Raw genomic sequence first — 72,089 nt, 5'->3', positions numbered from 1 at the left:
GTTGAAATTTGAGAAGTTACTTTCATAGAAGCATTTACTGAATCTATTTGAATTTGATTTACTCAAATAGATATTTATTATGGCGATAAATAGTTAGGCAAATATAGAAAATGCACACTAGTTAAAGTACAAACATTACTGACACCCTAAAAAAAAGTCTTACTAACGGTATATCATATTGGTATTACTGGAAATGCATACGTAAAATTCCTATGGAGAGACGAGAAATACTCTATCCGTTCACCATTAGAATCGCGATTTATCATTTTAGTATATCCGCCATCATAAGTTCAAATTCATTTTTACTTTATAAATCCTTATTTTACTGACTCATTCTTACTCCAATGTTTATTTGTTAGAGGAAGGACTAGAGTAAGTTTATATAAAATATACTGCTTCCGTCTTATAAATATGAGGGCATTTTCTATTTTGAAATGTCTCACAAAAATATCCCCTCTTATTTTGGTAACTTCCTTCTCTCTAATAAGGCGTGGGCTTCATTCTCCACTAACAATATCATTCCCCCTCCGTCTGCGATTAGGAGTCTCGGTCACTTTTGCACACCTATTTTATAAAAATGATAAAAAATAGTTAAAGTGGAGAAATGGTAAAATAAAAAAGAGAATAATGTTGATAAGACTCTTGTCAACATTATTATCTCTCTTACTTTACCATTTCTCCACTTTAACTATTTTTTATTATTTTTATAAAACGGGTGCACAAAAGTGACCGGGACTCCTAATCGCGGAAGGATGGAATACTTATTTTTCTTTCTATCTCTCTCTCTTACTTTACTAATTGTGTATTAATTCTTGTATTGTCCCAAATGTCCATATTTTTATGGGATTGAGAGAGTATCGTAAATCTATAAGCGTTTATAAAATTGTAAGGGATAATAGTCATTTAAATCACAAAGTTTGGTCAAATTCTCGTCTGTCCCATGAAATCAAGAAGTTTCTTCTTTTTTTTTTTCTTAATTGTTCCATTCATGTACAAATCAACGTCTTTTTGTGACGTTAAAAATGACAATATTTCATCAAATAATAAGAGGAATGAGAAAAATAAAGGAATATAAAAGGAAAAAAGTTTTCCCTCCGTCCCACAAGAATATACACTTTTGATTGAGTACGAGTTTTAATGCACAACTGAAAAAGTAAAAGATGAGTAGAAAGAAAAAATAATTAAAGTATTGTTAGTGGAGAATAGATCCCACCTTAGAGAGAAAATAGTTTCTAAATTTAGAAATTGCATATTCTCGTGGGACAGACTAAAAACAAAATAGCTTATATTCTTATGGGACGGAGTGAGTACTTATATTAATGAAACATATCGTTTTGAATATCATTAAAAGATGTCATTTTGTGCATGGATAAGACAATTCAGAAAAATTATAACTTCGTAGTTTAATATTCCAATTTCTCGAAGTTTGTGAACAAACTAAAATTTAATCAAATTTTGTAATTCAAATAACTATTAACCTTAATTTTAATTTGAAACATTGTGATATTTGAATCCAGTTCTTGCATTAGTCTCCACCAAGTTGTACCTTTAACGAGGAGATGAAGCTCTTTGATCCATGATATTATGATGGCGATGCAAGAGTATTTTGTTAAAAAGATATCATACTAGTATAGTACTTGTTACTCCAATTTAAATTTTTTTATTGTCTTTTAGTTAATTTCATAAATTTTAAAATTGGTATATGAAATTAAAATCTTTTGCTTTTCCGCAATTGACCCATTATTGTCAAAATCATAAGTAATACGGTATAATCAAATATGAAATGACATCAAAATTATGACGTTTTTTATTTGTTGATGTATTTGAATCATCACTCAAAATATAATAACTAGTAGTAGTATATTTTATTGTCATGTCATACTTGATTTTGTCATATTATCTTTCTATACCATATTGTTAGACTTTGAATTAGTGGAACATACACTTAATTACTATTGAGATTCACAAGTTGACTAATTTGATAATACTACAAAGAAGACGCAACTTCCTCGTTCTATATATAAAATATATATGCAAGATGAAAATAGTTATGGTGAAATATAAATTAGTCTTATTAAATAGATACAACTCCTATATATAAAAGTTACTATGTTACTATGAATAATACTATAATTTTACAAAAAATATTATTCCTCCTGTGTTGTAATCAAAATGATAACTCTCATGACCAGTGACACGATAATAATTGGTGGAATTTGTTGAGTATAATAAAATAACAAGAAAATTATAATTAAATATTTTAATAACAAAGTGAATATTGAAATTTTATTTTAAATATTGAAAGATAAATTGATTAAGATAAGTAGCACTTTAATTACAAATCTAAAGCAAAAGGCTTCCGTTCGCTCGATTAATCTCAATTATATTCACGAGTGTACTCTATTCATAAAGTTCGAGACTGGGTCCACAATTGAAAGATATATTGACTAGATTAAGATATTAAATATGAACTAATTAGAATAGGAGTTTAATTAATTAGAAAAAAAAACTATATTTAGTCTCAGAAATAATATTAAACACGAACCATATTTTTTAAAAATATTATCATACGTAGATTGTCCCATCTAGAATTAAATCGAAATTATTTTAATCGGAGAGGAATAAGTATAATTAATTATCATAAAACTCTTCACTTAGTATTAAGTAATGAGATTAGTACTATGAACCAGTCATGAACATATTCAATTTAAGATATAATTTTGTCAATCACACATCCCCCGATAACTCTTTCATCGAACTTCTTATCATCCCTCGATAACTCTTTCATCGAACTTCTTATCTTCAGTCGGTTATTGAATGATATTTACTCTATCCTCTCTCCCACTCCTCTCCTCCCACCTCCCTCTTACTACTTCGATTTACTATTAAGATAGACGTGGTTTTTTCTTGTGAGTGTAATATAGGAGTAATTTATGTTATTTTGTTGTTCTTCTCACTTTCATTTTATAATTAGTATTAATACCGTGCTATACATGAAGTATAAGAATTTCAAATAATGAGTATGAAATATAATAAATATATACAAAATAAGATTCAAAGCAATGAATAGATTTAAAAAATAGAAGTGTACTTATCTTGTCACTCTAAATGAAGAATTTACTACTCCTTAATGAATGAAAAACATTTATACAATTTTAATTTATGATCTAAGTGGAGTAAAAATAATAAATTTAATAACAAAAAGAAGATGTGTAACTAATGGTATAAGAGTATGAGTTAATTAGAATAAGATATACAAATAAAGAAAATACGTATTAGTAAATATCAAAGAATAGAAATCAGATAATTGAATAAGAAATGTACAATAACTAAATATTAGATAAATTAAAAAAATATTTTAATTAATTGAATGTAAATTTTAAAAAATATTAATTAAAACACTTTAAAATATTTAATACAGACAAAGCAATCACGCTTCAATGACATACTACAACACTGTGATAGATGAATAAAGTTACAATGACATACTACAACACTATGATGGATGAATAAATTTGGAAATATAAAAAGAGTAAATAATTGACAGAATAAAAGTATTATGTAAAATTAGTGAGACTATGAATATGTAAAGAGTAAACTTATTACTATGAGAATGGGCAGATAAAATGAGACATCCAAATTGCATCTTTTTAAATCCAGTAAACGACTTTCATAATATTCTATGTTTTGTCGTAGATTATCTAGATGGAGTTGTTTATAGAGAATTTTTAAATATCTATAGTTTCATCTAATTCTGGAATTTATTTTAATAAACTTAGTAGTATTATTTAATTAATTAGAAAGTAATTAAAATACATTAAATTAGAGACTAATTAAAATGTATTAATATTTTAATTGAATAAATATGGAATAAAAATTATAAAGATTTCATCTTTGTGTTGTTGAGTAGGTTGTGAATTAATTCTTAGAAAAGTATTTAATAAAGGATTAAATTTCAATTTTAATCTAAGTAGAAGACAAACTAAATTATCTTGCACAATTCCAAATTTAATCCAAATAAAAGGTAAATTAATATATATATTTAATAGATTAATTACAAAAATTTAATTTGAAAAATATAAATGGAATATTAAACATATACAAATTAAACATATGAATAATTAAAATCATAAAAATTTAAAACTTCTTTGAGAATAATAAGTTAGAAAATTTGTATTATACAATAATTACATTTTAGTTGACTATTTATTTATTCCGTTTAATTTAGCATAACTTGATATACATGGCCAAATATTAAATGAATTTTTAATACTGGAAAGAAGTACTCCCTCCGTTTCTTCATAGTTGAGTCATTTTTTCATTTTGGAAAGTTTCTTCATAGTTGAGTCATTTCTATATATGGTAACATTTTTTCTCTTTCTTACTTTTCTCTCTTACTTTATTATATCTACTTTATTCACTTTATACTTTATTCTCTCTACCTTTTTATCTATTTATTTAACACACCCAATATTTCTTTCTAAAACTCCGTGCCGAAAAGTTTCGCCTCAACTATGGCGAAACGAAGGGAGTACTATATTGGAAGACTAAAAATAAAGTAAAAAATAAAAGACATTTCATCTTTCCATTTTTCTCCAAAAAGGACATCAAGGTCTTGTCAACAAACTTGCACTTTAGATTAGAATAGATTATACATGGGCAAAGCCGTGGGAAATAATTATATATGAAACCCAATTACTATATTGCGAGTAAAATTTTCATGGTCATTTCCTATCAAGTTGGCATAGTGAGTTAGTGCCACCTCAAATGAACACCAATTCAATAAATCTGATTGCACAAAATAGATATGTACCAATCATGGAAAGTAGCATTATATTACTAATATTAAATATGAAAAATACCATCACAGAATATAAGAATAGGTGTGCAATACATATGCATATTGATGATGCATTATTTTTTAGCACTAAATAAACCTGCAAGTATACATAGTATAGCCAAAGGTCAGAATCGAGATATCGAATACTGGGAAGGCAAACACAAAGTGTCTATCCTCTACTAAGACTTAATTACTATTTGGAAGAACGGAAGGTTTTTGAAAACTTTGTAAACAGAAAACAATAGAAGGCAATTAACAACTAAATGCGAGTGAACACAGAGACAATCGTTAGAGATAAGGGAATCCCAGAGATGTGCGTTCACAGTTATGGTTATACAAATTCCCAACTACAATACCCTAACACAGTTATTACTTTGATATGACGAGTTACCTAGCTTATGCTCATGCGATGCAAACGTTGATTACAAGATTAGGGTTGTCAATCTTAACACGTAACTCCGAATAGCTAATAAGACTCTTGAAAAGTCCTCACTCTCAATTAACAGTGCCGTTTTAAGGGAAGCTAATTGTAGCGTCTACTAAGTGAATCTAACTCGCTAGAACTCTCTCACAGTTATGAAGCAAGCTATATTAAATCATACACAATTGTGTCACTCAATCATGCATCCTCAGAACTACTTAGGGAAGAAACAAAGTAAAAACAAAACGGATATTAAATAGAAAAAGGAATTGTATAACCAAAGTCGTTACTAACACATTCCTAGAATCCTATGAGTTTAGTTACACATGATGAAATAAGCTAAACACATAAACTGAAGGGAATACAATTTGAATATAAAACTAAAGCAAATAAAACCCGTAGGTTGAATCCTTGTCGTTCTTGATGTTCTTGAAATCCTTCTCCAATTCCTTGCACAAGTGAAGTACTCTAGCTCTTGATCTCTATGAATTATTTTGCAAGTAGAAGCTCTCTCTTTTTGATGAAGCTAGAGGTCTTATTTCTAGGGGAAAGCCAATACTCGTTGTAGAAGGAAAAGATCTTCAAAATATGGTAAATCTTTGAGCAAATCTAGGGCTTCTCGGATTCGCCGCCTTTCTCCGGCGGGCCGCCGCGTTGGATTCCAGAGAGTCTGTTTCTCCGGCGGCGGACCGCCGCATGGCTTCCGGCGGTCGTCGGGCGAGACTTCTCTTCCAAGCGTATTTTCCGAGGTGGACCGCTGTTTTGATCTGCCCGCTGGGGCGCCGGCGGTCGGCGGTCGCCGTCTGACTCCTGATTTCCAGACTTTGCATTTTGGCTCCATTTTTCGGCTCAATTATGCATATTTTCACAAAACACGTCAAAATACCAAAATAGACAAACTATGCAAATAATGGACGTGTAGAGTGACTTTGACATCGAAAACGGACCAAATAATGGCCTTAAAATAGTGCGAAATCCGAGCATATCAACTCCCCCAAACTTACATTTTTGTTTGTCCTCGAACATAACCATAAAGATACAAGAATAGGCCCACGGAATGCACAAGGACTAGACGTCATACTTGCCTCAAAAGATGGAAGAATAGATTAAGCATGTATTAACGCAATCAAATCAAGCAAGGCTTATTACTGTACTTTCATTACTAACTCGTGGAACACCTTGAATTCAAGCCCTCACATGTGACAAACTTCCAAAGATGGGAAGTGTTCTCTCACTCTCAAAGTGTATGAAGGTAATGTGTATATAAGCACTCAAATCATGCATCATGCAAAGTTTACCATAGGCTTGCTCAAAGTCTAATCCCTCCTCTACTAGATGTGATTAAGTATCAAAAGTCCGAAAGGTCTTTATCTTTGGTTGTAATGTAGGCTCTTTGGTAGGTGAGGAATATTTGGCTAAAAAGTGACTAAAATAACAATATCCCAAGTAGAGTAAAAATAACTCCACTTTTCTAAACCTAAGACACTTTTAACCCTTTATTTTTTTTCTTCAACTCACTTTCCAATCCTTTATATTTTCTTTTCTTTTCTCAACCTTTTACATTTTTTTTTCTTTCTTTCTTTCTCAACCTTTCTTACTTTTTCATACACATCCTTTCTAGAATCAAGCACATAATTTGGATTTTCACTTTTTCACAACTTGTACTTTCTTTACATTTAAGCACACTACTTTTTTTTATACTTTCCTCCTTATCTCTCCAATTCCTTTACAAAATAAGATAGCAAAAACTAACTAACCGAAGGAATTGTCCCCATTATTTTGGGTTCCAAAGAATAGGCTTAAAGGCTCAAAATTGGCTCCAAAGGGAAAAATTTTAAATTTTGAGAGGGTCAAAAATTTTAGATAAAAGTAGGCTAAGAAAAGATGACCAATCATCCTCCTAAATCAACTTAAACACTATGTAAACTTAGGCAAGACTAAGAGCAAGTTCTAGAAACAAATACATGAATGCAGATAAATCACACAAGAAAGAAATTAGGCTCAAATCCTCACAAAGTATAAGCATGAATCAAGGCGAACAAGCAATTCACTAATTATGCACCTTTTCACCAAACCATCAAATCAAAACGTTAAGCCACACTTAAACATAGATGAAATGTAATATCATTGACAACTCGGTCTAAAGTGTGTCCCTAAGCATGCATGTTCCTAAGTTCTTCATGTTAAGTTCATGACATGGATTCAAGAAAACATTTATAGAACACAAAATTCTCCTACGGGGTTTTGAAAAACAAAAACAAAAACTTTAAAACAAAAAGAAAATCCTAAAACAAAAACCTAAGCTCACGGTCCACCACTTCATCCCTCCAAACTTATTTACAACAAAGTGTAAATAAGTTTGTAGAGTCGGTAGAGACGTGAGTGAACTACTAAAAAGAAAACATACCTTGAAAAATTTCTCGTAGAGGCTTGACGGGGCGAAAAGTCGAAAAATTTCAAAAAATCGCGCTGGAAATTGCACCCAGGTGGCAGCCCGCCGCGGCATGTCCGGTGGTCGCCGCGCAGCAACAGATTGTTCCAGCGAGCAGGTGGCGGACCGCCGCAGCACATGCGGCCGTCACCACGAAGAGGTCAGAACCTGCAAAAAAATTTCAACGCACAAAAATTAATCTAAACCCAAAAATACTTAAAATAAAAGCAAAAATTGTCAAAAACATAAAAAGAAATTGTCTTAAAACATCCAAAAACATGGTACAAATGCTCATTTAAAGTCAGTGAGCTTGACTTCTTCAATCTTGAGGAGGAGGAGGGAAACGGGCGTTGAGGTCGTCGAATGCGCCAATAAGATAGGTGATGTCGCCACTCATGGTTTGACGCTCTTGTCGAGACTCGGCGGCCATTCTTTGGAGCTCTTCAATCTCACGACGGCGATGCACGTCTTCTAGCCTTTGTTGCTCCCAAAATTGTTGCTCCGCCGTGCGCCAATCGCCTTGAGCCGTCCACCCTTGGCGGTTGTAGGCGTTCTCCCTTTGTTGCTCCGCCCAACGGGTGTCCCAAGTGTTGGACATGTTTTGCATGTAGGAGTAGATATCTCCTAGTTGGACGGAGGTGTTTGCTTGAAACTCCTCATCGGGGTTCGGCCTTCCGCGGCGGCGGTTTGCTCTAGTCAGGCGGCGATGGCCCTCTACTTCCTCTTCTTCTTCTTCTTCTTGGAGATGTTGGGGCGGCGGTGGCGGTGGCACTTGACTCCTTTGGCGTGCGAATGCTCCCCTTCATCATTGTAGTGATCAATAGCATCGAAGTCGGAGTCATCATCGGCCTCAAAGATGGGGATGCGAGCCGGTATATTTCTTTTCCTAAACTCCCCATTGATGGGGTTCGTCTCAATGGCTCTTCGGTGCGCCGTGGTGTTGAGCTTCCAATTGACTTGGTTTGCCCAAACATCGACCTTAGTCAACTGCGGGGTGGGAACGGGGAAGTGATCCCCCGCCACTTGTAGGAAAAATCCTTGACCCCAATAGTCGATCTTCAATAGCCCCACCGAAAAGAGCACCTCATAGGTGATAAAGCGCTCCCCGCCATCCTCCGTCAATCCGGCGAAGGATATGTCCAAGTGCTCGGCAATCGCCGTGATTAAGCTCCCACAACAAATAACGCCGCCATCCGTCCACATAGATAGTAAAAAGGGTTCTATAATCGAATCCCTTCTTGTTGAGGAGGCACCATATTACATTCAACTCCGTTTGGGAGACACTCCCCCCATCGACCCTAGCAAACATAAGTTGGGTAATAGCTCGGTGGAGGTACCTCAAAACCGGGTTGCGGATCGAAGAAGACTTGGCATAGCCCACGGCGTGCTCGTGCTCATTCGTGCCTAAAATTATATTCCTTAGAATTTTATTTTAATACATGTGTGAAATACAATAATCCGTAGTTGATTTGTAATCGTCCTTGTTTTATCTTATGTACAAGGTCTAAGAGGGAAAGAGTAGTTGATGGTGCTGATGATTAAATGTGCTCAACAAACGATACTTGTACATAAAAACAAAACAAACAACGAAATTGGACAGTATTGAATTACATGTGCTAAACAGTGTAAATCGAAAAATTGACTAATGTAAATCTAGAGTAATGATAATGTAAATCGTTACTAAGTGGGTTGAATAATATGTTACTTAGCTATTACACAATGTCAAATACCGATATTGACAAATGTTGGATTCATAAATACCCTCAGTAAGACAACAAGATATATACCAAAAACACGAAATACATTATAGATATATACCAAGTTACATTATGTACATATTCCTATATTTCAGTACAACTCCAACAAACATGACACGATTACATTGCCTTCATGATACTAAAATATTGCCGTGCAAATACAAAAAGACATTAATCACAAAACAATTTGAACAACGTATATTCACTAGAAAAATTGCAACAAATTAAAATTAAAAATGGAGTGGCTCAGACGAGACGTGAGAAAAAAGTATTGTCCCTGACCTTCAAGGTGTCATAGAGCTGGGATTAGTAATCTGATCATCACTGCTAAACACCATTTTTTTCGTTTATAAACAAAATGTATATACTAATTCACATAATTGAAATATTTGCTCTGATAGGATGAGAATCCCTGTTCAAAAATTGCGGCTTTATCTCCATGAACAGGTACGGACTAGGGCGAAGGCCGAAGGGCAAGAGTGGCAGCCTCCTTAGTGGTTAGAAAAATTGCAACAGATTGTAATTTACAAAGTTGCAATAATTTATAGAACGGAATACACTACAAAAATCATACGCATAAACATTTTTTACATTCCTCCATCGTTGATAACCGCGAAATACTCTTGAGATGGTGAACGACGGAGCAGAACTTCTTGCTATGTGTGGTTGTGTTTATGTTTACGGAAAAAATCTCCAGAGAAAGAGCCTTCCGTGATTTTGATTTTGTTTCAGTTAAGGCAAATCAATCTCGCTAAAAATAAGAAACGTGAATCATGGATACTTAAAAACTGCCAAAATATATCAATACCATCCTTACCCTTTTGTGCTTATTATAATTATTAAATAAAATACAAATGGCAGTCAAATCCACCGTCAGATTAAGAAATTGAATGGGTGAGATTTAATTGGACATTTGACATAAATTGGGTTATGGATTTGAGCACTCCCATATATATATATATATATATATATATATATATATATATATAGGGATGTGATCAGGTCCATAAGTGAAATTCTGTCAAAAATCAAAGCAAATCTCAACCATTGGATCCTGTAATGTAACCGTTAGATTAATGCCACGTGTCACCTAATAATGTAGATCGTGTAGTCTAATAATGTAGCTCGGCTAATAATGTAACACGCTGTAGTCTAATAATGTAGATTGTGCAGTCTAATTATGTAGCCTAGTTAATAATGTAACGCTTTTAGTGTAATAATGTATCTCGGGTATTATGATCACAACCATCTAATCTGAGGATCCAAGGGCTGAGATTTGCTTTGATTTTTGACAGAATTTGCCTTATGGACCATAGTGCGCCCCTATATATATCTATATAGAGTCCCATTATCCACAAATCCACTCTTAAAGACCGAACCACCGAACCCTACCAAATTAGGGCTTTTAGATCTAGTATTTTATGGATAAGATACAGAAATTTATAAATTATTTTCGCCTTTATCACGAGCCTATTTTAATTCATCTGAAGGTAAATAAGTCATACTAACATGATACGAAGATTTAAATTCGTTCCAGAATATATTACTTCATTCTAGTAGGTTTTTACTTCATTCCAGTACGTAAATGTGGTTTCGCCGTCGCGTGCCGTTCTTTCTCTCTACAATATCTGTCACCAACGCCATGGCGCTAATATGGTTTAATAAACACATGGAATAATGTAATAAATTATTGGAATGAAGTATGTGTAGAAGCATTTGAAGTCCTACTGGAATGAAGTAAAAATCTTATCCAATGAAGTAATAACGTTTCCGAATGAAGTAATAAACTCACTTGAATAAATTGCATTTTTAAATGTTAATCAAGCAAAAATCCACGTCAATGAATTTGAATGAAGCATATGTTGAATCATTTCAAAACCTACTGGAAGCAAGTAAAAACATGTTGTAGTTTCAAGGTATTACGTACAGAATGAAGTAATAAGCCTATATAATGAAGTAAAATGGGCTTGTAATGAAGCCGAAAAATTTTCACAGCAGCACATCTAATCAAAAAAACTAGATCTAATGGCCCAGATTTGGTCTCTAGTTCGGTCTTTAAAATTGGTTCGACAATGATCACAACTCTATATATATATATATATATATAGTCCTACTAACCACAACTCCACTCTTAAAGACCGAACTAGAGATTGAATCTTGACCACATAATCTTGAATTTGATGGAATAGATTAGATAATCAAAGGTTAATTTTCGCACTTCATTATATACTCAATTTACTACAACTCGGGGGCATTTTTGTAATTTCATAATTAGGGTAAAAATTCAAAAATTTACCATATCTCCTCTCACGCGTTTTTCACCGCATCTTCTTCTCTCCTCTCAAAACTTCTCTGAAAAGATAGTTCATCTTCATCTTCCATCGATCATCGATCATCGCCGGCAATATACCACTGAAATCGACTATAAGTTCAACATTTAATCGGTAGATTAAGTTGCAAAATGGTCGATACTCGGAAAACTTCTACCGAAACTTCTGGACGCCAGTTGAGTTCTGATGAAGGTAATACACTTTGAAGCTTTGAAAACTTCTTACTCTTAAGTTAATTCATCTAATTCCTAACCTAGATTCTTATTTTCGTCAAAATAGTAAGGAAATATAGTCGCAAGCAGCCGGCTAAATCAGAGATGATCAAAAAGTCAAATCGGAAGCCGGATGCAGATGCTGGAAAAAAAATTACAGATACAGAAGGTAAAACCTAGGAATGCTTGTTGACTGTTGGATGCTTGTTGCTAGAGAATCTGTTCATTAGTATTCTGTTGTAACTGAGATCGAGCTTGTTGTTATTTGATTCTGTTGCTTATGATTGTTCTTGATCATGAACCTGTTGGAGTTGTAAAAGTTTGAGTTCTTTTTTATGATTGTTCTTAATATAATGAAGTTATCAATCTACTAAATGAAGTAATATACACTGACTTGATGTATGTAATTAAAAATAATCTAAGCTATTGTCTATTTACTGTGTTGCATGGGTTTAGGGTTTTAGGATTAAACTCAGCTACTGTGTTGTTTGCACATTTAAATGAGTTATATGTTCTAATAATTGAAGTAGTAAATTGGTAAGGTGAAGTAATAAATTGATATAATGAAGTAATCTATCTACTAAATGAAGTTATCATGTAAAAGACTTAGAAATAATTATGTGCCAGAAAGTAAAAAGTGAAATCTAAGCTATATAATGAAGTTAATTGTGTAGTTAATAAATAACATAGTATTTATTGTGAACTATCTGTAATTGTGGATGATATGTTAACCTTGATTATGTATTGATTATATAGGAGGTAAAACTTGCTTGTAATGAAGTGATAGACATTAAATATGAACTATCTATTTAATGTGTTGCATGGTTTTAGGATTAAACTCAGCTACTGTGTTGTTTGCACATTTAAATAAGCTGTATGTTCTAATAGTTGAAGTAGTAAATTGGTAAGGTGAAGTAATAAATTGATATAATGAAGTAATCTATCTACTAATTGAAGTTATCATGTAAAAGACTTAGAAATAATTCTGTGCCAGAAAGTAAAAAGTGAAATCTAAGCTATATAATGAAGTTAATTGTGTATTTAATGAAGTAACATAGTGTTCATTGTGAACTATCTGTAATAGTGGATGATATGTATATTTATTCTGTAATCTTGTGTATAGGTGAAAGTTCCTTACAAAAGAAGAAGAATGCAAGTATTTCTTTACAAATCCTCTCTAAATACTTATGCAAGTACCTCATTCATACACTTTATTACTTCATTAATGTTGTCTGTTACTTCATTTATACACTTTATTACTACATTCATGTTAATGCACACATCAATAAACATACAAACTGCTATATGCAGCTGACAATAAATTGAAGGCTCTAGAGAAGAGTATTACACCAACAGAAAAACTACAAGGTTTAATTCATAAACTCACATTATATTTTGATTTAATACAACATGTCATTTTATCCATTGACTAAAATAGTCCTCTTTTTTTTTCCAGAAATGTTGAATATGAAGAATGTAGCTGGTGGTGATAATACTTCAAAACAGCTTGCTAATGAAGAATATGAAATCAATGATGAATTGCGTACAAAGAAAAAACATGACAAGCATCTAGCAGAAGGACATAAAAACAGAGGTATATCAAATGAATATTGGATTTTTGTTTCATATTTAATATATGTTCTATTGAAATTAACTGATAAATCTATAATGGAATTGTGTAATACCATATTGAAGTACTATAGTGCTCTTTTTTTTTTTCAGAAATGTTGAATATGAAGAAATTATCTGATGGTAATAGCTCTTCAAAACAGCCTGCTACTGAAAATCCAGATAAAACAAAACAACCATCAGGTTTGCAGCATATGTAAACAAGTTTTAATTATTCAATAAAAAATAATAATATAGGTGACTAACATAGATAAACTGACATGTTTTAATGAAGTTATTGATGAATTGAGAACGAAGAAAAGACATGACAAGCAACCAGTAGAAGAACCTCAAAACAGAGGTACTATACAAGTGTTTTCAAATATGATGTTATAAACTATGATCTACTACCCTTCTGTGTGTTTCACTTCCTTGTATCTGGAATTTCTTTACTCGATATTGATTATATTGTAGTGCAGAAAGAACATTTAAAAATGTGCATTATTGGCATCTCTTTTGATATCATTATTGGATAGTATTGAACTATACTCACTAAATATGAACTAAATTAAGTATGTTATGAAGTATTTTTGACATGTTATTGAAATAGCTTAATGATACAACAAATTTTAGTGTTAAACCTTAAGCGGTAGTAATGAACTATATTTAATAAATAATGAACCAAATGACCGTCAGTAATGAAGTAAATATCACATTTTATTGAAATATAATGTTAACTTACTTCATTAAGTCATGCGATTGCTTCATTACATTAGTTTATTACTTCATTTTGTCATTCTATTACTTCAATCAGTCATGCAATTTAGTGTTAAATATGATGTTAACCTTTATACATTTAATATCATTATCATTATTAATTATAAACATATGTTAGGTATGAAGAGGAGAAGGGGAAGTGAACCAGAACATACTTCACCTAGTGGGGAAGATGTAAATAGAAAGATGGTAAAGAATGCTAAGAATGCGTCTAAGAATGTTGATAAAGTTGTTGCAATTAAGGGCACATGAGTTTCTGACAGAGTTCTGTGTCTTAAAAGAGGTCCCACAAAGTTTGTTGAAGCAATAAAATCTCTTAATGAGGAACAACGAAAGGCAGTAGAAGATATGGGTTTTGGGGGTCTTCTTCTTTTCAATTTGACCTTTATTCCAGCAAAGCTTGCATATGAGATACTAGATAATTTTGATAAAGATACATGCGGAGTAAAGTTCAAACAAGGAATACTACATATCGGCGATGATGATGTCCATGCCAAGCTTGGTTTACCAATTGGTCATTTGAAATTTGAAAGGAATGGACATCAAAAGTTGGACAAATTCATCAACGAGATTGCTGAATCTTGTAACCGAGCTAGAAAAAATATGGGCCCTGATATGTTTATGAAAAAAATGCTAAGTGATGCTGAAGGTGGGAAAATGTTCAGGAAGATATTCTTGATTTTATTAGACAAAATCTTGATTAACCCCTCTGGAGACGGATACTTGACAACACAGATTGAAGAGGTAATCGATGACATTGATAATGTCAAAGATTATAATTGGTGCGGTTATGTGATTGATTCTCTCCTTCATGCCCACAAGGTTTGGGCTAAAGACAAGAGCAAACCATTCACTGGGCCAGTTTCATTTCTGGTGGTAAGTAACTAAAATATATAGCCTTGAATTAATTTGTTTTAAATATGAAGTATTATTTAGAAGTATCGAGCTAATGCTAAGTTTCATTTTGTAGCCATGTTATGTTGATAGGATTGTTCTTCAATCACGGCTCGTCACAAGAACATTCCCAACAATCAAGGGCTGGACAAGCAAACTGCTAAACAAAAGACAGAAAGTGGAGCTTGAGTCTGGGCCATTTGGAAGAGGCATTAAGGAGGGTATTTTCAATCATCAAAGAAGTAATCTGTTTCAAGGGGGTATAAAGCATGACATTGGCACCTTATCTTGCATAAAAGGAAGTGATATCACTGCTGCTGCAAAACGTAGAAAGCACTTTATCAAAGTTATGGGAATTGCAGCTGATGCATTAAGTGAACTTATGAAGAATATAGAAGAAGAAGCAGAAGAGGTCAAGAAAGATGGATGCTCTAAAGTTGCAACTAAATGCTCATTGAAAATGATGGGCGTGCAAGAGATGGGAGTGCAGTTGAGAAAGTAATGAAGGTGGCAGAGCAAAGAAAAAGATGGGACACTGAAGGTCCTTCGTTTGATTTAGGATTTGAGGTTGGTGGAAGGAACGTAAGTGGATGAATGACTTCTTGGTTGAAAACTTGGATGTTGTAGTATGAGAATTTTGTAGTGTTGTAATTCATATAAATAATGGCATGTAACTAACTGACTTATTTTGATTTGTATTTGGGGATGAACTAAACTTATTTTGTTGTAAAATATGAAATGGTTTTTGGAACTAACTTGTTGTATTTAGGCAATGGAGAACAGTTATTCATTGGATTTTGTTTGTATTGCTGTTTATAATTGACATGTTGATAATACACCGTCAAGGGATATATATCCCGGGAACTATATCTTCGAGGCTGTACAATTCATGCCTGTAGATGATGTGAATAAGGTAAAATATTACCTTGCTTTTTATTAAGTCTGTTTGAAGTAATATTTCAGTATAATGAAGTAAATATCGTACTGAATGAACTATTTTTTACCTTGCCCTTTATTAACTCAGTTTGAAGTAATATTTCAATATAATGAAGTAACTATCATACTGAATGAACTGTTTGTTATATAATACTACTGGTAGGGTCTTAATGTACAAATGGCAGATGTTACATTGCCATCAAACTTCAGTGTTGACGCAGGCCTTATGGATAACTTAAATGCTAATACAATGGAGAAGGTAAAATCTTAATTTTCATAAGTATACATCTCAAACAATGAAATAGCTTGTCTTTGGAATAAATAATTTTCTAAATCAATACCATGATTTGAATACATTATGTGTTGTTCAACATGGATCAAATGTGAGATTGCATATAAATGATGAGCCAAAGGATGATGGAACCAAGGTATAAATCTAAATACATGATTAAAAATCTTTATCACCCTACTACACACAACATACAACAATGTGACATGATCCCTTTACTTGTTTGATCCATGTTTACAAATGTCAAACCTAACAAGCACTGAAATTTTTTTACTTCATTATATTAATAATTTTATCCATTATGTAGAAGATCCAGTTCATTATGAATTAACTATCTTATTTAATGAAGTATTTTGTTATGTTATTCTACTTACAGTATCTTAGTATACAAATGGCAGATGTTACACAACCATCAAAGTTCAGTGTTACCTTGCCTTTTATTAACTCTATTTGAAGTAATATTTCGTTATTATGAAGTAATTGTCGTACTGAATGAACTATTTTCTACCTTGCATTTTATTAACTCTGTTTGAAGTAATATTTCAGGATGATGAAGTAACTGTCATACTGAATGAACTATTTTTTATATAATACTACTGGCAGGGTCTTAATGTATAAATGGCAGATGTTACATTGCCATCAAACTTCAATGTTGACGCAGGCCTTATGGATAACTTAAAAGCTAATATAATGGAGAAGGTAAAATCTGAACTTTTAGAAGTATACACCTAAAACAATGAAATAGCTTGTTCTTGGAATGAATAATATAATGAATAATTTTCTAAATCAATACCAGGATTTGAATATATTATGTGTTGTTCAACATGGATCAAATGTGAGATTGCATGTAGATGATAAGCCAAAGGATGATGGTACCAAGGTATAAATCTAAGTTAAATGAATAAAAATCTTTATCACCCTACTACACACAACATACAACCATGTGACATGATCCCTTTACTTGTTTGATCCATGTTTACAAATATCAAACTTAACAATAACTGAATACTTTTTACTTCATTATATTAATAATTTGGTTCATTATGTAGAAGATCCAGTTCATTATGAATTAACTATCTTATTTAATGAAGTATTTTGTTATGTTATTCTACTTACAGTATCTTAGTATACAAATGGCAGATGTTACACAGCCATCAAAGTTCAGTGTTACCTTGCCTTTTATTAACTCTATTTGAAGTAATATTTCGTTATTGTGAAGTAATTGTCGTACTGAATGAACTATTTTCTACCTTGCATTTAATTAACTCTGTTTGAAGTAATATTTCAGTATGATGAAGTAACTGTCAAACTGAATGAACTATTTTTTATATAATACTACTGGCAGGGTCTTAATGTACAAATGGCAGATGTTACACACCCATCAAACTTCAGTGTTGATGCTAGACTTATGGAAAACTTAAGAGTTAATCTAACGGAGAAGGTAAAATAACAATTTTAGAAGTATACATCTTAAATAATGAAGTATATTGTCCCTAAAATGGATCATTTTCTGAACCACTACCATGATTTTAATACACCGTGTGTTGATCAGCATAGATCCAATGTGAGATTTCATAAAGACGATGGAACCAAGGTACAAATATAATTTACATAATTAAAAATATTTATCCCTCTACACACAACATAAAACTATTGATATGATCCTTTTTCTTTATTAATCTATGTTTATGAATATCAAACAACAGTGCATACTTTGTACTTCATTATATTTACAATTTAGTTTATTATGTAGAATATTAATGTGGATGCGGAAATTGAGTCAGTGTTGAATGCTTATAAGGATATAGACATGGATGATGATTTCATGGAAAGTGGTTTGGTTGGTAAGCCAGTGCCAACTGAGCTCATTGTTTACAACGCCAATAAGGTATAATAATTGATTTATTTATTTCATTAATGATTGCATCCATTAATTGGTTGGTAAACCAGTGTCGACTGAGCTCATTGTTTACTGGAAGCTATAATAATTGATTTATTTATTGTATACAATAGATCAAAACTTTGAAGGAACGAATGGATGTACGTACTAGAAATGAGAAAACTGTGTCTCATGCATTGAGATCTCCATTCAATGAACGACCAGTTAAGATTACAAACAAGCTCAGTAAAGATGAAAAAGAACCATATTACTGGATTCTTACAACACATAAAACAGAAAAGTATGATTTCTAAATTGTTTTCTAACAGTGTATCACATTATTTTTACTGGTATGTGAAATTCTAACATATATTAAAAAATATGCAGACTTGAAATTGTTTATGACGATGACGTTGTAAAAGTTACAAAGATGGAAATGTGTTCCTTGATACCTAGCGAATTAATTGTGGTTGGCGTTATAGATGCATGGGCTTCCTACCTCAATAATATGGAAGAATTCAGATCACTGTACTCATTAAGACGCCTATTTTTCACCACTTATCCATGTGTAAGTACATATTATTTAAATTTAAATAATATTAATTGTTGTGAAAATCCTAACTATGTTAATATACAGTTGTATACAATTGTTACAAAGCCTCAAAACATGGATGTCAGCAAAATCATTGCAAACTTCTGCAGCAACTTGGACAGAGAGTTGAAGGAAATACCAAATTTCAAATGGGAACATGTGGACACGGTACAAGCATCATTCTGCTGCATCTTAATTTTTTATGATGTATTAATTTGAAAAAATGAAGTTAAAGCTATATTGTATAAACCTATGAAGTAATTAATTGGCAAAATGAAGTAATAAATCTTAATAGTGAAGTAATACACTCTAAATATGAACCATCTATTTACTGTTTTGTATGAGTTTAGGGTTTTAGAAATAAACTAAGGTGCTGTGTTTTTTCATATTCTTCAAATATTTAACAATACTTCATTCTCCCAGTTTTTTAATTCATTCGTGTGATCTTTTACTTCATTACATAGGTCTTTTTCCCCATATGTGCGAATGAGCATTATTATGGTATTTGCTTTTGTTTCAAAAGAAATGGAATTGCTGTACTAGATAACTCTGAAAATGGCGATGACAATGATCTCACAACCAATTATAGTGACATTCCAGAGACGCTGGTTTGTATTCTTCACATATTATTTAATTTTATTACACTTATATATGATACACAACTAAAATTAACATATATATTATTATAAATGCAGAGATCATATTTTTGTCACTTCCTCACCAACATTGGTCTTCACAAACAGTGCAAGACAATATCCAATGTTAAAATACAGAGATTCAAAATGCCATGGAGAACTTCTGAAAATGTTGAAGACTGTGGAGTATTTCTAATGCGCCACATGGAAACATACAAGGGTGAGCGTGAAGGTTGCTGGAACTGTGGCTTAAAAAAATCAAGTTCAGGTGTGCTCCAGAGCTTGAGGGCCAAATATTGCTCAGCGTTGATGTTAGCAAATAACAGCCATACAAGCTTCAACAACAAACAAGTTACAGCAGCATACTATGAGAAGGAAAGCAATAGCCATGAAAGAGATGTTGAGAAAATGATTGCAGCATATTTAAAGAAAAAATAAAGATTTTAGCAGATTAAGTTTTGAAATATACATAGATATGTTTTGAGCAATTCAAAATAAAGTACTTCGCCTTTTAATATTGTTCTATATTAGATTTAAATGTCGCATTGAATAATAGATATAGTTCATTGGGTAGTTAATTTGTAGAATGAAGTAATAAATTGTAATAATGAAGTATCAGACTTTTATTATGAAGTATCTATTTACTGCGTTGTATGGGTTTATGTTTTAAATTTAATTGTTGTTTTATTTGAAGATAAAAATGAACTAAATATAGCCATTGAATGATATAATAACCTAATGTCAATTAATAAGCTAATGATGTGTTTTCATAATAAGCTAAACTATAAAATTATAAAATATTTTCAGCATAAATATATATATATATATAGGGGTGTATTCAGATGAAAACCATAATGTATATTAAAACATCAAACCATGTAAATAATGTACATTATACACACTAATAATGTACATTTTATTCATGTATAATGTACTGTTCTAAATATTGTACACACTAATAATGTACATTTACATTATATGAATTCTGTACATTATGCTGACAGTACATTATACATGAATAAATGTACATTATTAGTGTGTATAATGTACATTATTTTACATGGTTTGATGTTTTAATATACATTATGGTTTTAATCTGAATACACCCCTATATATATATATATATATATATATATATATATATATCACAATAAAGAATAACATAAGCCATTATAAAAACAATTCAGTCTATACTCTTTAAGATTGCAAAAAGTTTAAACTAATTCAAATTGAAAGTGTAAATGAAATAAGAAACTAATGTTCTGAAGTGCAGAACTTAAAAACTGAAGAAAAAAACATATACCACTGAAGTAATAAACTACGGAACAGAACTACTGTTAGAGAACAGAACAACAAGCATCAACATTGTTGTTTCCTCTTTTTCTTCTTCTTCAACTCCTGTATCTTGTCACAATTCCTTGAATCATGCTGACCAATCTCGCCACATTTTCCACATTTCCTTCCAGGCTTCGACAACTCTCTTATTTCTTTCTCAAGGCGTGAAAGACGTCGACCAGAACCCTTGGTGCTGACAACATCAGGTGGATGAACTTCTATTTCACTAGGGACTTCTGAGCCATAAAAATTCTCAATCATCTGTCTCTTTTTACTTATAGACAATACATTTCCCTCACCAAGTACTTCTTTTTTCCCTTCAGCCATAATATTTTTAAATGCACGAATTTTATCACCATCTCCCTCTATAAGCCGTGCGATATCATAAAAATCTGCATGCATATCCCTATATTCCTGCTTCGTCTCATCCACAGCAATAAATGACTCAATATTATCATCAAAACCAAAATGCACAGGCTTGACAAATTTAGATTTCAACCAGCGTCCTCCATGTAACTCATTAGGGACTAACTTCAATGTTTTGTTTCTCAAGATCCAAAATATGTGACTGCAAACGAGCCCAAGCCTCTCAAACATCTTACAACCACATGCATATAAATCACAAGAAATTGAGTATGAAACTGTCCAGTTCTTTGAGAACTTATCATTCAACACATAAATCTCATTCTCACCAACGGTTGACACTGTCACCATGGTGACATTATCGACTGCTTCCTCAATCTCACTCTGAATTAGTTTGAAACCACTGTCACTGTAAATTGTTGATGCATGCTTCTCAAGAGCCGAATTTGTTTTCAAAGTTGGAATTGTGTTAAAATCCAAGTATTCAAGCCTATTGCTGTTGCTCCTTTGACCATCCAATGCATTGTTGTAATACATAAGAAATTCAACAAGATTAGATCGAGACTTGGAGTACCACTTGAAGAATATGTTCTGAGATTCAGATATAGATATGGTCTTTATCAGTGAACTCATTGGAAAATCCCTAAAATATGCAGGAACCTGTAGTTCATCAAGTAATAAAAATACTTCATTTAATGGCTAATATACTTCAGCAGACAAAAAATATGTTTCCAAAGGATGATACGTACCCAATATTTTCGTGAGTCAAACATAGAGGTAAACCACTCATTGTCATTAAGCCCATATTTTTCCATTACATTATTCCAAGATTCTTCAAATTCTTCAGGCTCTATCAACTCAGACCAAACACAACTATTTAACTCCTTTTTCAAATCTTCATTGCCAAGTTGACTCTTTGGTAACTTTTCCACAACTTTAATCATGATGTGCCACATGCACCATCGATGTCTTGTATCAACAAGGACTCTTTCCACAGCAACCTTCATTCCCAAATCCTGATCAGTCATGATCAATTTTGGTGCAGAACCCATGCATTTGACACAACGTTCAAACAATCATGAGAAAGAATCGGCATTTTCCTTAGATAATAAGCCTGCACCAAATATTACAGGTCTTCCATGGTTGTCTTTTCCTGTGAACGGTGCAAATATCATGCAGTACCTGCATTAAATCAATTCATCAAAAAGATTCAGTACATGTTATGCAGTACATGAATTATAAGTTAGTTCATTCTGTTTGGTAAATACTTCATCTTGTCGGAGTTTTACTACATTCAACTAAGAATTCTAAATAATTATGCACTCACTTCATTCCAGTAGACTATTAATTCATTATTGACAGTTACTAGTACCTAAAGTAAATGTTTCATGCATATGCAAGTTGATCACATCAATAATCATTTTACTATAAACATCATTATAAATTAGTTCATTCTGTTTGGTAAATACTTCATCTTGTCTAAGTTTTACTACATTCAACTAAGAATTCTAAATAATTATGCACTCACTTTATTCCAGTAGACTATTAATTCATTATTGACAGTTACTAGTACCTAAAGTAAATGTTTCATGCATATGCAAGTTGATCACATCAATAATCATTTTACTATAAACAACATTGTAAGTTAGTTCATTCTATTTGGTAAATACTTCATCTTGTCTAAGTTTTACTACATTCAACTAAGAATTCTAAATAATTATGCACTCACTTCATTCCAGTAGACTATTAATTCATTATTGACAGTTACTAGTACCTAAAGTAAATGTTTCATGCATATGCAAGTTGATCACATCAATAATCATTTTACTATAAACAACATACTTCATACCTGTTAGTTGAATAGGTTGTGTCAAACGATACTATATCACCGTAGAGATGGAAATTCTTCTTAGCAATGGGATCACACCAGAAAAGACGAGTGAGCCTATCTTTGGAGTTCACCTCAAAATCATAAGTGAATGCCGGACAATTCTCCTTCTTTCGGCTCATTTCATTAAGTATCATCTATGCATCTGCCCCACGAGTAAATGCTCTCAAGTCGCGCCTATAGTTTCGAACTTCTACAACCGTACACCCAACATAATCTATCCCACCAAGAACCTCATTCAGCAACTTAAAAGTCAACGTAGTACCTATGTTTGCACTTGCATAATCTAATATAAATTTCTGATGCATTAGATCAATGTTGCGATTCAGCCTCATGAATCGCCTATGGCGTCCCTCAACCATATCATGATTATGTTTTTCTTCAAACTGTTTGACAACATAACCAATTTCCTTACAAAACTTAATCCCAATTTTAGACTTGCAAAAACACATCCTAGAAGAACGTATGCGTTTTGACTCATGCCCATGCATTTTATTTTTCTTCTGACCTTCTCTACTGCACACAACATATAACCATGTGACAAGATCCCCCTCCTTCTTTGATCCATGTTTACGAGTGTCAAACCCAACATGTCGTGCATACTTATTATAGAACTCAGTAGCATCATCAAGTTTAGGAAAAATCTGTCCTACATAGGGCTTCAGTTGGGATGGACAGTCATGTAGGTATGACACTGATATAAAACATGCAAACTACTGTCAGTTGAAAATTTAAACAAACAATTTATGTCTACACATTTAGTTCATTATAACAACAGTTTAGTTCATTTAGCTGTTTTATTACTTCATTATAACAACAAATTAGTCGAATTAATGGCATACTTTAATGTGCAAACAACACATCAGTTAAAGATGTTACTTCATTATAATATTTTATTAATTCATTTTAACAGTGATTTACTTCATTTTAGTAATAAAACATAACTGTATAAACAAATAAATGATATTACTTCATTATCATAATTTATTACTTCATCTTATCAATTTATTACTTCATTAAAAAGAATATGTAGTTCATTTTAATGTGCAAACAAGTCAGCATATACACTACAATAATATCAGTATTTAATATTCAATAAGAACAGAAGTTCAGTTTTAATGGTTATTACTTCAGGATAACTTAACTTTACTTCATTATAACAACAATTTAGTTGAATTGATGGCATACTTTAATGTGCAAACAACACATCAGTTAAAGATGTTACTTCATTATAATATATTATTAATTCATTTTAACAGTGATTTACTTCATTATTATGAATTATTACTTCATTTTAGTAATAAAACCTACTGTGTAAACAGATCATTTATATTACTTCATTATCATAACTTATTACTTCATTTTATGAATTCAATACTTCATACTAACTAGATATAGTTAATAGGAAAACAGATCATTTATATTATAGAATCTTATCAGTTTATTACTTCATTCTCATGTTTTATTACTTCATTTTGGTAATAAACCTAACTGTATATACAAATCAATGATATTACTTCATTATCATAATTTATTACTTCATCTTATCAATTTATTACTTCATTAAAAAGAATATGTAGTTCATTTTAATGTGCAAACAAGTCAGCATATACACTACAATAATATCAGCATTTAATATTCAATAAGAACAGAAGTTCAGTTTTAATGGTTATTACTTCAGGATAACTTAACTTTACTTCATTATGAGTACAAATCGCATATACACTACAATAATATCAGCATTTAATATTCAACAAGAACAAAAGTTGAGTTTTACTTGTTATTACTTCTGGTTATGATAACCAAAGTGTAGTTCATCATGAGTACAAATTGCATATACACTACAAACATGAAAAAAAAATTGTTTTACTTCATTAGTTTTAAGCTCATGGATCAGCGTTCCAACGTTGCAACGTAGTTTTTAGCTCATTTTTCCGACCATTTACTTCATTATTAATATGATTACACTACAAACATGAAAAACATCGAAAATAACACATTACTCAATTGGAAAAAGTCATGAACCTTCAACTGTGGTATTATCTGATTCTGGCTCTAAATCTGAATCAGAATCCGTATCAAAAAGAGATCCTCCTGGATTAGTAAGATCATCCATAATCGATCCATCATTGATCGATGTAGATCCAGTTGAAGTAGATCCTAATCCGTCTTCAACTGCGAAATTTGTTGATGTAGATCCTAATCCGTCGATATTCTCCATGAGAGTCAGAATATTGCCAAATTGAAGCAAAACGCGATGGTGAATCAAAGGCAGATCGTGAATTAAAGTAAAACGCGATCGTGAATTGAAGAATTGTAGAAGGAAGATCGTGAATTGAAGAATCGTGGAAGGAAGATTGAGGAAGATTGTAGAAGAACTTGATTGAAGAATTGAACGCGATCGACGAATTGAAGAACTTGATTGAAGATCGTGGATGGCAGATCGTGAATTGAACGAGAATTGAACGAAGGAGAATTGAAGGAGAACGACGAATTGCGATTGAGATGAAGAGAATAGGTTTTGCATGTTAAAAATTAATTCCCTAAAATACCCCTCAGCAAGTTTTAATTGAATAAAATTAAAAATAAAATGTAAATTAATCCTAGCCACAAGATTAAGAAAATGGAAGGCCCTAATTTGGTCTCTAGTTCGGCCCTTAAGAATGGTTCGACATTGATCACAACTCTATATATATGTATTCACATCCTTTTTGCATTTTTTGTTCTTTTTCCTTTTCAATCTTGGCCATCCATTTTCAACATCTAATGGCCCAAAATAGGGCCTGATTTAATTGTTTTAATTCATTTAAAAAGTAGAAAAGGGCTTTTATGGTATACACTTACGTTTGTTATAGAAAGTGCTTGATTCTCTGCATCCAAAAAGATTTCAGCGGTTTTATTCTATGATTACACAAATATTTCTTCTCTTTCACCGGTTATTCTTCTTTCTTTCTCCATTGAAGACTTTTCTTAAATTTCTGTCGAGATTTAGAATCGTTTAGTTTCTGGTATCTGCATACTATCGTTTTATTGTTGTTCTTCAACAATGGAAGAAGGTTGTTCTTCAAATATCAAATATCACGTTACAATCTTTCTTCTCTGCGATTTTTGTTTCACAATATCACGCTATAATATTTCTTCTCTCTCTAAACTTTCATCCTTTTTTCTCCGTTGAAGACAATCGCCGTTGAAGTCATTCTACCTAAACTTTCATCTCTTTATTTTTTATCATAACTTGTCAATAATTTCGAGCACTCGTTCATTGATTTCGATTTCTTCAACAATGGACGAAGGTTTTTTAGTTTGTTTTTATTTCGTATTCCTTCATAATTTCTCTTTCTTCTCTCATATAACTGACTCGATTTTCTACGTTGAACACGTCTGGTGGTATAGTTTCTCACCTAAACCCGAATTCTGGAATAATTACTCAATTGGTTTCATTTTTTCAACAATAAGAAAGTAATTTAATTAATTCATTCATTGATTTACAGATTTTCGTGTTTTGTTTTCCTAAGTTGCAGTTTGTAAATTTTCGACAAATAATGTACTATATTAAGTGTATAATGTAGATTGTATTAATGTACGATTATAGTTGGATAATGTATACGCCGTCTTTGCATAATGTATATTACAATGGGTTTAATGTGTAACAGAAGTTAAATCCATTCCCCAAAGGGTTTAGCAATCCATAGGGCTAGAGCATATTACTAACCCATACATCAAAATTCATTTTTGAATTATATACGTGTTTCAGGGGATAAATGTTTAGGCTAAGTAGAACTAAAGAATGTACGCCAAGTGGCCTTTAATGTACATGTGTAATACTAAATGATGTACTTGTGTAAGTATTTAATGTTTGGCGAGAGTTGAATTCATGCCCTTCGAGTTTAGCAATCCATGGGGCTAGGTTGTAGTACTCATTCAGAAATGGAATTATCACAAAGAGCAGAGAGTTCGAATCATTCCCCTTGGGTTTAGCAACTCATGGGGCTAGGTTATAGTACCACCACACGAATTAAATTTTATTTTTTTAATGCGTTTAAGATTTGGTACAGTAATAATGTACCAAAAGTATCTAATAATGTGCACGGATCAGTGAATAGTGTATAGATTGAAGAGAATAATGTTGAAAGGAAATTGAATTCATGCCCTTTGGGTTTAGCAATCCATGGGGCTAGCAATCCATGAGGCTAGCTTGTAGTACCCACTCACAAACGGAACCATCACAAAGGGCAGAGAGTTTGAATCATTCCCCTTGGGTTTAGCAACCCATGGGGCTAGGTTATAGCACCACCACATGAATTAAATTTTATTTTTTAATGAATTTAAGATTCAGTACGGTAAATAATGTACAGATTGAAAAGAATAATGTTGAAAGGAAATTGAATAATGTAAACATAATAATGTTGAAAGGAAATTGAATTCAGACCATCCTAATTGCTTTACATCGTCATAAATCTAGATAAAATACCCTACAAATCTATTTCAATCAGTTGGACACCTCCTGAACAAGAAAGACAAAAGCTCCAAAACTCAGTTCATGGACGGCTTCCTTCTGCCGTGGAGTTAGGTTTTTAAACAGTTCAGGAATTCGGTTGGGGTTCGTCGATAGTAGACATGGTCGACTTTCTTCCCCCTCGGCTTCCTTTTCTCTACGTCTTCATGAGAGGTACTCGTCTAGGCCCTTTGCTCAGCTAATCTCCCGGAAGTTCAAAAATAAATAATGTATTGCATTAATATTATATAATGCACACTACTTGCTGTATAATGTACACATGGAAGCAAATAATGCACGATTGAATATAACATTCAATCAACAATCGATCGATTTTTTTTAAAACCACAAAACATAATGTATATCAATGTCTACAGTAATGTACAAATAGCAACAAATAATGCACATGTGAATACAAATTTCACTCATTTTCAAGTATTTTATCACAACGTACAATAATGAACAACAGAGTGCTATATAATATACAAAAACCAATAAATAATGATCAAATTTAAGTGAACCGATATATGTAACTTAACACAAACTCATCATATACACCACATTCTACTATAATGAACAACTGATTGATGCTTACAAATGGCAAAATGCAACAGAGTGCTATATAATGTAAAAAAACCAACAAATAATGCACAAATTCAAGGGAACCAATCGTTGTAACTGAACAACTTCTCGACGCTAACAAAATGCAAATGCAACAGATTGCTATATAATGTACAAAACCCAACAAATAATGCACAACTTCAAGGGACACAATTCCAGTAGCTTAACACACAAAATTCATATAAACAACTAGCTTGAATAAGGTATAACTTCTTGAAGATTACAAATGGAAAATACATGAGATTGCTCACATGCATTTTGGGTGTTTTGGTATTAGATTGTCTGTCTCTTTTCGTCATGGTTGTTCTGTCAGACAAACCAACAATCAATTAAAAATAACAAGATGTAGTCTACAAAATCCACCATTACACAGTTATAAAGCAGTAATTAACTACAAACTTCAACAATGGACAAAATCCTGACATAAACGACAACAATTTCATGATTTACGGAAAAATAAATAGTCGATTTGTAAAAATCGTGAAAAATCAACCGAAGGTTTGTGAAAATCGGCGATTCAAAGTGTCCATTAACCAAAAAATGGAGCTTTTAACACCTACCTTGTTGTCGACTGGAAATTGACGGCCGCGCACGATATTTGTTGATAAAAATCTGGTTATCAACATTTACGAAAACTAAAATAAAAAATATCAAATTTCATCATCCGAACGTCGTCGGAACATATGCAATTGACATCTCGTTGGAATCCTTATAAAATTATCTTTAATTTGATATATTTTTTGCGAAAAAATAATTTAAATCGAGAGAGTTACGTAAATTTAAAGTTTTAAGATGATTTTAATGAGAGAGAATTGACATTAATACCCTCTAATTTTATTTATTAATTTTCTTAATTAAAAATATAATTCATGTGGCATTATTTCAACCACTAGATCTTCTAATCTAATAGCTAAGATTTAGTCTTAGTTTGGGATTGTTAATTAGTTAGCAATTGATCACTCCTCTATATATATATATATATATATATATATATTTTTAACATTCAAAATTGATATTAGTTATTAGTTATTACTATATATATATATATATAAATATATTGGTTTGTGTTAAAATGACAACCCCTCTTAAAATGACACCGTGACACCGCTTATACAGCAATATTATAAACGCTACACAGCAATATTACAAACACTACACAACAATCTATAGATTGTTGTATAGTGTGTCGGATATTGCTGGACAAGAAATATTGCTGACCGTCTTATTATTCGTCCACGTGTACAAATGATTGGCTAGGAATGGTGGTATAGCGTTATTTTAAGGGGTGGTGGCACCCTAACATGCGCATATATATATATATATATATATATATATATATATATATATAGGAAGATGATCAAAATAAGTATGTGTTTAAATCCAGAAATGCAGCCCAAATCTTAGCCCTAGGATTAGATGATCTAATGGTCAATAATTAACCAAAAATACGGAAGGTCATAATTAAGCAGTTTTAGGTCATATTATAAGATTTGGGTTTATGTCATGTTAAGATCATTTTGGGTCATGCTTTGTTAGCATGACCTATAAATAGACTAACTATGACTTAAAAATGCCCTACGTATGACTTTGTTCTCCGTTTCTCTATTTAAATCTGGTCTTCACAGATCAAAACCCTATATATATATATATATATATATATATATATATATATATATATATATATATATATATATATATATAGGGATGGGGGTGCGTTAAAATGTCAACACTCTTAAAATGACACTGTGACACCACGCTAGACTGCAATATTATAAACGCTAGACTGCAATATCCAATACACTAGACTGCAATCTATAGATTGCAGTCCAGCGTATTGGATATTGTAGGCGGGAAAAAATTGCAGTCTAGCGTATTGGATATTGCAGTCCGTGAAAATTTACCCTTGAGTAATTTTTATGATTGCCACATGGCAGCTGATTATTCGTCCATGTGTACAAATGATTGGCTAGGATTGGTAGTATGGTGTTACCGTAAGAGGTGTTGTCATTTTAACACAAACCTATAGGGGTGTATTCAAACCTATAGCGTATTTAAATGACACGTGGAATTAATCTAACCGTCAGATGACAAAATCGTGGGGCTAGGATTAAGAAGGAAAAAGGACAAAAGATATGAAAAGGATTTGAATACATCCCTATGTATATATATATATATATATATATATATATATATATATATAGGGTTTTCATCTACCAAAAGAAGCCCCTAAGTATAGAAATACAGACCATATATGGTCCGTTAGAGCTGGAGATGAATGGCCATGATCTGGATTGGTCAACCATTTCTGTGGGTCATAATATAAGCGTTGTGTCATGTAAGGGTAAAAGAGGAACTGAAAATATAATGAACCGCCCTTCCGTTTTTTAAGAACGGATTTATTGGGATAATTACTCCACACGCTAAACTCTTCTATTTTCCCTCAATTCTTCTTCTTCTTCAACAAAATCAAGAAAAACCCTACCTCCACACAAAGCGGCTACTCCACAAAAACTCTAATCCTAATTTACGATTCTGAAATCGACGAGGAGAGTGAACCAAAAGCCTACTTCAACAATGGTCGACACTCGAGCTTCTGGATCGGCGAGGCATGATTAGTAAGATTTCATACAACGATTGCTTGAAATTGACAAAATCTGGCAAAATTTTCACTTCAATTGGTTGGATGTCTCGTAGTGTATCAGAGAACGACAGTGAAGAAGAAGATACCGCCGATCCCAAAAGCACCGAAAGGATGTTTAGATTACCACTATTTTAATGAAACGATGTTTAGAGCTTTCACATTTTTTAAACCATGTTTATATGTCGACTGGATGTCATTGTTACTATATATTACTTCATCTTACAAATCTGTAAGATGAGAAAAACTTCCATTACAATGGCCTTGGAATGCTTCCCTCTTGTTTCTTGTAGACGATAGCCCATGTGATGAGCATTACTCGATACATTGGGTCATAGTAAATGAATATTTGGGTCATATCATTGTTAGGTTAATTTGTGTCATAATATACCAACATTCGAGGCATGGCATAAAACTACTGAGTATGTCTCATACAATTTGATCGAAATGTTCGTATCAAACAAACTGAATATTAGTACGACCGTAGAATATTCTCATGTTTTGAACATATTAAAAAAACCAAATGCACGATTGTTCTCATGTTTTAAACATATTAAAAAAACAAATATTAGTACGACAGAAGAATACACAATCAATAACCAAAAACATCATCTATGCTTTTGGGTCATACTAAACTAATATTTGAGTCATGGAAACATATGGGTAAATTGGGTCATAATAATCGAATATTCGAGACATGACATAAAACTACTGAGTACAAGGATACCGTTATAATTCCCAAAACATAATCTATTCTTTCGGGTCATACTAGATGAATATTTGGGTCATGGAAGTTTATGGGTAAATTGAGTCATAATAATCCAATATTCGAGTCATTACAAAAAAACTACTGCCTACTAGAATGCCTAATAAAAATCTGAATGAACTGAGTAAAATCAAACAACGTGACATTGCAAATAAAATGGACTCCAAAAAAAAAAACTTAAACTGACGTTACTTCGAAAAACAGAATACATGGTACCAAACTTCAGAATTTCTTCTCGACCGTCGCTTTTCTTTCTCTTTGAATTTGTTGCAATTCCTTGAATCGTGGTGACCCCACTTCTGACATATCTTGTATTGACGCACAGGCTTGCTCTTAAGATTCAAAGTCTTTTCCACTCTTGAGGGGAGTCTACTACCAGATCCCTTCGTACTAACGACTTCAGGTGGTCGAACATCTACTTCCTGGGGTGCCTCAGACCCATAAAATTCCCCAATTCGTTTCTTCTTCTAGGTTGTAGACGTTACTACGCCGTCGGCGAAAATCTGTTGTCTTGCTTCACAAACTATAGATGTCAGCTCATGAATTCAATCCATATCAACACATATAGCCTAGTAAAAACCCAAAAATCTCTCCCAACAAAATTGCTTGTCCCTTCTTCTTCTCATATGTGTTGCTACATCTTGGCATTGGACAACATGAACAGCCTTAACTAGAGGAGATTTCAAACTCAATGGCATTGTCCAATATTGGGAAGCTACAACCAACAAATGGTTTAAGCTCTACAGGGCATTCTAGTTTAAATCTGTAATGATTCATAATTAGAACAATCATAAAAAACTAACAATGAAGTAAAGACAAGTTTCCATCTACTGGATTTAGAATGATAATTGGTGAAAAGATTCATAAAACAAAGATTCCATGAAAATGGGTCATACTAAACACAAATCGTGGCATACAACGCGTACAAACTATCTTCCATGAAAATGGGTCATACTAAACACAAATCGAAGCATAACAAAAAAATCGATAAGATAATATAGGTGAAAAGATTCATAAAACAGAAGACGGTGACAGTCACATATACAAAAATATGAATTAGAGCATAACAAACAAATGAAAATGAAAATCATAACCATAACATGTATTCTCAAGAACAAAGTATGATTGATTATCTACGTGCGAAGTAGAATTTGTGTCGGATTCCATTTTTGGAGTTAGGATACGAAAATCTATACAAAGCAAAAAACAATGGGTTTTGTTATCAAAACATTAAACGAAAACAATGAAGATTCATAAACTAGAATTGTAGGTTACGATTCTGACCTCTGGCTGAAATGAAAAATGATATGAGAAACGATGTCAGTATATGTGGGATCTGGTATAGAATTGAAAGTGGAACAGATTGATCTGGAACACGACAACGACAAAATCTGGAAACTAATTGCTCAAGAATAATAACTCTCCTTGGAATTAAGTTTAATGGAAGATGAGTAAAAGATCGTGTGAAGAATATGGAAGATATGAAGGAGATTGAAGTTATGGAATATTGATTCATCACTCACGCAGATGATTTGTTATTGAGAGGCAACATTATAGGATTTTCCATAACAGCCGATTAGATGATATGGCATAAGTAACCTTATAGGGTTATTAGTGATTAAAATAATAATATTTCATAAATTAATCTAGCCATTAGATATCCTAATTTTAAGATGATCTCGCCTAATCCGATGGTTGACATTCGGCCTGTATTTCTTGGTTTAAAGGGATTTTTGTTTTGATTAAAATCCTATATATATATATATATATACATATATATATATATAAGGTCTTGTTAGGATGAGATTTTTGGACATAATTGAGAAATGAGATACAATCCCAGCCACTAATTCACAAGATTAACTTAATGTCAACAACTATCACATTATGTCAACACGGACGTATAATTGTCTTTTCATTAAATTGTATTTGAAATCATTATCTTAAATCCTCTCTAAAACTCTAGCTTCAAAGTCTTTAAATCTTCAAATCTTCAAAATTCAAATCTTCAAATCTTCAAATCTTCAAATCTTCAACATTCAAATCTCCAAATCTTCAACATTCAAATATTCAAATCTTCAAATCTTCAATCTTCAACATTCAATAAAATAACACTTATTAAAATGTCAACAACTAAAAAATAACACTTATAATTCACATATCAATATCGAGAATATCAAATATCAACAACTCGTATTAAAATGTCAACAACTAACAAATAACACTTATAATTCACATATCAATACCGAGAATATCGAATGTCAACAACTCGTATTAAAATGTCAACAACTAAAAAATAACACTTACAATTCACATATCAATACCGAGAATATCGAATGTCAACAACTCGTATTAAAATGTCAACAACTAAAAAATAACACTTACAATTCACATATCAATACCAAGAATATCGAATGTCAACAACTCGTATTAAAATGTCAACAACTAACAAATAACACTTCCAATTCACATATCAATATCGAGAATATCGGATGTCAACAACCCGTATTAAAATGTCAACAACTAACAACAAACGTTATTTATGTCAACTAGGGGGTATAATTGTCATTTTTGCACGATGTCAACTACAGAGACATTATGTCAATTACGATGTCAATAACAAGCGTTATTTATGTCAATTACGATGTCAACAACAAACTTTATTTATGTCAACTACGATGTCAACAACAAACTTTATTTATGTCAACTATTATGTCAACAATAACATTTTACAAATAATTAATGTCAACAACAAATATTTTCATGTCAACGACATATATTAATTATGTCAACAACAACGTTTAACATATAATTCATTTCAACAACAATGTTTTACATATAATTTATTTCAACAACATTTTTCATAAAATTTATGCCAACGACCTATATAATTCATGTCAACGAGCTTTGTGATGAACACCATTGTCAGACCACAAACACTCACGAACACGAAAAAAGTGCCAAAAACCAACAACCAACAACCAACAACCACAGGTGCAGATCTTCGATTTGAGTGAGGATCAACCACACCTTCTCCAGCAACCAGCAACGACTCGCCGCTTCCTCGTAGAGCCGCGAATCTATCTCACCGCCGATTCTCGCGATTAATCACCGCTCGACAGCAGCCAGAAGAACCACGTCAGCGCCGCCGACGTGGTGTCTCTTCCGGCGACGATGTCAAAGACGAATTCCTCGTCGGATTGACCAATCTGAGAAAGCTAGAGAGTAAATCCACCGATTCAAGCGTCGATCGCCGCCGCAGCTCCGATTCTTTCTCTCTCATGATTTTCTTCGCGAATTCACGAACCTCATATATTTTCCCCCTTAGCTTCTTCTCCTTCCCCACACCTAGGGCACGATTGATCTTACAGAGAAAAGGAATGTTCGAATTGCACCTCTCACTGATCAAATTGAGAGGGTAATCGAACACCGACGAATTGCAGCAATCAACCGCCGTAACAGTGGATGAATCGCCGGAATTGACCGGCAAGCTCTCAAAAAACGCGTCGGTCATGGTCTCATCCGCCTTGGAGAAATCGAGCAAATCATCCACTGTAAAATGGACAGAATTATGTTGTTGCCATTATCCACCGACGAGAATTCAGCATAATCAGCCGCGAAGTACTCCATTACTGAAATTCCAGATTGAAAAAATCATAGTTTCTCTGTTAAAAAAATGGAGTAACGATGGAGAGAGGAAAAGGAGAGACAAATGGCGTCTGTTGAAAGTGAAGGAGAGGAATGCTGAAATTACTATTCTACCCTTTCATAATAAATTAATCTAAAAATATTTTTTGTGTGACAAAATCAGGACCACTCATTTAATAAAAATGAGTGGCTGATATTGCATCTCATTTCTCAATTAGCATAAAAAATCTCAATTGATCACAACCCTATATATATATATATATATATATATAGGGTTGTGATCTATGAAGACCAAATTTAAATACAGAAACGCAGAACGCGGTCATACGTAGGGCATTTTTAGGTCATAGTTAGTTTATTTTTAGGTCATGCTAACAAAACATGACCTAAAATGATCTTAACATGACATAAACCCAAATCTTATAATATGACCTAAAACTGCTTAATTATGACCTTCCGTAATTTTTGTTAATTATTGACCATTAGATCATCTAATCCTAGGGCCAAGATTTGGGCTGCATTTCTGGATTTAACCACATACTTATTTTGATCATCTCCCTATATATATATATATATAGATGTATGATCAAATACTAACTAAGTTATGGTAATAACTAATAACTAATATCAATTTTGTATGTCAAAAATATCAACACAAAGACATAAATTTATCAATCTTATTGTGTTGATAAACTTATGTCTTTGTGTTGATATTTAAATTTACATGTTGTATTGATATAATTATGTCTTTGTGTTGATAATTTTAATACACTGAATTGAAAGTTATTATATATATATATATATATAGAGAGAGAGAGAGAGAGAGAGTTTTGATCTATGTAAAACCCATTCTTAATACAAAAATACAGAACCAAGCATACATAGGTCATTTTTAGGTCATCGTAAGCTTATTTTTATGTCATTATAATAAGGATGACATAAAAGGATCTTAACATGACGTCAAACCCAAATTTTATAATATGACCTAAAACTGCTTTATAATGACCCACTGATGTTTTTCTTTAATTATTGACCATTAGATTGAAAAATCTCATGGTCAGGATTTGGTCTGAATTTTGTATTGATCATTTTCATATATATACTCTATATATATATATAGAGAGAGAGAGTTGTGATCAATGTCGAACCAAATTTAAAGACCGAACTAGAGACCAAATCTGGGCCATTAGATCTAGTTTTTTTTTATGAGATGTGCTGCTGTGAAAATTTTTCCGGCTTCATTACAAGCCCATTTTACTTCATTGTATAGGTTTATTACTTCATTATGTACGCAATACCTTGAAACTATAACATGTTTTTACTTGCTTCCAGTAGGTTTTGAAATGATTCAACATATGCTTTATTCAAATTCATTGACATGGGTTTTTGCTTGATTAACATTTAAAAATGCAATTTATTCAAGTGAGTTTATTACTTCATTCAGAAACTTTATTACTTCATTGGATAAGATTTTTACTTCATTCCAGTAGGACTTCAAATGCTTCTACACATACTTCATTCCAATAATTTATTACATTATTCCATGTGTTTATTAAACTATATTAGAGTCATGGCGGTGGTGATAGATATTGTAGAGAGAAAGAACGGCACGCAACGGAGATACCACATTTACGTACTGGAATGAAGTAAAAACTTACTGGAATGAAGTAAAAACCTATTAGAATGAAGTAATATATTCTGGAACAAAGTTAAATCTTCGTAACATGTTAGTATGACTTATTTACCTTCGAATGAATTAAAATAGGCTCGTGATGAAGGCGAAAATAATTTATAAATTTCTGTATCTTATCCATAAAAAACTAGATCTAAAAGCCCTAATTTGATAGGGTTCAGTGGTTCGGTCTTTAAGAGTAGATTTGTGGATAATGGGACTCTATATATATATATATATATATATATATATATATATAGGGGCGCACTATGGTCCATAAGGAAAATTCTGTCAAAAATCAAAGCAAATCTCAGCCCTTGGATCCTCAGATTAGATGGTTGTGATCATAATACCCGAGATACATTATTACACTAAAAGCGTTACATTATTAACTAGGCTACATTATTAGACTGCACTACATTATTAGATTACAGCGTGTTACATTATTAGCCGAGCTACATTATTAACTAGGCTACATTATTAGACTACACGATCTACATTATTAGGTGACACGTGGCATTAATCTAACGGCTACATTACAGGATCCAATGGTTGAGATTTGCTTTGATTTTTGACAGAATTTCACTTATGGACCTGATCACATCCCTATATATATCTTGGGGTGCGTTAAAATGACACTGTGACACCACGCTAGACTGCAATATTATATATGCTAGACTGCAATAGTATAAACGCTAGACAACAATCTACAACAATCTATAGATTGCAGTCTAGCGTATTGAATATTGCAGTCTAGCGTATTGGATATTGCAGTCCGCATCACCTTGCAGTCTAGAGTATTGGATATTGCAGTCTAGAGTATTGGATGTTGCAGTCCGTGTAAATTTACCCTTGCGATTTTTTTATGACTGCCACATAGCAGCTGATTATTCGTCTACGTGTACAAATGATTGGCTAGGAATGGTGGTATGGTGTTATTTTAAGATGAATTGTCATTTTAACGCATCCCTATATATCTTTATTCATATTTATATATACTGAAAAGGTAAAGTACAACACTTTATTCTTGGTAACAAAAATTTGCACCAACATAAACTAGCAACACTAAATGTGTAACACTAAGCAAGTAGCTTGTATCATATCTTCTTGAGTGAAGTTAAACTTGATGGATGAAAGAAAACTGGTGGCTTTATCAAGAAAGAAACATGTCGACACAAAATAGAAACTTGAAATTTATACATGATATTCCTGTAAAGGAATTTATTGTATATTATCAAATGGAGTATAATATGAAGGTAATTTAGGGTGGAATGTTTAGAAAGTTTAAGATGGAAGTGGTGTTGGGCAGTTAAGTTAGAGCCGAGGAACTTAATGGTGGAAGTGGGGAACCTAGTTGGGGGAACGCGGAGGTGGACGTGGAAGTGGCCATGGAAGTGGCAGCGGGAACCGTGGGAATGGGGGTGGAGGCGAACGAGGTGAAGGTGGTGGCGGGGGTGGGGAACGCGGAGGTGGGGGTGGTGGCGGACTTGGTGAAGGTGGTGGCGGGGATGGAGAGCGCGGAGGTGGGGGTGGTGGCGGACTAGGTGAAGGTGGTGGCGGTGGTGGAGAGCGCGGAGGTGGGGGTGGTGGCGGAGTTGGTGAAGGTGGTGGCGGGGGTGGGGAGCTTGGAGGTGGGGGTGGTGGCGGACTAGGTGAAAGTGGTGGCGGGGGTGGGGAGCTTGGAGGTGGGGGTGGTGGCGGACTAGGTGAAAGTGGTGGCGGGGGTGGGGAGCTTGGAGGTGGGGGTGGTGGCGGACTTGGAGAAGGTGGTGGCGGGGGTGGGGAGCGCGGGGGTGGGGGTGGTGGCGGACTTGGTGAAGGTGGTGGCGGGGGTGGGGAGTTTGGAGGTGGAGGTGGTGGTGGACTTGGTGAAGGTGGTGGCGGGGGTGGAGAGCGCGGAGGTGGGGGTGGTGGCGGACTAGGTGAAGGTGGTGGCGGGGGTGGGGGTGGTGGCGGACTTGGTGAAGGTGGTGGCGGGGGTGGGGAGCTTGGAGGTGGGGGTGGTGGCGGACTAGGTGAAGGTGGTGGCGGGGGTGGGGATCTTGGAGGTGGGGGTGGTGGCGGACTTGGTGAAGGTGGTGGCGGGGGTGGGGGAGGTGGGGGTGGGGGTGGTGGTGGACTAGGTGAAGGTGGTGGCGGGGGTGGGGATCTTGGAGGTGGGGGTGGTGGCGGACTTGGGGAAGGTGGTGGCGGGGGTGGGGAGCGCGGAGGTGGGGGTGGTGGCGGACTTGGTGAAGGTGGTGGCGGGGGTGGGGGAGGTGGGGGTGGGGGTGGTGGTGGACTAGGTGAAGGTGGTGGCGGGGGTGGGGATCTTGGAGGTGGGGGTGGTGGCGGACTTGGGGAAGGTGGTGGCGGGGGTGGGGAGCGCGGAGGTGGGGGTGGTGGCGGACTTGGGGAAGGTGGTGGCGGGGGTGGGGAGCGCGGAGGTGGGGGTGGTGGCGGACTTGGGGAAGGTGGTGGTGGGGGTGGGGAGCGTGGAGGTGGGGGTGGTGGCGGACTTGGGGAAGGTGGTGGCGGGGGTGGGGAGCTTGGAGGTGGGGGTGGTGGCGGACTTGGGGAAGGTGGTGGCGGTGGTGGAGAGCGCGGAGGTGGGGGTGGTGGCGGACTTGGGGAAGGTGGTGGCGGGGGTGGGGAGCGCGGGGGTGGGGGTGGTGGCGGACTTGGTGAAGGTGGGGGTGGCGGCCGAGGTGAAGGTGGTGGCGGGGGAGGAGAACGTGGAGGTGGTGGTGGAGGTCGTCTAGGTGAAGGTGGTGGAGGTGGCCTCGGTGAAGGTGGTGGCGGGGGTGGGGAACTTGGAGGTGGTGGTGGAGGTCGTCTAGGTGAAGGTGGTGGAGGTGGCGGAGGTGAAGGTGGTGGCGGAGGAGGAGAACGTGGAGGTGGTGGTGGAGGTCGTCTAGGTTTAGGTGGTGGAGGCGGCGGAGGTGAAGGTGGTGGCGGGGGAGGAGAACGTGGAGGTGGTGGTGGAGGTCGTCTAGGTTTAGGTGGTGGAGGCGGCGGAGGTGAAGGTGGGGGCGGAGGAGGAGAACGTGGAGGTGGTGGCGGAGGTCGTCTAGGTTTAGGTGGTGGAGGCGGTCGAGGTGAAGGTGGGGGTGGAGGTGAGGGTGGTGGCGGGGAACGTGGGGGTGGTGGTGGAGGCGGTGACGGTGGAGGTGGTGAAGGTGGAGGCGGTGACGGTGGTGGCGGTGATGGTGGAGGCGGGGAACGAGGGGGAGGTGGAGGAGACGGACATAGTTTTAGAAGATGTGGAAATTTAGAACATATTATTGGAGTTATTGGAGGTATTGTGATAGTGGCATTGGCAGAAGTAGCAAACAATGCAAAGAAAATTACAAACACAATATTCCTTAATTTGTGCTCCATAATTGCTCCTCGCTAATTTAGTGCAAAAAACCGTTATAAAGTTTCTGTTTATATAGAGCTCACTACACATAACTTTTTATTCCATGAGAAAGTCACTTACCGAAGTTAGGTAGAATAGGTTATGACATTATTTTAATTCTTGTTACATAATTATAAATAATAGTGTCACTTTTCTTACGAAGGACTCTCTTTATCTTATCATAAGTGACATATTTATTTTATGCATGTATTTTAAAATAACTATAATAAATAATTAAAATAAAGATAATGTCAATTAAAATAGATAATAATATAGAAGATAGTCAACTCTACATTATCTCTATTATTATTTTTTTCTTAAAAGTAATATGTCAATATTGACACGGTTCATCTCATTCACAAAAAAGCATTTAAATCGTATACTTTTACATCTCCTTTGTTGACACTTGACAAGAAAGTTCTAATTAAATTACATTCAAAGACCTCCTATTTTTGTTAATGCATCCGTATAAATTAAATTAGAATCGCCAATTATAACATTTATTTTGAGAATGAACAATTTTAATTAAATTCATGAATACTAATTAGAAAGTTCATAAATCATATTCTAATCGCAATACAACAATTGTGACTCTGATTATAAAAACTTAACTATTTAATACTCCTTTCCTCCCATAGAAAAATATGGCAAATGATACCACATAGCAATTAAGATAAAACTTGTAAAGTAATAGAGATGAAGATAAAGGTACTTAAAATAGAGTAAGCAAATAGTGAGATCCACATTATTAGTAGTGTTTAATGGTGATTAAGTTGTAACTAAATTAATGTATAGGAATAATAAATTGGGATAACTTTCCAAAAATAAAATGCATATATTTGTTTGAGACATACAAAAATGGAAAATACACATATTTTAATGGAATGGAGGAAGTATAATTATTATTCCCTCCGTCCGCCATTAGGAGTCCCGGTCACTTTTGCGCACTCGTTTTATAAAAATGATAGTAATAAATAGTTAAAGTGGAGAAATAATAAAGTACGATAGATAATAATGTTGAGAAGACTCTTAACTAAATTATTCTCTCTTTTACTTTATCATTTCTCCACTTTAACTATTTATTATTATTTTTATAAAAAAAGTGCGCAAAAGTGATCGAAACTTCTAATGGCTGACGGAGAGAGTAATCACCGTCACAATTCAGACCCGGTTTATTTTCCCATATTTTATCATTATTTCTTTACCTCCACATTTTATTGGTTAGATGCAAAAATTGCTGATACTAACTGATCTTGTATTAATGTTATATGAAAATTTTTACACCGATTTAGCATACAATAATATATAATACATATTGTATCCACCCAAGTGGTGGAGTATCTTTTACGACGAAAAGAAGCTTTTGAGAAGCTTTTGGAAAAACATTTATGATATCATTAGGACGACACGCGAGATTAATTTATTATTAGGATATTTTATGTCTATACTGAATATTTAAGTACGAATATTTCATAAATAGTATTCCCTCTATCTCATAATAAATGTCACACTTAATTTCCTTTTTAGTTTATTCCACAAAAGATGTCACACTTTCTTTTTTTAGATAAAACTTTCTCTCATATTAATATAAATATATTATTTTCTCTCTCCATCTAACAACAAAACAATATCGCCTAAAATTTTGTGCTAATACTAAGTATGTCATTTTCATTTATCATGGGATGGAGGGAGCAGCAAGTACTTACCCATGATTTTTTTCGAAACAGTGGTCCACTATATAAAGATTAATCTTGTAATTAAGTTAGTTGAAATTTGAGAAGTTATTTTCATAGAAGCATTTATTGAATCGATTTGAATTTGATTTACTCAAATAGATATTTATTATGGCGATAAATAGTTAGGCAAATATAGAAAATACAGACTAATTAAAGTACAAACATTGCTGTTAAAGTATAATCAAACACCCTAAAAAAAAGAGTCTTACTAACCGTATAACATATTGGTTTTAATGGAAATGCATACGTAAAATTCCTTTCTCCTACCAGCATACATATATGGAGAGATGAGATATCTCTAAATTTAATCCATCTGTTCACCATCAGAATCCCGATTTCTCATTTTAGTACATCCGTCATTATGAGTTCTAATTCACTTTTACTTTAAATGGTTAGTAAACTCATATTTCACTGACTCATTCTCACTCCAATGTTTATTTGTTAGAGGAAGGACTAGAGTAAGTTTATACTATAAAATATACTCCTTCCGTCTTATAAATATAAGGACATTTTCTATTTTAGAATGTCTCACAAAAATATCCCCTCTTATTTTGGTAACTTCCTTCTCTCCAATAAGGCGTGAGCTTCATTCTCCACTAACAATATTATACTTCATTTACTTTCTACCTCTCTTTTACTTTACTAATTGTGTATTAATTCTTGTATTGTCCCCAATGTCCATGTTTTAATGGATTGAGAGAGTATCGTAAATCTATAAGCATTTATAAAATTGTAAGTGATAATAGTCATTTAAATCACAAAGTTTGGTCAAATTCGGGTCTGTCCCACGAACTTTGAAATTGGAATATTAAATAAAGAAGTTTCTTTTTTTTTCTTAATTGTTCCATCCATGCGCAAATCAACGTCTTTTTTTTTTTGACGATATTTCATCAAATAATAAGAGGAATGAGAAAAATAAAGGAGTATAAAAGAAAAAAAGTACTACATCCGTCCCACAAGAATATGCACTTTTGATTGGGTACGAGTTTTAATGCACAATTGAAAAAGTAAAAGAGGAGTAGAAAGAAAAAATAATTAAAGTATTGTTGGTGGAAAATGGTTCCCACCTCAAAGAGAAAATAGTTTCTAAATTTAGAAATTACATACTCCCTCCGTCCCAAGGTATTAGACCAACTTTCCTTTTTGGGATGTCCCAACATATTAGACTCATTTCCTTTTTTGGCAAAAAGCATCTATCTTATTTTATTCTCCACTTACTTTTTTCTCTCTTCTCTCCCCTACTTTTTCCCTCTCTCATACTTTACTCTCTCCACTTTAACTATTTAAATATCAATTCCTTAAATCATGTGCCCAAAAGAAGTGAGTCTAATACTCCGGGACGGAGGGAGTATATATTATCGTTGGACAGACTAAAAATGAAATAGCGTATATTCTTGTGGGACGAAAGAAGTACTTATATTAATGAAACATATCGTATATAAAGGGGAGTTTTGGGAATATTTACAAGAATGCCATTTTAAAGAAATATTATAATTAAATTAAAATTTATTTTTTATTACACAATTTATTCTATAAATATATTAAAGGGGAGTTTTGGGAATATTTACAAGAATGTCATTTTAAAAGAAAATTATACTCCATCCGTCCCATTGAATATGACTCACTTTCCTTTTTGGTTTGTCTCAATCAAGATGACCCATTACTTAAAATGGAAACACATTTATCTCTACTTTATTCCCTCTCTCTTACTTTACTCTCTCCTTTTAACACACAAAAATTAACTGCCTAATATCCCGTGCCGCCCAAGGAAGGGGTCATCTTCCTTGGGACGGAGGGAGTAATTAAATTATAATTATTTTTTATTACACAATTTATACATCTTTAACAACCGGTTTGTAATTAACTGCTCAAATAATATTATAATACATTTAATGAAATAAAAAACGTAAATTCCCATTATTATTTATTACAATTATTTTTTACTCCTAATGAATTTGTAACAGCAGGCAGTCTTGCACAATGGCTTTTCATATTTTGCATTAAATTAGGTTTCAGCAATGCAATTGAATGATTTTTTTAAGGGAAGTTCAAAGATTACGAAAAAAGGAAATGAAAAGGTTTTGAAAGATGTTCACGACACTCTATTTGAACTATAAATATGGAGTATGACATATGGATACCATAATTCGAAGTGGAGGCACACCCGTCAAAAGGGTGACGTGGAATGTGCTGCATAATGCTTTGGAGCGGTTTGTCACGACGCAGCAGTTAGTAACGGTGCAACACGTTCATACCACTTACCCACTTCATGTAACTGATTGTTTAGTGCATAGCTAGACTTGTTCTAGATTCTATATATATCTCTGTAAAGATTTGGGTAATTCATCGAATGAAAAACAAATTATCTCTATCAAGCTTTGTTATGGCTTATTTTCCATATTTCAATTTCTGCTCATTTTCTCACAATCCGAACATCACACAATCCACAAGAATCTAGAGATGGCCTTCGAGGAAAGTACCAGACCAGCCATGAAAAGGATTAGTTAGACGTCGGATACCTCTTTCCATCGGCTGAAACAGAAATAAGAGCGATGATCGGAACCGGCGAGCCCCGTTAAGTCCTAAAATTTCGTGTATTTAAGTTGAAATTATTTTATATAATTATATTTTTATTTTTATTTTTATTTTTAATGCCATTGGAATCCATTTTGAACAATATAGTACGGAAGAGTCTTAAAATTTGTGACAATAAAAAATAATAGACATTTTGCTTACTCAATATGAATAAATTTAAAACATTAAAAGAGAAGTTATAGGTACTTTTTGTGTAAATAGACTAATTTATATTTAATAAAATTGTAAAACTAAAATAAAAGACGGTTACAATTTAGAACCGGTAAACTAAACAATAATTTTTTAATGAAGAGGTAAGAGAGAGAAAAAAGTATTGACAGTGTTATTTCTATTTTTGGAAACGTTTTATTTTTAATTCGACAATTCAAAAAGGAAAACATTTCATTTTTAATGAGACAGATAGAATACTTTAATCAAATGTATTATTGTAGATGTATAATATACTTATAATTTTAGATCCACATATTGATATGGTTTCTTATATCAAATTACTATTTCATTTTTTGAGAAAGAAAAAAAAAAGGGCCGTGCATAGCACGGGGTGATACTAGTATCATTAAAAGATGACATTTTGTGAATGGATAAGACAATTCCGAAAAATTATAACTTCATAGTTTAATATTCCAATTTCTCAAAGTTTGTGAACAAACTAAAATTTAAACAAACTAAAATTTAATCAAATTTCGTAATTTAAATAACTATTAACCTTAATTTTAATTTGAAACATTGTGATATTTGAATCCAGATCTTGTATTAGTCTCCGCCAAGTTGTACCTTTAACGAGGAGATGAAGGTTTTTGATCCATGATATTATGATGGCGATGCAAGAGTATTTTGTTAAAAGGATATCATACTAGTATAGTATTGTTACTCCAATTTTTTTTTTTTTATTGTCTTTTAGTTAATTTCAAAAATTTTAAAATTGGTATATGAAATTAAGATCTTTTCATTTTCCGCAATTGACCCATTATTGTCAAAATCATAAGTAATACGGTATAATCAAATATGAAATGACAGCAAAATCATGACGTTTTTTATTTGTTGATGTGTTTAAATCATCACTCAAAATATAATAACTAGTAGTATATTTTATTGTCATGTCATACTTGATTTTATCATATTATCTTTCTAAAACAACTGAAAAAAGAGTGAATATAAAAATAAAAATAAAAGAAGAAGAAGAAGAAGAAAAAATATAGAAAAATATTAACGAAAAAAATGTAAACTTACAAAACTGATAGTACTACCTAATAAATGACTGAATATCGTTTCACCTCTAAATGGTTCATATTTGTGAATATAATTAATGGACATAAATGCTCTTTTCAAAATTTTGATAAAAGGTAAAAATATCACAAAAAATGCAAAACTTCCTTAAATGTGATTACTCCCTATGTCGAAATATTTATCTATGCACCACGCTAATAAAATTTATTAGAGACTGAGAATATGTAAACCCTTTTATTCAGAGACTATTTTCTTCAATTAATCTTGGGAACAATTTTTTAATAATATTAATTTTAAATTTATGGATTTAACCAGAAGTTAATGAATAATTATGATGTAAATGAAAATTGACATTTTATGCCTCTAGAGAATGTTTATGCACGAATATTTCGAAAGAGTAGTACAATAGATCATGATTCTTGTATTAAAGTTAGTTGAATTTAAGCATTTCTTTTCAAAGAAACAATTACTGAATTGATTGAATTTGATTCCCCTCAAATATAAATTTATTAGTGATCAAAAGTTAGGCAAATATAGAAAAATGCAGAACAACCAACTTACAGTTCAAATATTCTCAATCTCAAAATTCACTCAAATATAAATTTATTAGTGATCAATAGTTAGGCAAATATTGAAAAATGTAGAACAACCAACTACAGTTCAAATAATCTCGTTCTCAAACCCAAATAAAAATTTATTACTACCTCCGGGCCACTCAAGATGTCTACAATCTTGAGTGACACAAAATTTTTAAAAAAAAATTTATTTAGTTTAATATAGTAGAGAGGGAATGTAATTAAGTGTTTCAATGAGAAGAGAGGAGAAATGAATTTATTTTTAAATATGAAAGTGAACATCTTGAATGAGACAAATTAAAAATAAAAGATGAATATCTTAAGTGTGACGGAAAAATAATAGTTTTAGGCAAATATAGAACAACGGCAGAGCTACCAACTAATGTACAATACAAATATTGCTGTTAAAAGTATAATCAAAACCCCTCGAAAATAAATGCTATCAATGTTATAACATATTGATATTGCTATTAAAAGTATAATCAAACCTCCTCTAAAACAAATTCTATCAACATTATAACATATAGGTATTAATGGAAACGGAGGCATAAAATTCCTTTCTCTAACCTGTATACGTATTCAAGAAATAATAGACGTCCAATAGTTGTACATAAGTCTTACTCATCGGATTTCGTATTTGGTCCTAACAAGTTGCGAGCTAATCAAATTATAATTTTATTGGGTTAAAATTTTCAACCCTAACTTCTAAATTTAGTGAGCCATTCAAGTCAGCCCACATGTTATGGGCTGCACTGATATTTGAAATGTTATGATAATGCTGTGAGATATGCTTGAGCACTATTTTCGGTATGATTTGTTGGAGGTTATGGAAAAATAGAAATCAGCTAGTGTTTCAAGTGCTGCACAAACTGAACCGAACCGTCGGTTCGTAACCCGTCCGGCGTTCTAGCTGGAATTGCACATCAAGATACAGAGAATTCGCTCGGTCGGGTGCTTTGTAGCACCTTACGGGATCCAAACAAAATGCCCGATCGGGCATTTTCGACAGCTACCTTATTTTGCTCATTTTTTACTCCAAGTATAAAAGGGATCACACATATTCTTGAGATCTAACTTCCATGATCTCAAAATTGAGCTAAAACAAGAGATTGAAGATGATTTGAGGGCGAGGAGCTCCCCCCTCTCAAGAAGAATTCTACCTTATTTCGTCCATGTTTTGCTTTGATTTCTTTGTATTTGTTTTTGTTTTGTTTTCGATCATGAGTAGCTAAATTTCTTATAGAGATTTGGTGAAGTTTGTATGGACTCCATGGGTTGATCCTTGATTTGATGCTTATCTATCTCTTTGTATTGGTTTTGTTTGTTATTGCTCTTTCTATATTCAGTTGCCTAGCTAACAATTGAGTAAATCATGCTCTAATTATTGCCATTGAGAAATGCTTGATTAGACTAGTTTGATAATCAACAAATACTTGCTTTACATGTGATCGAGAGATACATGCGCTAGAGAGAGAGGGTCTAGCTAATCATCCCGAGCTTCCTAACCATACATGAGGCCAAATAGATAAGCATGATCCTTAGGTGACACCCATGATCCATACCAACAAATCCAATTACCTAACCTTTCCAAGATTGTTTGAAAACCTTTCTTTATTTGTTTTCCCTGATTGTTTGATCTTGATTGTCTTTGTTTGCTAGTTATTATTGTCTTTAGATAACAAAAACAAAAAATTCCCATCATTAGTCTAAACAGTACTACTTTCGTTCCATAATAAGAGTCCACATTTGACTCGGCACGAGTTTTAAGAAACGTAAAGAAAAGTGAGTTGAAAAACTTAGTGGAATGAGGGTCCCACTTTTATTTATTACTCCCTTCGTCCCACTTTAGGAGTCCCGGTCACTTTTGCACACTCATTTTGTAAAAATCATAATAAATAGTTAAAGTGGAGAAATGGTAAAGTAAGAAATAGAATAATGTTATTAAGACTCTCCTCAACATTATTCTATCTCTTACTTTACAATTTCTCAACTCTAACTATTTATTATGATATTTACAAAATGGGTGTGCAAAAGTGACTGGGACTCCTAAAGTGGGACGGATGGAGTAGTTTTATAATGAATGTGAATGGAATGAATTAGTGGAATGTGAGACCTACTTACCATTTATAGTAAAAGTAAAAGCGGACTCTTATTGTGGGACGGTCTAAAATGGCAAAAGTGAATTCTTATCGTGGAACAGAGGTAGTATTTGACATTGCATCAGAGTATTCATTCTACCATTTTAGTCTTTGTTGTTCGATAATTTAGTTTGCCACGTGATACATATCATGTACACTTGTGGGTGACGATTTTGATTGCAAAATTAGCATGAGTCAAGTTTTTGGGTGGAAAATGCCCGACCGAGCGAATTCTCTGTATCTTGATGTGCAATTGATGCACTATTTATTAGCACTAAAAATACTTGCAAGTATACAAGGTAGATCTAGTATAGCTAAAGGTCAGTACCGGGTTATCGAACACAGGGAATAAGATTGCAACTGGCTATCATATACTAAGCATCATATACTATCTAGAGACACGGAGTATTTTTGGTTTGATTTTATAAAAAAAACATAAAAATAAACAAATATAAAAACAAAACAAAAAGTAGGCTAAAGAATGTAGAGTTTAAGGATCCAACTACTACGACCTAGTGATGATTAATCTCACAGAACCTTTACGTTTATGTGTGTCTAGGATTATTAGGAAAGTCGTGATTCTAGAATAAGCCATCTCTCGAGTGCACCTACCCAGTAGATTAGACTCTAACTATCAAAGTCTCCTTCTAATAGATTAGATTCTAACTCCTTAAGTTCCTAAGACTCAAGTCCTCACAAAGGGTCCCCTCTCTCGAGTACAGATAAACCTATGTGTTGTACTCGTTCCTTTTACCACGTAAAACTAGCTATCTCTCGATTAATATAGTTAAACGGACATAGTTCTAAAGTTGGTCAGACAAAAGAACAATAAAAGCACAGGAACAAACAAAACAATCACAAGAGCTAGGAAAAGGTTCAAATCAATAAATCAAAACATGTTCCTAATAATCTTCATCAAAAACCATACAAATGATATTTAACTACTCATAGACAAGTAGTAAAATCAATAAAAGTACTAAACATGAAAGAAATTGATAAAATCCAAGGTTGAATCTTCAATCTTCAGTCTCTCTTGCCTGGATCTGCAGAGCTCCGCTCCAATGGAAGATGGATGAATTATTTGTGGAATATGAATGGAAGATTGTGTAGAGTAGAGAAGGGTTGGAGGCTCTGAGATGAAAGAATATGAATTAGGTTAAGAGGTATTTATAGGGTGGAAAAAAAGGTTTATTTTTGATAGTTTTCGTGCCCTACAAGATATGGGAGAGATTTGGCTTCACAACATAATAATTTTGTTTTCTTCCGTGAATTTCCGCCTAAATTCACGTCAGCTTTGACTGCACTACGCACCGTTCGTAGAATAATCATAACTTTCTCCACAGAACTCCGATTGAGACGTGCGAGATATCTACGCGAAGCTCTTTCGAAGTCGAAGAGAATGGCATGTAGTAAGCACTGATTGGACTTCAAAATCGCTGGCAGAATGGGCTCGAACAGAGGCTGCTGCACTTTGGCATTTTTTTCACCTTTTTCTATCATTTTCTATCATTTATCAACAAAAACATCAAAAATACCAAATGTATAGAATACACAATTTAAGAACATAATTTTCATGATTTTCATTTAAAACGAGTCAAATCTAGCCCTTAAAAACATGCAAAATCCTTGTTTGTCAACTCCCCCAAACTTAATTATTTGTTTGTCCTCAAACAAAACAAGAGAAAAACTAATAAAGAAACACGGATGCTAAGAACTAGACTTCATAGTTGCCTCAAAAATTGTAACAAGAAATAAAGAGTTTGACAAGAATACATATCAAATCAAGCAAAGCTTATTAGTGCATTTTCATTACTAGCTCGTTGATCACCTTGAAGTACATGCGCTCACCAGTGTTTAGAAGTGTGTTTATCACTCGCTCTCAAAGTGTATAAGGGAAATAATATATGCTCTCAGATCATGCAACATGCAAAGTTTACCATAGGCTTGCTCGAAGTCTAATCCCTCCTCTACTTGATGTGATTAAATTCAAAAATCCGAATGGTCTTTATATTAGGTTATAATGTAGGCTCTTTGGTAAGGGGAGGAAATATGGCTAAAAAGTGACTAAACCCAAACATAGCAAAAGTGATCAAGTTCTACTACATCAAACTTAGCACCCCACCAACAATTCGAATCTCAGTAAATTCTAGACTTTTGTCTAAATTTCTTCTCACTTCCCAAATTCCTTTGATTTTTTTTCTTTTGTACATCCTTTCATTTTTTTATGCACAACAAAATATATTATTCAAACCACAGTGTCTATGAACTTTTCACGAGTAAGCACACTACTTTTCTCTCTATCTTATCTCTCCAACTCTTTTCACAAAATAAAAACTAAAATTCACCAACAGTGCATGGATATTCCCGTTTATTTAGCTTCCAAAGAAAAAGGCTTTGACGGCTCAAAGTGGCTAGCTAAGGAAAAGAATGTTTTGAGTAAGGTCAATAATTTGGATATAGAAAGTAGCCAAGAAGGATGGCCTAACGTCCTCTTTTATCATTTAAACACTATGTAGACTTAGGCAGACTAGGAGCAAGTTCTAGAAACAAATACATGAATGCAGATAAATCATACAAGAATGAAATTATGCTCAAGTCTCACAAGGTATAAGCATGATTCAAAGCAAACAAGCAATTCATTAATTGTGCACCTTTTCGCAGAACTCTCAAATCAATGTATCAAGTCAACTCAACCAACACATAAAAGAACTTTTTATCATAGGCAACTCGGTCTGATGTCCCTAAACATGAGTATTTCTAAGTTTTCTATGTATGCTCATGAAAAGATTCACCTCGGGTTTATTTAAAAAAAAAACAAATAAAAACAAACAAAAACAACAAAACTCATGGTCCATCACTTCATCCCCCAAACTTATTCAAAACTACGTTAAGAATAAGTTTGAAAAGTCTGTAGGGACGTGAGCAAGCTAAGAAAACAAATTAAACAAAAAAAAAATAGAAAAATAAAAATGGAAAAAAATGATACCAATGTTGGGTTACCTCCCAACAAGAGCTTGGTTAACGTCTTTAGCTTGACGTTCTTTGAAGCTCAAGTTATCCCCCATTCTCGGGACTTTCTTTGGGATGCCTTTTGTACCTACAATTTTGCAATGTGATTATAGAATGAGGAAGATTGTAGTAGAGTACAATGCATAATATGTGGCAATCCCCCAAACTTTGATCATATCAAGGCATAAAATATGCAAATCAAATTATCTACCTTAACATGATCATTTTTCATCCTCCTTAATATTCTCTATCCCCCAATTAATTGCAAAAAATTTTAACAATAGACCAAGATCACGCAAAACAATTTAAGCTTTTAAAAACACAATTCATGCAAGATAAAATAGCCTCGCAATGCTATGAACATGAACTATGTATATCAACAATCAAACCAAAGTGATATTCAATTTTCATCCACCAAAGATCAAACATACTCAATCACACCCAACAATTATTTCTTATAAAAATCCAAAACTCACAAATTCACCAAGAATAAATCTCAATTAAATCGTCACCCATCAAACTCCTATCAAAACTCCCAATATATATATCAACAATAAGGTCATTCAATGAAAAAATTCAAGATGAAAGCTCAGAAATTAAGAGAGAGCGTACCTTGTGTTGATTAGCATTTAAGCACATGAATAATCGGTAGAATCCAAAGAATTTGATTAAATGATGTGAATTTGAAGTGTGTGTGTGTGAATTATGTGGAGAAAATAAAATAAAATTAGAGGGAAGGAGATTCTAGTTTTTCTTTAAAAAAAATATTTGTAAAAAAGAGAAGGAAAACGAAAATCAGAAGTAAAGGAAAAAGAAAAAATAAAAAAGGAAAAAAATAGAAAAAAAAGTAAATGGAAAAAAAATTCAAAGAAAAGAGTTTTTTTTTAATATTTTTTTTAACTTAAGCTCTACGGAGAAAAACTTCAGCTCTACGGAGGAGAAAACTAAAGATGAAAAATATAATAAAAACAAGAGAGCAAGCATATTCACCCACGCTCTACGGAGTATATCAAATGTTGTAGCAGATAATTGCATCTTCCATAGGAGCGAAGAGTAATCCATTGTTGTGCTTCGTGCTCCTTGCAAAACAAATAAAAAAAATAATCAAAATAAAACTATACAAAATATTACACTCTAAATTAGTATTATCAACCGTTCTACAATATCAGCTTAAAGCAATAATATTCCCCGGCAACGGCGCCAAAAACTTGATGCACTATTTATTAGCACTAAAAATACTTGCAAGTATACAAGGTAGATCTAGTATAGCTAAAGGTCAGTACCGCGATATCGAACACAGGGAATAAGATTGCAACTGGCTATCATATACTAAGCGTCATATACTATCTAGAGAAGCGCATTATTTTTGGTTTTTGGTTTTATAAACTAGACATAAATATAAACAAATAAAAGAAAATAAAATAAAATAATACTAAACAGGCTAAAGAATGTAGAGTTTTAGAATCCAACTAATATAACCTAGTGATGATTAATCTCATAGAACCTTTACCTTTATGTGTCCCCAGGAATATTAGGAAAGTCGCGATTTTAGAATAAGCCCTCTCTCGAGTGCACCTACCCAGTAGATTAGACTCTAACTATCAAAGTCTCCTTCTAATAGATTAGATTCTAACTCCTTAAGTTCCTAAGACTCAAGTCCTCACAAAGGGTCCCCTCTCTCGAGTACAGATAAACCTATGTGTTGTACTCGTTCCTTTTACCACGTAAAACTAGCTATCTCTCGATTAATATAGTTAAACGGACATAGTTCTAAAGTTGGTCAGACAAAAGAACAATAAAAGCACAGGAACAAGCAAAACAATCACAAGAGCTAGGAAAAGGTTCAATTCAATAAATCAAAACATGTTCCTAATAATCTTCACCAAAAACCATACAAATGATATTTAACTACTCATAAACAAGTAGTAAAATCAATAAAAGTACTAGACATGAAAGAAATTGATAAAACCAAAGGTTGAATCTTCAATCTTCAGTCTCTCTTGCCTGGATCTGCAGAGCTCCGCTCCATTGGAAGATGGATGAATTATTTGTGGAATATGAATGGAAGAATGTGTAGAGTGGAGAAGGGTTGGAGGCTCTGAGATGAAAGAATATGAATTAGGTTAAGAGGTATTTATAGGGTGGAAAAAAAGGTTTATTTTTGATAATTTTCGTGCCCTACAAGATATGGGAGAGATTTGGCTTCACAATATAATAATTTATTTTCTTCCGTGAATTTCCGCCTAAATTCACGCCAGCTTTGACTGCACTGCGCAACGTTCGTAGAATAGTCATAACTTTCTCCACGGAACTCCGATTGAGACGTGCGAGATATCCACGCGATGCTCTTTCGAAGACGAAGAGAATGGCATGTATTAAGGCACTGATTGGACTTAAAAATCGCTAGCAGAATGGGCTCGAATAGAGGCTGCTGCACTTTGGCCTTTTTTTCACCTTTTTCTATCTTTTTCTATCATTTGTCAAAAAATACGTCAAAAATACCAAATGTATAGAATACACAATTTAAGAAAATAATTTTCATGATTTACATTTAAAATGAGTCAAATCTAGCCCTTAAAAACATGCAAAATCCGTGTTTGTCAGCAATTCCAGCCAAAGTACCTGGGTGGTATTTCTTCGCCTAGAAAACGCCCAGGCGGCAAGTCTTATTGGTCCGTTCAACCCCGTTTAATCTCGTTTTAGACCTATTTTTGCATCAAGACTTCGATACACTTGTTAGATCTAAAAATAGCAAATAAGTGGATGAAACCTAAACTTTATATGTCAAACTACTCAACAACTTGCGATAATCACTCACCTAAACATCCTAAACTATGAGTTTGTCAGATTCTGGCTTAGGATATAGGTTTGTAGGCATTGCAGGTGTAGGTGTATTGCTTTTGCCGGTTTCGCCAGCTTTTAAGGTGGCGGGTGTAGGCCTGAAAATCGATCAGAAACTGCCGGTTTTGGGGTCAGAAACCGTGGACTTGAACCGCTGGTTTTGGTAATGAACCGAACGAATTTGAAATTTGAATATTTTTTAAAAAAATCTAATTTCTCTCAATTTTTCTCCTATAAATGCCCTTGTCCTTATCAGTTTTACTCATCCCATTCTTGTAGTCTCGTTGAAATTGATATCAATAAAATTGCAAGTCTCATCCTTATTGTTTGAATTTTACTCCCCATTCTTGTCGGACCGGTCCAGGTTCAATATTTTGTTGAACCATGAATCCTCGGTTCCGAACTAGAATCGACGATTTTTGAATCGTGTGCAGGTCTAGTTCCAAGGACAACTTGTTTCGCCGTATGCTACAATTGCACAATGTAGAGCTTGGGCGAGATCGGTCCATGGTAATGAACTATAGCTAGCAAAATCAATAAATAAGGTATTGAAGCAGGTAATGTCATGCTCACCCGGATGAGTCGGGTAAATTAAACTGTGATGGGATTTAGGGTTTAGGGTTTAGGGTTTAGAGCCGTGAAATATGATTCTGAATGTGCGGCTTTAGGACGGGTATTGTGTGATTCAGCTGGAGAGTGTGAGTGTTGGGCTACACAAGGCACCTAGGAAGACGCTCGGTAGTGCAAACTTAATTATGGGTAATATATGCTTAAGTTGGCGTGGCAACCATGGCTTAGAATTATCCTTGTGGAAAGCGATAATATGACAGTTGTTCATGTGCTTAATGACACAAAACCGGATTTTAGCGCTTTATCACTTGCTAGAAGTATAAAAGGTATTCCCTCCGTCCCAAAGAAGATGACCCCTTCCTTGGATGGCATGATATTTTATGCAACTTTATTTTGTGTGTCAAGTGGAGAGCAAAGTTAGAGAGAGGGAATAAAGTAGAGATAAAAGTGTTTCCATTTTTAGTAATGAGTCATCTTGGTTGGGACACACAAAAAAGGAAAGTGGGTCATCTTCAGTGGGACGGAGGGAGTATTATACAAAAAGAGTGGAGTGTGAAGATTGCTCATGTGTTTAGGAAATGCAATCAATTTATAGACTTTATGGCAAATTTGGGTGTGAATGTGCAATCTGGGTTAGTGGTGTTTGACAAGGCAATAAGTGAGACAATGAATTTGTCATCGAATGATCAGCTAAGGATAACCTGTGGTTATATGTGCCAGTGTATGGTTGTATGTGCCCAATGTAGGGTGTTTGAACTTTAGGGTGATGCCCTCTTCTCGAAAAAAAAAAAGTAGGACATAGTATAATTTTCAAACTTTTTGTAATTTGAATAATCGAATGAACATATTACTATTAAATTTGATTCCAAGTCTCTGAATGAATCTACTGCATCAGAACCCTAAGTGGTTATTATAACTCTCCGAGTCTCACTCTAAGTAAAGTATTTCTATTTTAATAGGGGATTTTATGTAGTGTTGTTTTGTAAATTAAAATGGAGAGAATAAAGTAAGAGAGATTGAAAAGATAGAGAGAATGATGTTTCTATTTTAAAAAATATGTCATTTACAGTGGTACATCTCAAAAAAAAAAATGATTCACTTACAGTAGTAAGAAAAGGATGGAATATTTATTAAAGACACATTCTTACTATTAAATAAATAAGTCTTAGTTTTCTAGTTATTAAAATTGAAATAATATGGAACTTCAAATTAATATTCCATTAAAAATAATTACATTTTGTTATTTTGATATTGTCAATAAAAATTAGTCTCATTTCTAAAAATACTTTACCCACTTTTTTCTTCTCTTTCTCTAACTCTATCTACTTTTTCTCCTTCTCTCTTATTTTACCAATTTCTCATTAAAATTCGGGTTAATACATAATTTACAACTGAGTAAAGGAGTACTCAATGAATACTCCCTACATCCCCCATTAGTTGCCCACGTTTACCATTTTCGCACACCCCTCATTAAGTCCACTTTCATTTCTTTGTCATAAATGATGAGTAGGTTTCGCATTCCACTAATTCATTCTAGGAGTTACTGTTAATGTTATTAATTGGAGAAAGAAAGAGTGAGTGTAAGTATTTAATTGATAGAGAAAGAGAGTTGAGTATTTAATAGGAGAAAAAAAAATGGTTGAGTGTATTAATTTAAGAGAGAAAGTTACCAAAATTATAAAAGTGTTATTTTAGTTGAAAAAAACTAAAACTGAAACTAAAGTGTCACTTTAGCTAGAACGGAGGAAGTATATAAAAGTGGACTCATATTCTACTAACTTTTTTAATTCATTTTTTTTTAAATTTCTTAAAACTCATGTCCAAACTAAAGTGGACAATTAATAGGATGTTAAGGAGTGTTGCCAATAGATGCATACATACTAAGAATTACTATATTGTCCACGGTTTTGTCATCACAGTCATGAGGATTTTTTTCTTAAAAGGCTCAAGAATAATTAATGCTGTAAGCATAAAGTTCGACGGGAAAATCTAAGTTCTTTCTACAATTTATTGTATCTATCTAAACCGAACGTTTAATTGGGGACAGACTTATTGACCAGCCCATCTGCTCGATGAGTCACGACCTTGTTGTACACGAGTCCGAGACGGAATGCTCACCTACTGGGTCCCGAATTCAATTATTAACTTTGGCCTAATCAAATAGATAGGCATTTCAAAATAAATCTTATGATAAGACAATGAATTGGTAACCAAATTATGTTTGAGTTTCTAAAGAAACTTGCAATCAATAATCTTAAACAGTGGAGTAATAAATTCGTAGCCACACTAACCTGTTGGATATAAAGTGCACTTGGTATGCTTCCTATTTTTTTCCTTGTTTTTGCTATATTTGGTGGAAACATGAAACTGATTACCAATTTGGCAATTTGGGAACTTGAGTAAATTTGGATGACGTGCATTGAGTTGAATATCACAAAAAAGATTCATGAAAATGTTCAATTGAATATTGAGAAGAAGACGACACAAGGGACGATGATCTGTATATTTGAACTAGGCGAATGGGTGTGTACATAATAGCATTAGATTATGTTAGAGATTCATCTCTTGTAAAATTTTACTTAGCATTAGATATATTTAAACTTAGAGATTAGCTTAGTTTTATTAGCCTGAGTTTGAAATTTAGATTTCCCAAAGCAAATTAAGTTCTTGAGATTTTCTTTTGAATATTTTCTATTTTAATTTACCGTAACATAGTGTTCGAATTCAAAATAGTCATCGCATGGTATCAGAGCATGCCACATAAAAGGCTCGCATCAATGGATCATAAATCATAAAGCATAAATCATACTACATCGTACTATAATATTCAAGTAAATGTAACCAACTTTGATTATACCTTGACAATTCAGACATATATATGTTTATCAATATTTATTATTACAATAGAAGGTAAAATACAATTACGTATTGTTAGCCACTACCATTTTCACTAACAAGAACCCTGCAATGTAAAACATTCAAGAAGTTAGATTTTGAATGTGATCATATCTATTTGTGCAAGTAGATTAAACTATGTAGTTTCAAGTGCATGTTGAATCATCTAAAAAGAAACTTCATATTTAAAAGATAAACTCCTTTAAAGGAATTTATTACATATTTTATTTATATGGATGTATATATGGGAGAAAGGTGATTAAGAAAACGAAAATGGATTTTTATAAAAATTAAAATGGTGGTGGTGGTGGAGAAGAGACTGGAAGTGAAGGTAGTGGGGGTAAACTGAAGGGGTGGTGGTTATTTCGTAGAGCAATTTCAAGGTGGTGGCGGGGGACGTATGAGTGGAGGCAGTGGCGAAGAAGGTGGTGGTGGTGGTGGTGGTGAAAATAGGGAGAGGGGTGGAGGAGATGAAGGTGGTTGTAGAGAAATTGGAGGTGGAGGCGGAAGCAATGATGAAGAAGGTGAAGGTGGTGTTGGGGAATTTGAAGATGGAGGCAGAGGCGGAAAAGATGATAGTGGTGGTGGGGAACTCGGAGGAGGAGGTGAAGAAGGTGGTGGTGGTGAACTTAGAGGGGTTGGGGGAGAAAGTGAAGGTTGAGGTGGTGGTGGAGGCAAAGAAGATGAAGTTGGAGTTGGTGGTGAACTCGGAGGAGGAGGTGAATGTGGTGGGGGGAAATTTAAAGGTGGAGGCGGAGAAGGTGATAGTGGTGGTGGGGAACTCAGAGGAGGAGGTGAAGGTGGTGGTGGTGAACTTAGAGGGGTTGGGGGAGAAAGTGAAGGTGGAGGTGGTGGCGGAGGCAAAGAAGATGAAGGTGGTGTTGGTGGTGAACTCGGAGGAGGAGGTGAATGTGGTGGTGAAGAAAGTGAAGGTGGAGGCGGAGAAGGCGAAGGTGGTGGTAGGGAATTGGGTGGCGGAGGCGGAGGAGATGAAGGTGGTGGTGGGGAACGCAAGGGTTGAGGTAGAGAAGGTGAATATGGCGGTGGGGAACGCGGAGGTGGAGGAGATCGTGTAGGTGAAGATGGCGGTGGTGGAGGGCTTGGGGGAGAAGGGCAAAATATTGGAAGTGGAGAAGGCAATGGCGGGAACAATGGAGGATATGGTATACATATTAAAATGCCATTGGCAAAAGTAGCAAGTGTTGCGGAGAAAATTATGAACACAATATTCCACATGATGTGTTCCATAATTGTTTGTCTCTAGTTTAGTAGTACTAAAAGACCCTTGCAAAGTTTCTATTTATATAGCCATTACTAAACCTAACTTAATTTGTCTTCAATGAGAGAATCGTAATTGACAGTTCACTAATCGAAGTTATAAGCCAAATAGACATTTTATGGAAAAATACATTATGGCAAAGGCAAACTAACGAAGCTTGAAGAGATTGTTTTATGCATGCATGAAATTTTCGGAAAAGTGGTCTACTTATTTGAGATTCTCATGTTTTAAGTTTGAATATGAGCACTTATTATCATGGAAACAATTACCGAGTCGCTTAATTTTAAATTGTTTCACTCAAATTTAAATTTGTAATTGATGAATATTGAATAATTAGCCACTCAGGCACTCATAGAAAATTTTAGAACAAGCAGACTAACTTAAAAAAATCGCTATTAAAAGTTAGAATATACTAGTATAGGGTGCACTAGTGTACATCCTTAATTAGAAATGTATCGGGCCAGATCGAATGAGAAATTTACACTATCCGATAAAGTTCATAACTTTTCGTGCAACATTTAAAGTTTATAGAAAAAACCAAACTATTATGAAAGTTCATGACTTTATAGGCAATTTTTCCTTAAAATAAAGAAACAAGTAATGAACCGCATACTAAGGATTGAACTATAGACCTCTTAATTAAAAAGCTAGGAGCTTAATTGTTAGGTTGCTTAATTTTGTATGATATGTATATTTCTATACTCAGAAAAGACGATTATGTTATTTTCAACTATTCTCTAGGGAATATTTATTTTAGACTCTACAAAAGGCTCGGAGGAGGCGAACACCCCCCTTTTGCCCCCTTAAATTTACCCCCGGTCCCATAGCATTTGTGGCGTATTCCATTTTGAGTTATTTCACAATATTTGGGTTACTCCTCTCTGTGACAAAAATGGATCATATGTAATCTCAGTTGCTTTATATTTCCTCCTATTTTACTACTTTGTCTCCTATCAATTTTATTGTTTTTCCTATTTCATTTTTTCTCCATTTATCTATTTTTCTTCACTTCAATAATTTATTAAATATCAATTTTTATGAATTACGTGCTAAAAATGCGTCAAACAAAGTTGGATAGATGGAGATTTGATATCTTTGAGTTTACCTACCTATATATATGGAAAGATTAGATATTCATGAATCTATTTAATACCTAACTTATAATTTAGAATACAGACAAATGCAGGTCGACTAATAAATTCCTAAGTCGTAAAATCACATTTATGCCCAAACGATTAAACGAGCTGATTTACTTTCTTACACTCTACTATGGTGCAATTGGTATTGTTGACCAAAATTGGGCATTTTAGTGCATATAATCGTAATTTAGGTGCATTCAAAAAATTGTGCATTTGTTAGTAATATCATAGTGCAAGGAGAAACATGAATTTTTTGTCAAATGGAAATTTTTTCGCATTTCAGTAGTCTCCTTTTTTCTTATCCTATGTTTTGTGGGGTGGAAAACATGAAAAATATACTGTATTAAGTATCACATCATATTTTTATCATGGATTGAATACACATGATGAAAAATATGTTGTCGATAATATTATCATGAATGGAAGTGAAAATGATAGAAATAAGATTGTCTAATAAATTTTCCATCTTGCCTAAAAAATTACCCTTTAAACATACGAAACTAATTGGAAAATTAGGAAAATATTTTTTTTTTTTACCACTATTCTAGTTTAGAAAGCAAAACCATTACTCAAAACCAAACAAAATCTTTCAAACCGATTAACTGTATACGTGTTTATCTGATATTTTTATAATTTAATTATTTTCTTCGTTTAATGTTTATCTGATCTCTGTAGTCATTGCTTTGGGCCTCTTGAGCCGACAGATGGCCTAATTTCATTTTTAAGTATAATGGGCCTAATGTATTTTAAATTCTAAGTACTCCCTCCATCTCGTAATAATAATCTTATTATAGGATGGATTGAAATGATAAAATATGATTTTTATTATGGAAAAGAGAAAATAGTAGTAGTATTTAATACCATGTTAGTTTTGGTCTCTTTCATCAAATGGTTAGAGTGGGATATATTTTAATTAAATCTCAATTAATTAATTATCTCCACTTAATTAAATCTCAAGTAATTGAGTATCTCAATTTAATTATTTTCAGATATTAAATGTTAATAATTTATATTTCCTGATTTAATAAGTCTCAAGAAAAATTAAATCTCCCAATTTAATTTTATATCTCCACACCAAGGGCTCTGCCCCAAGGCCGAGCAATTGCCTCAGGCGATGAGTCATCGGTTCCCCACGTGCTTTGAGATAGGCCCCCCTTTGGACCCCCCCTTTGGACGTCAGGGCTGTTTTTCAAAAAAATTTCTTTCCCTATAAATACTTCTTCCTTATTTACACGTGAGAGAAAAATATGAGTAGATAATTAATTAATTTATTACTATATATTTTAATTTAATTTATTTAGACATTAACATTAAAAAAAATGGTGTTGAGTGAAAATGAAATATGCTATGTGATGGGTTTTCATTGCAAGAGAAATAGGCTTTGAGATGGGCTGCTGACAAAATAGGAGAAAATTGAGATAGGCTCTGAGATAAGCACCAAATTTAAAGTTCTTATTATGAATGCCCTTAAGACGTAGAATTAAGATGCGTTCATTTTGGATTGATGTCATGAAAGAAGAGCTAGACCCAAGGCGAGAAAGAGAATTTTTTATTTGAAGAATGACACACACACTGGGTGCGCTTTATATTTGACACGTTAAGTATGGATGTGCGTATAAATTACTACTAAAAAGTAGTATTGATTTCAAATTTTCTTTAAAACTCTTATGTTTATCTCAAAAAGAATTGTATTGTCATAAATGATTTGTTTCATGAGATGTTATGTTTGACTAAGAAAATATCCTTACTATAACAAATTTATAATAATCGAATTCGGACTCCATTAAGGGGAATATTCCTGTTCGGGCCAATGTACACTAGGACTGTGTGTCATCGAGAGGGATGGCTGGTTGAGCACGCGTGGAAGGTGACCACCTTCTGAATACCAACAACTCAGATCAATACGGTAGTTTCTAGAAAGAACTTAGACTACGCAGTTAAACTTTAACCTCACAAAATGAATTTAGTAAACTTGAGTCATTTAAGAAAAAATTATCGTAGTTGGATGACGAATTTCAAAGTTCGTTTGTATCTTTTGGCATGTGTCGACTGAGTATGCAATTACTCAACCCTAAGCAAAGCTTGATGATTTTCCTTGTTGTTCTAAATAAGGACTCTCAGTTCTGCATAACAGTGGCAAATCAGGATTTTAGGTTTGGTGGTGCAAAAATAATTAGATCGACTTTGGACATTTAAATGGTGAACAATACATAGTAACGGAATGGATGACACTTACTTTTAAGCGAATGGTGAATGAAAAACAATTTCTTAAATGAAGATGACAGTTTCATTCTAAAACTAAGAGAAATTTGAAAGAATAAATGTTTAATAAAATTGTAATGAATGTAAAATCTGCAAGCTAAACAAAATATTAGAAAAAAAAAAAGAAAATTAAAAAAAAAAGTAAGAGAAAGGTTAAAAAAGGAGAAGATGTAAAAAGGTAAAGAAAATATTAGTAAAAAATTGAAAAATAAATATATTCATAAGAGGTACTAAAAATAAGAAAAAAGATTACACCAAGAAAAGGTAAAGAAAATATTAGTAAAATAAAGAAGGTCAAGAAAAACATGAAATGATATTCAATCTTCATGGTTGAGAGCAATTGATTCTAAGTCTCTAAATTAAAATTTTAGGGATACAGTTCCTTATTAGATACGCTTCTGGTGCATATCCTCGTACATGTGACCATATTCGTTTTCGTCGCGTAACATTTTTATAGCCTATGTAGATTTTTCTTTCAAGATTCTAACAAATTTGTAATGATGTTTAAAATTTTCATTTGAGTCTTTCTAAGAAGTGTTTATTATAATGAGTTTGATTATCCTTGATGTCTAAGGGATTATCAATTCATTGACAATATCATTTCAATTTCCCCTTTTCTTAATTCCAGCTCTTAGTCACGATTTTGGGCATTGCTATCCTTATCAAAGTGCGATCATGACATATGGAGCTATAGTGGTTCCGAGCTCCGGATTCTCATACCTCTCTTCTCCATTATATACTTGTTGCATCTACAAATGCCTTCCCATTAAAATTTTGGATTCTAGTCACCACCACTGCCGCCAACAAGTAGGCATCTCTGCCTCTGATGCCCTATAAGTATGAATCTCCACCTCCACAGTACAAGTACGAGTCCCTCCACAGTTGCCCTACAAATATGAATCCCCCCATTGCCGTCATACAAGTATGAGTCCCCCCATTGCCGTCATACAAGTATGAGTCCCCTCCGCCACCCGTATAGGTACGAATCTCCACTCTGCCACCCTACAAGTATGAATCTCCACCTCCACCACACAAGTACGAGTCCCCTCGACCGCCACCCTACAAATATGTGTCGCCACCACCGCCACCACACAAATATGAATCGCCCCCACCGCTGCCATACTAGTATGAGTCCCTTCCCCTACCCTACAAGTACGAATCTCCACCCCCACCGTACAAGTACAAGTCCCCTTCACTGCCTCCCGGCAAATATGAATCTCCATCTCCGATGCACAAGTATGAGTCCCATCCTCCGCATATAAGTATGAGTCACCACCTCCACCGCCATACCAGTATGAGTCACCTACGCCTCCATCGTACAAGTACAAGTCCCCTCCACCACTGCCCTACAAGTACGAGTCCCCATTGCCACCACCCTACAAATACGTTTCACCCCCACCCCATCGTACAAGTATGAATCTTCGCCACCCCCACCTTACAATTTTTAATGATCTCCATCCCCAAAAATGACCACCGTAGTCACCACCTCAATAGAAATGTGAGCCTCCACATTCACGCAAGTATACTAGTATTACAGTTTTTAAATCCCTTCACCGTCAACTTCCTAGTTATATCAGTATTGGATCATACTTTATGTAACATACTCCAACAGTGGTCCAACAAAATTTGCATCACCAAAAAAGAAAAGGAAAAAATACAAGCAAATAGTAACACTTGCACTCCACTTCTAAAGAATGTGTACTTTATGTTATGTTAGTGAATCTTATGTTCTTGTACTTCACAATACAAATAAATAAGATGCTTGAAAACTGTTGTCATTGTAAATAAACACTGGAATATGGTGAACAAATGTTGATTTCAGAATCATTTAAAAGAACTGTGGTGGGATTGCAGTTTCTTAGCGTTAGAAGAAAAACAAAAGAAAATTGGATGCCACTCTGACAAATAGAACTAGATTTTGTAAACTACACACTCTGCAAAGCTCTTCTATGTATGAGAGAGAACACAAATGTGCAAGAAATAGCTCCTTCTCTATGGAACTTCCAGTCAATTTGGCAAATCATTGTGCTGATCATCACCAAATACCACAGTGTTGCATACTGGACATGTCTGGAAAGAAGTGAATCTGCTATTAAGAAATTTATTAAGAAATACAGAATGCACAAGGCCAGTTGTTAAACATGGTGCCGAATTACCTTGTTGATGCTAAGCCACTTGGAGCCACAATGAGTGTGGTAAGCATGCTTACACGGTAAATTGATTTGTCTGTCCCCTCTTTTATACCGCATCTGGCAAATGACACATCTGGTTCTCCCACAAGAAACCATGAAAACTTTTTAATTTAGGACTGAAGAAAAACAGAAAAAAAATCTACTACTATCTAGCATTTTGATCCTGTTTTAAAAGCCTTTCCCTTATTGAGTTAAAGGAAAAGAAAAGTCTATGGAATTTGGGAAGTAGTATATCAAAGAGAGACAGTTTTCCTGGTGCATTTGAAAATTTGAAATATTATTATCTATTAAAGGTCACCTCTCTTCAGATTTTTTCCTTGAGAAAATTCCACCAGACTTGTGTTTTGAGGTCGGAAGTAGATCAATGAGCTCTTGAGAAAGTCCTCGACTCTGGGTTCCCACTGCCTCGCCCAAATCAAGCAGTTCCTATAGAGGAATGCAAACAGATAAACAATATAGTAGGCTCTAAGGCTGGCATCACACCAACCATACAAAATGCTAGAGAAACTGTCACATATTTCACAAAATAATTGTTGATTTGCATGTCTATCTATGCGTTTAACCTTGCAAGATGCAGCTAAATGGCTCACTACGAAGAGTATTTACATTCTTCTTCCCACACTTTTATATTGGACAGATCCCAATTACAATTTTCCTTTCTTCAAAAAAAAGGTTAAACTATTATAAATTATAACCATTGCAACACTGAAACAGTTTCATATTGTTCCCAGAAATCCTTCATTGCCCAACTTCATGAACAAATTTTACACTGAACATAAAACTAGCAAAAAATGCCATGTTAACTCTTTTATGTAATTGTGTTATGTATAATAAATTGAAAACATTTTCCACCCTTAAGTTGCATACTCAGTTCTCTAGTACTTCTCTTACTTTTAAGTGCTGAGCTTACAAGGAAACAGTTATTAAGAAGGGAGTAATCCATATTTCTAGATAAAAGCTTTCTTCATACCTCATACGTCATGGTATCAGGGTTAATATCATCTTGCCATGCAACCTACAGTAACAAATACAAGAAACAAAAGTTCAAAATCAAACATTAGTAGAATTCTTCAATGGTGATTAATGCAGGAATTGTCCCCAAAGATCAGCTGACTAGTGACCATCTAACTTATTAGAAATTCAAGGTTCCCTCTCACAAAGGTACAAGTTAAAACTATTATTAGTCAATAGTATTATTCCAAGTCATAATATTGTAACACGGCTATTAGAACCTTTTTTTAGCATATCTGATGTAATTTCCACATGACTTATCAGTAAATTGAGAACGAAGGCTGTTTCATTCATTTTCCATGTGATTTTGTACATTTATTTCAGTGGCTTAGTCTCAAACTCAAACAAGTATCTCACTTCACTAGAAACCTGTTTCACCAATGTCCAGATAGAAAAAGATACTGGGATATGTAGCATGTTTTAGAGTGCTCATTAGCAAATTTGCGTTTACAGTTCTATTGTGGAAAAAAGTAGAACCATGTATGAATGAACGATACACCTAATAGTCCAACCTCATCATTGGCAGCATCTTGATCATTTGGTAATCCTGCATGTTAGAGAAATATTATAAGAACATGCTAAACTTAAGGCTTGAATGAGAACAGGGTTTTAAGAAAAATGGCACTAGATGTGTAAATTTTTAAGTTTTTAACCCTGCTCAGAGATGATAAATTTGGTTTCTGTGTTTTAACTTGCAACTCAACTTGAATGTACGAAGAACTTACTTTCCTCGGGAATAGAGTGCACTTCAGAAACCACACTTTCCTCAGGAATAGAATGCACCTCAGAAACCACACTTTGTTCAGGTGGTATGTCTACAGTTATAGGATCTTCTGTGGTTGCCATTGAGGAATGTTCCCAAACTCTCCTGTTAGAATCCATTCTTGGAGCAAGGTCATTGTCATCATAGAGTCCATAATAGAAACCCTCTGGATTGGGTTGTCCATATTTATAGGAATTCATATGCATTGACCAATATATAGATTCCTAAATGAAAATGGAAAACTTCATAAGATAGAATGAATTTCTCAAATGCCTTTAGATCGCTTCTATAACCTACCACAATAATGTACAACTATAATTTCAAGAATGGAATCTTCTAAAAAGTCAAGAATAGAAAAACATAGCACATATTCAAATGCATTCAGAATATTTGAGTAACAAAAATCACCACTTTAGCAAATACTCAAGAACTCATCTCCAGCTTAGAATATATTCATCAAGTATATCAAAATCAAATTTATATCTACCAACCATCTTATGATACAGTAACACAGAGCAGTCTGCAAAAAAAATGAATCTAACAGTTGAAAATCTAAACTGTTTTCAAAATGTGGCACCTAAAAAATGCATAGCAATTATTCAAGAACTCATCATCAGCTTAGAACACATTCCACAAGTGTATCAAAATCAGATTTATATCCAACCATCACAAAAATGAAATCCAACAATTGGCTTCTAAACTATTTTCAAAATGTGGCAGCCAAAAAAATGCATTTCTAGCATAGAAAGTGTTTCAAAATGAGTGTGCAAACTATAAAATCCAAATACAAGTAATATAAACAAACAACTATTTTCTCTTCCATCCAAAAGTTTGGTTTGTGAGCAAGATAGGCATTTTACATAGAAGTACTTCACATATCATGTTAATAGGGCCAGACTGTCATAATACAGTATATGCAAGACACCCTTCAAAATAATGTGTACCCATCTTTCTTCATTTCTGAAATCCATATAAATAGACATGACCTTTTTTCTAAAAGAAACTACATTAATCCATATTCTGGCAAATGTTATCAAGCCCCAACAACAATAAGTTCTATTCTTTGCGGTATTAAACTGATTCAGGTAGATGTGAAAGATGCATAACAACACAATAGCAATGCTATGCATCAGAAACAAAGTTCAACTTAAACAACAAACTAAACACCGAACTAATAGACAGTAATACTTCCTTAACAATGAGCATTGCAGCATAACAGTTTACCTGATCATGCATTGGGGCGAAGTTAAGATAACTCAAAGGGGCTGTCGAAGCACCACTGTAGTAATCAACATAACCCTCAGAGACAGGGTAAGAGTAGCTGTTGTCCATGTAATGCACCACTTGCTCATTCTCGTTCATTATTGTCTGCATAACATTGATCTTCCATAAAAAAACTGAACATAGAGCAGTGTGAAGAGAAAACACACAGACACAAACAACAACTTGAATAGTACCAAACGCTCTTTATCGTAAATTGCAGAAGTTTTATCTACTAGATTTCATCTGTAGAGAATTTCAAAAGCAGAGCAATTTAAGCAACACAGCTGTCCGAATTAAAAATCGAAACTTTCTAAGAAAACGCAAAGGGCAATCCTCTGAGAATATAGCATACCATTCAAGAATCCAAAATAAAGACTTGAAGAAACCAAGAAACGCCCACGGATTTGACACAAAAAAAACGTACATTGCACCCTCATCAAACATCCCATTCAAGAAATCAACAAGAAGAACCCAAAACACAGACGCAAATGCAAACAGACCAGATAATAATGGGCTTGTATGCGTACTGCTACAGACGGTGCGAATGAAGGAGTGGCACGAGCAAGGCAGATTCACACGCAGTGGAGGTGTAGATTCTCAGAGAGAGAGAGAAAGAGAGAGATGGGTGTGGCAGCGAGTTTTCTCTTTTGTCTGTCAGTGTGGTCTCGTCTGGCTTTGCTTGTGGCGCTTATGCCGGATTGCACCTGCACTACACGCCAACGCCAACCCCACCCCCACCCCTATTTTGTATCTACTCTCTTTTCACTTTTTGAATTTAAAATGAATTAAATATACATGGTAAACCCAAAGTGTGAAAAAGTGAAATATTGGAAGAGGGAGAAGGGAATCGAGAACCCAAAACACTGTCTGCAAAAATCTTTGCCCTACAGCTGTACTGTTCCAACAATATCTACAAATCCAATTTGTTTGCCCTTCACTGTTTGGTCCCCCTTTCTCTCCTCCTTAGTCAATGGAATTCAGATAATATTGTTAATTCCCCCTTTTCACCATTATTATATTCTCTACATTTCCATTGGGATGATCAACTCCCCTAAATCGCCATTGGTTAATGTATGGTTTAGGCTGATCAACTGCTCCAATCCAATTCTCTTCACAAACATATGATGCTCTACAATGATCAGTCAATCACTGTACTCTTCCTCACAGAAATAGTGAATGATACTAACAAGTAAATTGGGTAAATTGATTTGAACCCTAACAAAAGCAAAAACCAATTCTGAAATTCAATGTGTATCACGATGGAATTCATTCAGTCTCAAATAACAAAAAGGGAGCAAGAGATAGAAAGATGTGGTTGAGTGTTGGAGAAATTTGTCGAACAGTTAGTAGGTAACTGTATATAAAGCTACATGATAAAACACGAGGTGATCAGATCAAAATGGGGCCCCTCAATTACCTTGCATCCAAGCAAAGAATTCATCTCCTTTTGACCCTCAATTACTGTTAGCAGCAACGCCAATACTTACAAATCATGAAAGTGTAATGCATTTTAATAGCAGATGAAAATAGCTTGTAGTGTCAATTGACCTGCATCTGATCACTTACACTACTTCAGAGTTCAGACTTTCATCTGCAAATTTGATGGTGAAGTGGAAGATTGAGATTAGAGAATCGACTAAAGAAATACAATCTAGATGGAGATTGATGCAATGAGAGAGAGGGATTTGATTTTGGAAACTTGTCACCGTTAAATTTTGCATGTCATACTCACTTCAATTAAAATTGACACTTAGACATCCATGATCGATACTACACCCTCGCCAAGTTTGCACATTTCTTAGTCATAAAATTTTAAGAGTTGTTGGTTGATGTGTTTAATTGAAGAGATAAAAGATGGTTGTAACTTTAAATAATGGTGAGGAAAAAGGCATTAAATATTTTAATCAGACTATAAATGTGAAATACTCTCTCCGTCTGTCATTAGGAGTCTTATTCATAGGCGGCATGAATTTTAAGAAATGTTAAGAAAAGTGGGTGGAAAAAAATTAATAGAATAAGGATTTCACTTATATATATTAGTTTTAAATAAAATGTGAGTAGAATGAATTAGTGGAAGATGGGACCCTATTACCACTTATGGTGTGAACCAGGACTCTTATTCACGGACGATCTAAAATGGAAAAATGAGACTCCTATTCGCGGACAGAGGGAGTATCATTTTTCTATGGGACACACTAAAAAGAAACAGGGATATTGGCAAATAACACCATGGAACTTTCAAAAAGTTGAGTTTTTCCCACGAATTTTGAAATTGGCAGATAATATCACGAACTTTACCCCGAGTTTGTTATTTCCCAACAATGAAAAAATTCCGGCAAATATTATCATTTTTTTCATAATTTACCGATAACAACTTCGAGAGTTTCAAAATTTTCAATATTTGAGAATAGTTTTTCTTGAAGCACACCCTCCAAATTTGTTCTTCGACCTATTAATTTAGCCGAAATTTTTTCATCGGTGGGAAATAACACACTCGGCGTGAAGTTCGTGATATTATTTGTCAATTTCAAAGTTCGTGGGAAAAAGCCAACTTTTTGAAAGTTACGTGATATTAGATGCCAATATCTCAAAGAAAAATGTGCATCTTAGTTGGGAGAAAGAGAGTAAGATTTAATTTGGCTGAATATTTGATCGCGAAAAATTAATACTTCCTCTATCCACGAAAAATAGAACACATTGTGAATGATACGGGTTTTAATGTGGAATTAGTAACGTTTGAGAGAAGTAGTGTTAGTGGAATGTGGGGTCCATATTATTAATAAGAGTTAATATAAAAAAGTAAGAGAGAAGTAGTGTTAGTGGAAACTGGGGTCCATATTATTAGTAAGAGAGAAGGAAAAAAGTAAGACATAAGTGGTTGAAAATTTTCCTTTTTAGATGTGCTCTATTTTTTGTGGACAACAAAAAATGACAAATGTGCTCTATTTTTTATGAACGGAGGGAATACTTCATCCGTCCCTCTATAGCGGAGTCATATTCCTTTTTGAGATGTTCCACTGTAGCTGAGTAATTATTTTTTTTTGGCAAAAAGTACATTACTATTTCTTCATCTCTTTACCTTTTTCCTCTCTACTTTTTACTTAACTTATTTAAAACAATTTTTCTTAAATCCCGTGCGGAAAAGAAATATCTGTACTACATAAAAATAGGACGGAGGGAATATAAACTAAAAGTTCATTTATTATTATAATACTAAATTCAAATTGATGTGAAAAAACCCAATTACTGTATTAATAGGTTGAGGGCCCCAAAATGGATTTTATCGATAGGCCCGTTATCAGCTAATTTAACTGGGCCCAAAATATTAGAGGTTAAAGTTAGGGTCGGGCCATGCCAAATATTGGGCCTACCCTACCCCATTCCAGACACATTGTTTGGGTCAACCCGTTTAATTTTTGTTGGATGTATATTCGAACGGAACACACAAGTGAACTGGATAAATTTGTTTATAGTAATAGGTTTGTGTTAAAATGACAGCACATCAATACGCTAGACTGTAATTTTTCTCATCTGCAATATCCAATACGTTAGATTGCAATCTATAGATTGCAGTGTAGCGTTCATACTATTGCAGTCTAGCGTTGATAATATTGCAGTCAAGCATAGTGTCACAGTGTCACTTTAAGAGGTGTTGTCATTTTAATGCACCCCTTATATTTGTATTACCGACAAATACATATTGTCCCATATATGAATTACACTATATGAATAAGCCAATCATGCGATTATTTTACTACATATCATCTTAATATAACTTGATCGTATAAGATTTGGTAACCAAAAGAATATTTTATTTTATAAAAGAGATATCATTATTATTGTTTAGATTAAAATATAAAATTATAACTTTTCAAAATTTCACGGTTGTTACATGATCAAAACTAAAACCAATATAACAAAATCAGATATTATAGTATAACAAAACAATACTTGATTTATGGTCAGATTATCTCCAACCATATCCCAAAAATAGGTTTTGGTGTAGAAATATTCTCCAACCATACACCAAACTCAAACCCATTTTTGGTGTTTTTTTTTGAAACAACACCAAATATGGTGTTACTGCAAAAAATTCGTGAGACAAACTCAAAAATGGTGTAAATTTTGAATTTGATGTAAATGGTTAGAGTAAAACTACTTTGTAGTGTAACATATACTAAAAAATGG

General features: G+C 33.8%; 3 protein-coding genes, 1 non-coding gene and 1 pseudogene across 5 annotated transcripts; 1 reads left to right on the top strand and 4 right to left on the bottom strand.

Moving 5' to 3' along the window:
- Positions 1-8,011: 8,011 nt before the first annotated feature.
- On the bottom strand, positions 8,012-8,895 carry LOC148931498 (uncharacterized; annotated as a pseudogene).
- A 792-nt stretch (positions 8,896-9,687) lies between these two features.
- LOC125202905 (small nucleolar RNA snoR69Y) lies at positions 9,688-9,785 on the bottom strand. Its single transcript, XR_016136120.1, has one exon. It is a non-coding gene; the product is annotated as a small nucleolar RNA snoR69Y (small nucleolar RNA).
- A 7,328-nt stretch (positions 9,786-17,113) lies between these two features.
- Positions 17,114-20,039, top strand: LOC148931497 (uncharacterized). The gene is made up of 8 exons (XM_089063877.1): positions 17,114-17,194; positions 17,292-17,375; positions 18,249-18,383; positions 18,509-18,675; positions 18,762-18,942; positions 19,012-19,134; positions 19,431-19,574; positions 19,662-20,039. The coding sequence occupies exons 1-8, from the start codon at positions 17,114-17,116 to the stop codon at positions 20,037-20,039; spliced, it is 1,293 nt and encodes a 430-aa protein (XP_088920003.1).
- A 921-nt stretch (positions 20,040-20,960) lies between these two features.
- LOC125185967 (protein FAR1-RELATED SEQUENCE 5-like) lies at positions 20,961-23,309 on the bottom strand. The gene is made up of 4 exons (XM_048082294.2): positions 23,149-23,309; positions 22,430-22,481; positions 22,049-22,315; positions 20,961-21,959 (listed from the first exon to the last, which is right to left on the bottom strand). Exons 1-4 carry the CDS (start codon positions 23,307-23,309, stop codon positions 20,961-20,963), a joined length of 1,479 nt encoding a protein of 492 aa, XP_047938251.2.
- Positions 23,310-64,431: 41,122 nt separating this feature from the next.
- On the bottom strand, positions 64,432-69,522 carry LOC125213706 (E3 ubiquitin-protein ligase BIG BROTHER). 2 transcript variants are annotated; one of them, XM_048114402.2, is made up of 8 exons: positions 69,319-69,522; positions 67,863-68,006; positions 66,601-66,862; positions 66,388-66,422; positions 65,835-65,879; positions 65,163-65,290; positions 64,829-64,937; positions 64,432-64,758 (listed from the first exon to the last, which is right to left on the bottom strand). In XM_048114402.2, the coding sequence occupies exons 1-8, from the start codon at positions 69,340-69,342 to the stop codon at positions 64,708-64,710; spliced, it is 798 nt and encodes a 265-aa protein (XP_047970359.1). In that variant the 5' UTR covers positions 69,343-69,522; the 3' UTR covers positions 64,432-64,707. The 2 variants fall into 2 exon arrangements, with proteins under 2 accessions (XP_047970359.1, XP_047970351.1); XM_048114394.2 differs by having other exon boundaries at positions 64,432-64,742; positions 69,319-69,510.
- Positions 69,523-72,089: the final 2,567 nt, after the last annotated feature.

Source organism: Salvia hispanica, chromosome 2, assembly GCF_029641045.1.
Source record: "Salvia hispanica isolate PSC_SH4W2 chromosome 2, Shi_PSC_v1, whole genome shotgun sequence".
Taxonomy (NCBI): Eukaryota; Viridiplantae; Streptophyta; class Magnoliopsida; order Lamiales; family Lamiaceae; genus Salvia; species Salvia hispanica.
The sequence above is the reverse complement of the archived record's forward strand: the minus strand, read 5'-3'. Positions and strand labels throughout refer to the sequence as shown.

Bases quoted from the DNA above. Each gene is read 5' to 3' on its own strand.
- LOC148931497 (XM_089063877.1), top strand. From the start codon at position 17,114: ATGGCAGATGTTACATTGCCATCAAACTTCAATGTTGACGCAGGCCTT. The intron at 18,943-19,011 runs GTAAGTACATAT...GTTAATATACAG, and splicing joins TTTTCACCACTTATCCATGT to TTGTATACAATTGTTACAAA. The intron at 19,575-19,661 runs GTTTGTATTCTT...TTATAAATGCAG, and splicing joins GTGACATTCCAGAGACGCTG to AGATCATATTTTTGTCACTT.
- LOC125185967 (XM_048082294.2), bottom strand. From the start codon at position 23,309: ATGAGCCGAAAGAAGGAGAATTGTCCGGCATTCACTTATGATTTTGAG. The intron at 22,482-23,148 runs GTATGAAGTATG...GATTTAATGCAG, and splicing joins ACAACCTATTCAACTAACAG to GTACTGCATGATATTTGCAC. The intron at 22,316-22,429 runs GTAATATTTGGT...ATGACTGATCAG, and splicing joins AAGACAACCATGGAAGACCT to GATTTGGGAATGAAGGTTGC.
- LOC125213706 (XM_048114394.2), bottom strand. From the start codon at position 69,342: ATGAATTCTTTGCTTGGATGCAAG. The intron at 65,880-66,387 runs GTTGGACTATTA...TTGTTACTGTAG, and splicing joins AAGATGCTGCCAATGATGAG to GTTGCATGGCAAGATGATAT. The intron at 64,938-65,162 runs GTGACCTTTAAT...TGGGAGAACCAG, and splicing joins AGGAAAAAATCTGAAGAGAG to ATGTGTCATTTGCCAGATGC.